Genomic DNA, 55,221 nt, shown 5'->3' with positions numbered 1-55,221 from the left:
TACACGATACTACCGATTGTAGATATATGAGATCTCAGTAACTTATAAGCGATAGATATGGTACTCCTTTATCTAACGATTCAAGGTAGTTCATGGCATTCAATGCATGCAGAAATCGAATTTTCTCGTTTAAAATCGCATACAAGCGCACACAACATGGGTATTAGAGTTTCTTAACACAATATATGTATGGTTGATCCATTATTAACTTCGATTTCGTATGATTATTCGTTTTCTTCCATGAAATCGTCGTCTAGGGTTCCTCTCCACAAAAATTTGGATCATTCAACAAAAACCTCAAATCGTCTTCTCTAAACTGTAGTGAACCTTCAACGTTAGCTTCTTCACCTTCTTCATCATCCCCATCCATGTTTGTTGTTGATTTAAGAAAAATGGTTTTCTCCCACTTCTTCTTCTTCTCCTCTCACTACAAACTAAAACTAAATAACCAAATTTTTTTCTTAAAACTAAATATATAAAATTAACTACGGATTACAACATTACCTACCGATTATAACATCATCAATCAGTAGCATTCTTTCCCCATAAACCTCTGATTATGGTTTTCGCAACACAAAAAATATGTTGATCAAATGAAACTACCGATGTAGTATTATCTACCGATTGTTGATGGAATATTTGTCATTTCAAAACATCAGAGATAATGGATGCCTTCATTTTAGGTTTGAGTGACGATATTTTTTCTTATTAATCGTCTATAATTCTTTTGGGGTCGCCCCTAAAAAATGCTAGGTTATTTTGGCCTACTCAAGAGTTTATTTTGTTTTGAGATGTTTGTGTGTAGTTCTTGAACTTGTCTCCCTACTCCTGGTAAGTCTAATTAATTTATTAATCTTTGTCGATTAGTATATGCCCAAATTAAATGATATGTGTGTGGTTTATTAGGTTGTTCTTGTTGTTGCCCCTCGTTAAGTAGGATTACACAAAATTGGTTAAAAAGACCAAAATCAATAATTCTTGGATGAAAAGGACATTTAGATTTTGATACTGTTTAAATGGAAAAAAATGTAAAAATAGCCAGGATGTAAACAGTTTCATCCTACCCATTTTTTAAAATACTTTTTCTTATTTTTAATTTACATCAGGATGCATCCTGTTTCATCCTTGCTATTTTTTAAGTTTTAGTCAGGATGAATCCAGTTTCATCCTTACTATTTTTTTGGTGTCCATTTCACCCATAAGAATTTTTACTCGTTCATTTGAACCATGTTTTAAAAACAATTGGACAAATGACCCATTTTCTTGTAGAATTATTAGTTCTTTTGTCTTTCAACAACTAATGTTTTCACGCATTTTTCCTGTTTTTTCTCTCTTTTTTTTGTAAGTTTTTTCTCCCTTTTTCTTTAGATAGAAAGATATAGTATGGTTAGTAACAATAATCAGAGAGGATTCCCTTGCACTCTTATTTTATACTATCTCACACGTTCAACACTAGTTTTTTTTACAAAATCTAAATGGTAGCATATTTAAAGCTAACACTTTGTGGATATGTTTGTCTTACAAAGATCTACATGCCCATAAAAAATCACTATATTATGAAATATTTAACTCCGTCATTGACTACTTTGAAAATCAACCGTTGAAAATTAACGAATTTTCGACCGTCAAAATTAAAATTGGTAGATGCATGGTAAAATTTGATATTTCGGTATGTGCTCATTTTTTATGGGTATATGAAACCTTATAAGACGAGCATATCCCAAAATATTAATTTCAAATATACTACCGTATGAGTTTTGTTAACAAAAATTTCGCTAAAAATATTGTAAAAAATAAGAGTATGAAAAGATCCTCCTTAAGATATTTTCCTAAAATTATCATTTTACCATTTTTTTTCTTTAGCAAATTATAAATAATCTCTTAAAAATTAATCGTGCGGATAATGAAATTATTACTTTCTAGAACAATGAAGGACTACTGCTCAGTGAAGATGAAACCCTTTTCCTATGTGAAGAGGAAAAGCAACATAAAAGCGTGATGATTTATACTTGGAAAGCTGTAAAATAATGATACAAGATGGTCCATTGGTACAACTCAGAGAACTACAGAAAATAAGAAGGCCAATTAAAAGGAAGATCCAATCAGCCAAACATTGAAAATATAGCAAATAGTCCATGGCACAACTGGCTTAGGAGTGAAAATTTTAGGTAGCAATTTAGCATCACCTAGTCTGTAACTCTACATGGACCGACTTACCTATAAACTCTTTTATTTTTCTAAATGTATTTTATTTTATTTTTGAAGAGTAAGGTTAATATCGTATAAAAATAAAATGTAGTAAGACCAAAAGGTTCCCATTTTTTTTTTTTTTTCGTGTTACAGAGATTTACATTCTATGAATCATAACTGTCCAATGTGCTACAAGGTCTCTAAATGAACGGCCCAGAACCAGTTCTCTGCTCTACTCCACTGAAATATGAGTGTGCTCTAACCTCATTTATGATTACACCTTCAGCTCGTGGTGGTTTGTTAGCCATCACCCTTCAGCTCTATTAAATGTATTTGAACCAGAAGGAGACAAAGAAACATATAAAAACAAACAAAACTAAGCTTAAACAGCTTTTAAACAACATCGCCTGTATGTTAAAGAGCTATTACTCCAAGAATTCCCGACTGAGAGAAGGAGTGGGGCTAGATCATAATCCGCTTAAAAAAAAGGAGGAAAAAAAATACAAAAGAAAAAACAGTAGAACATCCAACTCAATGCCATAAAAGAAGAGAAGGCCATTACAGAGGGATCCATCAGAGTTAAGTAGCCAAATTAAACATCAACCATCCAGATAAAGAAGAAACAGAGAGAGAGTTACCAAAAACGATCAACAGACTTTTAAGCCTAATAAAAACCAAAAACATCTTCTAAAATATTATATAAAGGCCATCAATTTTTGGTCTGTTCCCAGAGGGATTGGGATTCATGTTATCCGTGTATATTTAGAATAATTAAATCACTAATATATCCTGACATAAGAGCAATTTATGTGTAACACATCACTATTGTGGTCATGACATAAGGGTAATTTAGAAAATTAAATTTTTTGGCATCTTTGCTACGCACGTGCCTTCCAAAACTGCTTGGGTCTAGTCTAAGTATTTTACCTGTTTATGGACCCTCCCGATGTGATCAGCTCTTTCTCTACTCTCCATTAATTTTTATTCCGCATATTTACTGTTTTAACCTCTCTACTCTCCATATTTTTATTCTCCATTAATTTTTATATAAAGGCAACTCTCCCTTCTACAGTGCTCTACAGTGATTGAACCTGCACATTTGAATTTTTCCAACTTTGCCCCAGATTCAAAGCTTATAAAATTTGTTTGATAAATACATTGAGGTCATATAATATTTGTTTGATAACTTTACAAGAACCATATAGTATTTAATCACAAAAGACAATACTATTTGTGACTCATGAGTACCTGCAGCAGGTGTAAATGGTCTCCAATATAACCACGTGCAGGTAAACCCAGTCCACTCAGAATCGGACGGTTGTAAATTAATAACATCTTTGGAAATGAAATTCAGGTTCTGTTGGAATGAATCTAACGGTAGAGAAGAAGTAATCAATTGATGTTTTGAATAGAATACTATATTAAGATGTTGATGCACGGGGTTTATACAAAACAAAAAAAGACAATAAGTCTACACCCTAGTTAGCAACTCGGGATTCGGCAAACGTACGGAACGGCAAATGTACGAGTATTGTACGGTTTTGTAAAATTCAGATTCGGTCCAAAATTCGGTCAACGGGACGTGATTCGTCATTAATTCGGAACGACATACGTACGTGTATAATTCGATTTATAAATGTGAGTTCGGCTCTGAAAATTCGGTATCTATATATAATAAATAATTTGTATTTATAAGGTCATAGACCAATTTTTATGCATATGTGTGAGTTATTTAAGGAAAAATAAACTCAATATGATGATATTAATAATATATACAACATTAGTTATCCAAAAGGACGTCCTATGGTGGTTTAGATGTTTGGTTAGTGAGTTTGAGATCTCTCTCACCTTCACCTTCAAATCTCTTCATTCGTTTTTGTTTCATAAAAATTACAACACGTCTAATATTCGGTCGTGTATGTTAGGGAGGCAGTAAAGCCCAAAAAGTGGAGTCTTTGAAAAGTAAAAGCTAAAAAATTTATGGCGAATTAAGCGGACGTATCATTCGGAATACGTAAAATTCGTGAACGATTCGCGAATAATCCGGGAATGCCACATAATACACGACTTGGGTTCGGAGTTGCAAACGTACGCGAATAAGACAATAAAATTCGCGAATGATTCGCGAATTATTCGCGAACTTACTAACTAGGGTCTACACTCAACGAAAAGATTCACCATGATTTACACCGGAGTGAGACAAACTCAAACCCCACCTCCCCTATTTTCCTCCGGTGGGGTCCCCGGAATGTGAGAGTTGGTGCAAATCACGGTACAAAATCACTGTGTGTATCACGATTGAAAAAAAAAGGTCCACATGAATCCTTGATGTCTACATAGGGTATTTATTTGATGTGGTTTATTTGATATCTATTCGTTTTCGCACGCGCATGACGCGTGCCCAGCGCTTGTATTATATAGAGGGAACACCCCCTTACTACAGTGTTTTTGAAGCTGCAAATTTCTATGACCATTTTACCCCCGTAGATTACCCAAACAATAATTACCCTATAAATAAAAATGAGGGCATATTGGTAATTTAAGTTGTTTACAAACGACGCTTCCAGATTAGAAATTAGAAAATGGACCCGATTCACATGATGCCCTTGGTTTAGAATCGAGTCAGGCACCCAATCTTCATGCACGTGCGTACTTCTAGTCTTCTAAAATTGATTCATCTGTGTTGCAATCTAAGCCTCAGTGGCGTCCCCAACTCAAAATCCTTACTCCCCATTACCAGAAGCAGAGCTCAAAAGAGAGAGAGAAACAAAGATGGAGAGAGAAGAGATGGAGTTCGAGTGAAAGGCTACTTCTAAAGTATGGTTTTGACTTTTTGTTGTGCACTTATGGCATACATTAAAATATGCGTCCTCAAATAGTTTTAAGCCAGCTGTTCCTAGTTAGCAAATACTAATCAAGGCCATGGGATTCCGCTCCTAGTTATCAATTCGGCGAATTATTACGTATCGATCGTTCCCGTACAATTCGACTGTCCGTTTGCAACTCCGACTCCAATACGCGTACTTTATGAGCTTCCCGACTTATTCGGGATTTTCACGATCGGAAGGAGTATTCGGCGTATTAAATCGGCCCATGATACACTGACCCAGTTACTATTGGACTCTTTTTAATAACATGTTGCAGGGCCCAACTAACTATCTCCTTCTTTTTCCAAAAACTACTCACAAAGGGAGTCGAACCATTGACATCTTGCTCCCATACTCGTATCTTCTCCAATGAGCTAGTTGTTCTTGCCAACTTCACATATATCTTGTATATGTGGGATTTTCTATACAGAAATCACATTTTCCTCCCATTAATACATGCCGATTTTTGTGTACCGAATTCATATTTCTAAAACGAATTATACACGTACGTATGCCGTTCCGTATTAGCGCCGTATCACGAATCGTTGACCAAAGTCTTGATCGAATTCGATTTTTGTAAATCCGTATAATATCCGTACGTATCTCGTTCCGAACGCCTCCCGTACCGCGAATTGCTAACTAGGATTCCGCTTCATGATTTAGAATATCATACTCTGGGAGTTTCGATAAAAAATAAAGAACAACTGTATATGGCTAGATATGCAAAAGAAAATCAAAATGGAAAATGGCATGCAAAAGAAACTACACAATTTCAAAATAAATAACTAAGGTCAGTTTGATTACGTTTATGCGTAATGCCATTACATGAGATTAAAACCATTTTAAGCATAACTTTAGGCTCCAGGGGCAGAGACACAAACACACAAAAAAGAAAACCCCAATCGCATATTAAGGGAATCGATACATGGTATACTCATGAAATTAGGCAATCATACATGGTATAAATCATCGGTGGATAGACACGGTTTGGGGAATCGATATTCACTGGAACATAGGAGTCGAGGGCATCCTGAAAGACTTAGTGTTGGAATTTTGAATATAAATATGAGTTATTCTCTCCGTTTTGAATATAATCATTTGAACTACTTTTCCATGTTTTTTTCTAATTTATTCTTTGGTTCCCACTCATTTGTTATTAGAGAAAGAGAGAGAAGTGGTTCCTCTTTTGTATTAGGAGAGAAAATGGAGAAAGAGAAATGGTCCCTCTATGGATATATTAGTAAAATCATAACATTTGACTTTCCACATATGTAAACAAGCCTATTTTTTTGACATACCCAAAAAAAGAAACTTGACTGTTTTTTAGAAATGGAGGGAGTAATTAGTTAGCTAGTGTAAATGGATGTGTCCACTCACTCAAGCCTTTTCAATATGTTGTGTCTTATCCCAAGGGATGTGACTCTCCACTAAGGGTTATGACTCTTCATGAAAGGATTTCTCCAAGAGTCACTTCTAAACCTATATAAACCCCACATATTCTCCATTGCATATGATGTGTTTTAGAGTAATAAACTAGTACTAGAAATTTTAGAGTCTGCATGTTATCTACAAGAGTTAAAGAAGAGTTTGTGCTACATCTATTCGCGGTCGTTGTTCGGTATTATCGAAGTGCTGCGAAAAACATCGAGGTATTTTTGAATGTTGGAGACATATGCCGCTAAATCTGTAACAACATTATATATAGGGCATCAAATGTCTTAAGCAAAGAGATTACTCGCTTCAATACACCCAAATAAGTTTGTTTGAGTTTTATGATTGATCATCTCTTTTCTATCATTCTTTTCTTGTTTTGTTGTTGGTATTACAAGACGTAATACACAAGTGAAAACCATGTTACAAAGAGTCGTAACAGATCGGTAGATGATACATGAGTTGCATTATTGGAGAATCGGTAACGAAAATATTTATCCAACACTTAACACTGTTGACAATATCTTCAAGGGTATCACCACCATAAGATGGCGCCTCCAGTACGGGTGGTGGAAGTCGTTCCATCATCATCTGATTCACATTATTTTTTGTGACGCAGCAATCGTGAAGCTTACTCGTTATCTGATTGAATATGATTTCATTTTGTTGAGAAATAGTAGGTAAATTGGTCGCGTCTTCAGACAATAGATCGCTTTCCAACTCTTCCAGCTTTGCCCACATTTGATCTTGTCTCATCCTTTCTTCTCCAAAAGCACTTCTATTAGCACCCATAACAATATCTTCAAGGGTACCAGTACCTCACCCATAACATTCCTCCAGTGCAGGTGGTGTAACTTCTCTTGGCATCATAATTTGATTAATTTTCGGATTGCTATAATCTTTCCCAAGAGGTGCATCCTGATGTATTACGTTGTCATCTGATTTAGGAATAGTAGCAGGTGGACTATTTTTGTCGACGATGAACCAAAATTGGCTCTGAAACCCTTCCAAAGCTTCCATCATTTGATATGATCTAATCATTTCGTCTTCGTCTGTACTAATGTCACCAACTTGGTTGTGAGAGTCCATGACTCTGCCATTCATACCACTAGAACAGACACCAAGCATACCACCACTATAGTTGATGTTCATAGTATTTCAAATCACCAAAATCACTAGGATGTACAATAGAGCACTTAAGATTCAAAGCTTTCCAACTAAATTCCTCGCGACTATTTCCAGGTAGTGTTTCTGTGATTTTTCGTTAAGTTTCTGTATCTGCTTATTTATGAATAATGAGGGGTAATTCGATCTCTTATTGCTCTGTTCTATGACAGTCATGCTGTTGAACTTTCTTGATACATGATGCATTTCCGGTTGATCTGTTGGCCATACTTCGGGTGCTTCCTAGAGAGAATTGATGGTAGAGGTTTTGAAAAAAATTGTCTTGTTTAGATTTCCTTTATGAAATTAATCAACGTTTCTCAAAATTAAGTTGTTTTTACTAATCTATGATAATGTTATCGTTGATTTGCTTAAAAGCATTTTTGTGCGAAGGATACCGGGAAGATAGAATTCAGAATATATATAGATATAGAAGAAAAGAGAAACATTGATGTACTATGAAGACTACATGAGAGGAGAAGCAGTATTGAAGGTTTAAATGCAATTTGTTAGTCTGACATTAGAATATTATTGTCAGAGTTAATTGTTGGAAAACGATTAAAAAAAAATAATTTTTTAAAGTTTTAATAAAAAATTATAATTTATTGTTTTCTTTTGTGAATGAAACTTTTTAGTCCCACATTGTGAAGTTTCCAATTTTTAGTAGTTTTAAGAAACTATATAAACCTTTTAGTCCCACATCGGGGAGTTTTTCTTTTTAAGTTGTATTTGTCTATTATATAAACAAATTCACTACTTTTGTAAAATCTATGGGAAAGTGGTTGCTCTATATTTAGAGGGACCCCCAAGGGAAAAAAATATTTTATATTGTTTTCTCAAGCGTTCGAGATTTTCCTTTATGGTTTTTAGGAGTTGCCAAGCTCAAGTTGAGCATCTACTACATATGCTAGTAGTAGGTGTATTATGGTGTTTTATCCTGGAGATATCCGTCCTGTGAGGGCTATAGCATCACTCTTGAGTGTAGCCGGGCGCTAATGTCTTAAGGGCAACGTGTTGAACACGTGACTCACTCTGTTTTTTCCAAAGTTTTGCCTTGTTGCTGTTGCGGAGATATGGAGAGCTCATTCGTTTCATCAAATCGATCACTTCCATTATAAAGGAGCTAAGTATCAATAACTTTTGCTTATTTGATTTTTCCTTGTTTTTGATTATTGCATCCAACAATCTTAAGACATTAGTATTTGTAATAATCAAAAATGGTTGGTTGGTTTGTGAATCATGGATGTTAATTGTGGAGTGAAAAACAAAAACGATTTATTGGTCAGCTGTAGAGTTTCGAGTTTATCTCTTAACCAAGAAGGAATTTCGATGAACCCTTTTGACACAACGTAGTAGACATCCTGATAGTTACCCACGTAAAATTTCAGAATTTTTGGAGTTGTAAAAGTTTTTTTTTTTTTGATATTTTACAAAACTGAGAAACGTTCCTGAAAAATTCTGATGGACAGAATTTTGTTGTTAACTAAAGTAGTTTTTATGGGGTAACCATGAGGTTTTTGATATGGTGGTTCAAACGAAGTTTATAAATCTAGAAATTATCTTCAAAACTCATATTTTATCTGAACTAAGGTTTGTGAGATATGGTGTATTAGGTGATTGGGAAATTACCGTGTCCGTGGTCAGAGTATAAACGACGTTTGTGACATGAAATTGAAAAGGAACATGACTACCAGGCGCATGTGGATGAACACAAGTCTTCCAAAGATGACAAGGGCGAGAACATCAAACACAACTCTAAGCATAGTCTTTATAATAAAGGTATGTTTCATAAAACTGAATCCGGCATTACTTTAATTAAGGGTGATTGTTATGTTTGTAAAATTCCTGGCCATACGGCAGTAAAGTGTAGACAACATAAAACCTTAATAAGTAGAAAGTTAATGCTAATTTAGTTGAAACAAATTAGAACGAGTTCATTGACATGATGTCGGAAGTTATTTTAATAACCAATGAGAGACTGGTGGGTGGACTCTGGAGCCACTAAGTATGTTTGTTGAAACAGAGACCTGTTCACCTCTTATCAGAGGATAAGGGATGTCGAGAAACTCTATATGAGTAACTCATCTGCGACAGAGGTTGCATAAAAGGGAAAGGTCGAGCATAAGCTCATATCTGTAATATTCTCACACTGAATGAAGTTTTCATGTTCCGAGCATATGAAGAATCTTGTATCTTGTTCTCTTGAAGATGGTAAAAGATTGAAGATCTTAATTAAATGTGGAAAACTTGTTATAACTAAGGGTATTGATTTTTTAGGCAACAGTTATAGGACTTAGGGTCTATATAAGTTTAAAGGAAAATCTGATGAAGTGAACATAGTTGATTCTTGTGCTTTCTTTGTGTGTCTTTGAATGTTTTGCATGGTAGACTTGGAACCGTAAAATTATAAGTCAATGCATAAACTGCCTAGCATAGGCTTCGTACCCAAATTTAGTTTGGATCTTGAACACAAAAGTGAAATGAATTGCATAAAATCTTTTAGCACAAATGTTCATAGTAATTCTAATCCCTTAGAATTAATTCAGTTAGGCCTAGTTGACATGAGTTCAACCCAAAACCACTATGGTAAAAGATGGTTTATAACTTCCGTAGATGATTGTACGAGGTACTATCTTGTATACTTGCTTAGGGATAAGGATGATGCCTTAGAAGCCTTAAGATGGATAAACTGAAGTTGAAACCAATTAGAAGCCTTGAACATAATATAAGATCCTTAGGAGATAATAATTGCCATGTTGATTAGTTCAGGATTACTGCGGTCTTGTGGGAGGAGGCAGTCCTCTTAACTAGTATATCCTGAATATAGTACCCTTAAGGATCAGATGAAACTCCATATGATTTATGGAAAGGTAGATGACCTTCTTATGAATATGTCAAAGTGTGGGGGTGTTTGACTAAGATTTCATTCCTCTTCCTAAAAGAACTAGATAGAAACCAAAAATGTTGATTGTGTCTTCATATAAGGTATGCTGAGTATACTTCTACATATAGATTTTTGGTGTGTGTTCTGATTTTTCATACTTTGGTGTGATTTTTCTGACTTTGTTGTGAATACTATTACATAATCTAGGGATGCTGAGTTCTTTGAACATGTTTATTCTTAAACCTGTACCTCATTAGAGATGTGTTGTTGATCCCCTAGATTTATTTTCAAATAGTCAGAACTTATCTTAAAGGAAGATGAAGTTAAGGTTGAGCCTAAGAGAAGTAAAAAATTAGACTTGAGACTTCTTATGAAGCCGACTTCATAACATGCCTAGCTTAGTCTAAGCCCTGGACTTGTAAAGAAGCCTTGATATCTACTGAAACCCCATTCTGGTAAGAAGCTTCATTTAGTGAAATGGACTCAGTCCGGCGGAACCTGACTTGGGAGGTTTATAGTTTACCTCCAGAGAATAAGACCATGAGATGTAAATGAGTCTTTAAGAGGAAACATTAGGTATATGGAACTGTAGAAAATTTATTAGGCTAAGTTGGTAGCTAAAGGCTATAACTAAAAGAAGGTGTATATTTCCTTGATTCTTATTCACATGTGACGAGATTTACTTCCTTGAGATGCTAATTGTTTTGTTGTCATAAAAAATTAGAGATACATCAGATGGATGTTAAGACAACTTTCTAAAATCGTGAATTAGATAAAGAAATTTACATAGACCAACCTGAGGACTTTGTAGTGAAAGGTTATGATGACAAAGTTTGTAAGTTGAACAAAATTTTGTATGGTTTATAAATAAGCACGTAAACAGTGACATGGAAAATTTGATCATATGATAATGTGTAGTGGATTTAAGTTAATGAATCTGACAAGTATATTACAAGTAACTTGTTAAGGATGCCTGTGTGATTGTATGCTTGTATGTTGATGATATGCTTATACTTGATACAAACATAGATGTGATTAATTCCACTAAAAACATGCGCTGAATGAGAACGTGCTTGAAAGACTTAGGCCCTGTTGATGTAATCTTAGGGATGAGGATTAGAAAATAATCTAACATATGTAGTCTTAGTCATTCTCATATTTTGAATTTGTGCTTAAGAGATACAATCAGTGTGATTGTAAGCCTGCTTGTACTCCGTACGATTATTCTTGTAGACTCAAGAAAAAAAGGGTAATGGAGTATCTTAACTTGAATACTCAAGAGTTATAGGATGTCTGATGAATTTAATGAACTGTAAGAGTCCAGACATTGCCTATATTGTGAGTAAGTTAAGTAGATATAATTGTAGTCCAGAGCAATAGCATTCAGATGCACTGAGTAGAGTATTATGGTACCTAAAATACTCTATTACCTTTTATTTGATTTATCAAAGGTATCTTGCTGTCCTTGAGGGACTTTGTGATGTAAACTGGATAGTTGACTCAGAGGAGTCTAAGTCTACGAGTGGATATGTTTCACTCTAGCATCAGGGTTTTTTTGGAAGATTTACAAACAAACATATATTGCTCAATTCATTATGGAATATGAGAGTATTGAGTTAGATAAAGCACGAGAAGGGGTCGAGTGCCTAAGATGCTTTTTAGAAGACATTCCTCTCTGGCATAGGCATGTGCCAGCTATATCTATACGTTGTGTTAACCAAGCTATAATAGCTAAAGCTGAAAATAACTAATCTCAGTCGGCATTATTTCCATTGATTGGATAAAGTCCAAGGAGAATATCACGCAATCTTTGACGAAAGGTTTATCCCAAGAGATAGTCAGAAATGCATCGAGGGGGAAGGGGCTTAAGCTCATAAATTAAACTTCCATGAAGGATACTCAACCTTGCTGACTGGAGATCCCAAGATCAAGGTTTCGAATGAGACAACTAATTTGTGGTGGGTAAAGGTAAACACTATTAGAGAATTTTATTCTCTGTCCCTTCCCTATGGTGTAGACGTGATAGTGTGACTGCATGTGAATGATGATTTTTAAGAAGTCTTAATGAGTTCTATAGTTTCAATTTAAGATTGAAGTGGGGTGTAGCAGTAACACTCTTTATGGAAACTCACCTATCTGAATGAGGAAGTGGGCCGCTTCCTATGAGAATATGAGCTTTGATTCTCTAGAGCATTCTGAGAAACAGGATATGTCCAGGGCCAAATTGGAAAAAATGGCACGAGCTTGGCAGCAATCTTGGAGATATCACCCGTGGTTGTTATCGCGAATTACATCAAATGCTAGCAGTTCAAGACATAGTTCACTGTCTCTAGCAAGTAATTCCGGTAATATCTCACTAAGTAAAGGTTCAAGACCTCATGGACACCTATGCCTAAAATGGTATTTCCTGCGCTTTTTATGTGATTTTCGTTTTGATGGTTTTGGTATTACTGGAACTTAGGACCTAAAGGTCACTAAGGGTTCACTAGTTCATGCTTTTTCACTTTGGTGAAATATACCTATAGTCTCACCATGTGAGAACTAAAGATGAAAGCTCTCAATACTATTATGATTTATGCAATCCATAGTATCACCCTAGGGTCAACACACTTTTGTGTGAGGGAGAGGACGTACAAATGACTAGTATGATTTCAACACTTGCACAATCAGTCTGTTTGGATCGTGAGGTTGGGATGTTGACTTACCAAGATCTATCTGTGTTTTCATGTTTTATTGAGTTTTCATTCTTGTGGGGGATTGTTGGAAAACGATTAATAAAAAAAATAATTGTTTAAAGTTTTAATAAAAAATTATAATTTATTGTTTTCTTTTGTGAATGAAACTTTTTAGTCCCACATTGTGGAATTTCCAATTTTTAGTAGTTTTAAGAAACTATATAAAGCTTTTAGTCCCACATCGGGGAGTTTTTCTTCTTAAGTTGTATTTGTCAATTATATAAACAAAATCACTACTTTTGTAAAATCTATGAGAAAGGGGTTGCTCTATATTTAGAAGGACTCCCAAGGGAAAAAAATATTTTATATTGTTTTCTCAAGCGTTCGAGATTTTCCTTTATGGTTTTTTCGGAGTTGCCAAGCTGAAGTTGAGCATCTACTACATATGCTAGTAGTAGGTGTATTAGGGTGTTTTATCCTGGAGATATCCGTCCTGTGAGGGCTATAACATCACTCTTGAGTGTAGCCGGGCGAAAGCTCATTCGTTTCATCAAATCGATCACTTCCATTATAAAGGAGCTAAGTATCAATAACTTTTGCTTATTTGATTTTTCCTTGTTTTTGATTATTGCCTTACTACAACATTTCATTTTCAAAAAAGAAAGAAAAAAAACGTCTATGGGAATGTCCCAATTTAATGGGCCGATATGCTTATGTAGACCGTTTTTCTGAGAACGAAAAGTCAACAGTTGAAACCAGTTAAACTCGTAAATCGTAAAGATAATATACAGCTGTCGGAGCTGCTACGCATCCCGAGAATCCTCCCCACTTTCGCACCCAATGATTTCCCACCATTCATCCAGTAGGTGCCCCACCCCTTGAAAAACAGGTACAGCTGTTCGACAAGACACAATAGTCTTTTAATGCTACCTTGTTCTTCTATTGACACCTGTTCTGTACTTTAAATTGGAAAGACGGATATGTCCCCTCATCTGTAAAGATTAAAAATCAAAGAAACACATCGGGGTTAACGGTTGCAGAAGAAAATGACGGGAGCGGAATACGATTTATTTCTGGTAGTGAAATTTCTGGTTTTTAAAGAAAGGGTGAAGATGAAGATGCAGGGGATTGTTTCTGTTGAAGAAATGGTGGACAAGAATACAAAGGCAACATCAAAAAGGTATGGTTTCCTGAAACCCTAACTTTTTTTCTGTTAATTGTTGTTACAGTTGTTTTTGAAACTGTGCTATTTCTAATTAGGGTTTTTCAACGATTTTCTTATTAGAATTTTCACACAGTTTAGTTGATAATAAATGACAGCCGTGAAGAATTGATTTCCGGATTGGGAGAATGCGATAACAGGGATATCCATTCTGACATAAGTCTCAATGATTTTCTGTACCAAGGGTTTTTGACTTGATGACGAAGGCCATGTAGTTATCTATTGGATTACTTAGACGGCTTCATTTCACAATTTAAGGTGAGATACTAAACTAGCTGATTTTTCTCACTGGTTACTTACTTAAAAATAGCCTAGATTTGTTACTTAGTTTTTCTTCAGGTGAATTCAACTGTTAAACCCTATCATTAATAAAACATCTACAAAATCCAATGTAATTGTATTCCAGTACTGACTTTAACTGGCTAGCTGAAGTAGGTGATGTTTCTTTTGATTCTGCAAAACATCTACATTAACTAAAATTGACTAGTCTCACTACATAATGTGTGTGTTACGGAGCAGTGTTCCTAGGTTTCATCCAAAATTGTGTCCCACACCGAGTGCATTTACCTTGAATATAGGGAATGCTTTCTTGTTATTACTTATTAGTATCCTTTCGTCTAATTTTGCCACCCAGATAGATGCTGCCTTGTTGAGTCTCGTGCTTAAGATTTGGCTGTTATGTGATGCATATACAGTTTTTGTTGTTGTTTGATTGGTCTTTTCTCCTCGGTGGAACAAGTCTCAACATTATCAGGAACCATCTGAATTGCAGAACATGGCGTTACACCCAAGAAAGTTTCGGACAGGACAGTATGTGAAGGAGTGTGAGTATAAATGATGGAGCATTTGGAGTGGAACACTCTTTAGTCTAGTGTTTCCTATCAAATCACAAAGATCAATCTCTATAAGGTCCCAAACCCCCTTTCTTTCTCTCTCTCTCTCTCTCTTTTATTTTTTTCCAATTCCCCGAGTTTTAGGAGAGGATTTTAAAGGCAAACAAGTTTTAGGGATGTGAATTGTAATGTTCTCTGGTGTAAAGCTGTTCCGGTGAAATTCTAAATAGTGGATAGTTGAAATACTTAATGCTTTTCATAAAGTTAAAGACTTAGTAAATGCGTTGTTGTTCAGAGACCTGTTAATTTAAGGTGTTGAGAAGGAATGTTCTTCTGAAGAGCATTTTCATGCGAGACTCCTTCCGAGGATGCACATTAAAACATGTAAAATATGAGGCTGAGATCCTAACAGCGAAAGTTAGTTGGACCTGATGCATATGACTGCTGTTGGTATCAATGGCATGTGATGGTCATCTGTATTTGCCGTCCCTTGTAACAAATTAAGTTGGAAATGATAATGAGATGCAGAGGATTCTTACTTTAGGTTAACCAAGTATAGGGTATGATGGGTTCCTACCTGCACAGGGATGGAGGGAGAGGGATTTTGGATTTCACATCATCCTATTAAACCTTGAAGTCAGTTCACAATACAACTTTAATTTTGACGCAAGTTCACAATTCTATAGCTTGAGAAGTGCTTGAAAAAAGTAGTTTATGATGAAGATTGAAAAATGCCCAATTATATGTTTAGTGGTTAGGCATGGGTGTGAGGAAGGGAACTACTAGAAATGATGTATCCACAATGGGATTGCTAGTGCTATTGAGAAGTGCTATCGTGAAAGTGGTAAACTTTTTATACCGTGCGAGTTTTCAACTGTAGCTAAATATGGATCAATTTTTATTTTTTTTGTGAGTATCGGAACAAAATTTATTTGACCCCATAGCATATAAGTCTTGGCTCCACCCTGTACCTACATCAGGGCATTAAGTGATTTTTGAGATGTGCTGACAAATTTGGTTTCATACAGGATTTTTTTTGCTTGAGCACTTTGTAGCATAGTCCTGTCTCTTTGATCTTCATTTGTATGTGATCACTTTTACCTAATGAATAATGATTCTTCGTGCTATTTAATACACTACTATACATGTTTCAATTTCCAGCAAGAAACCTGTTAGGATGCTTTAACTGTCACGGGTGTGGAAATTTTGTATATTTTTTAACTGCTTTCCGCGTTTACCATTTCATTTCGCAATATCTGACCCACTAGGCCATTACATGAGCCATATGTACCTGCTACTCGTGCTGTAGACTTAATGTTGTCCTCGAGCTCTGATGCAAAAACGGAAAAGAGCCAATCATATTAGAGTTTTCCCTGAAAGGTTGAAATTAGCTGTTAAATTTGGTCTCTTAACTCAAATGTTGAGCTTATTTATTTTAGATTTCGCTCATGGAGACCTATTGCAGGAAACTTTTGTTGCGTTGTTTTATTTAATCAAGTCATTTTGGTTGGATCCTCTATAGAGACTTATATTCTCTGTTAGTATTTATGCTTTACTTTTTTATTTCACTTGATTTCTTTCTCACTGAAGTTTTCATTGGATTTCAGGTCAACATGAACAAATGACCAATTGATGGAAAAGTGGTTTTGTGTGGTTACACCCTTGTACATATAGTGAGGCAGGCGGTCGTAACATTGCTTTGCCAGAGAATCAGAAGTTGTTTGTTATAAAACATCGGCACAACAGGTACAAAACTAAATCCATCAAATTAGCTTATTAGGACGGAAACGATTCCATCTTGGACTCTTTTTTGTTTTAAATTGAGTCAAGTTTATATCTTATCTTGTTAGTAGGTTTGTCTTTCATGACTGTAGTCTATTTTTATGCGTTTTCATTGGGTTGGAATTCTGACATCTTCTTAACTGCTGCAGGGAAACTCCTTAATGGTAGTTCACTCTGTTGAATTGGACAGAGCAGTCGAGTAGAACAAAAACGATCTCAAATATGAAGGTATACCCCTCGATCTCTTGCAACGTCCGGGATATTGTTAGGGAAGCATGCGCCAATATGAAGATAAAAAAGGTGTTCTCAGGTAGTACTGAATATTGGAATCAAGGTCTGCCTTCATGGGTTCTTTCAATAATCGGCGAACTTAGACACTTCCTTAATGTAAATCCTTCTTCTAAATAAATTCATAGTTCGTAATAAAATGAAAATAAAGAATAGTGATTTTGAAGTTCACGTAGTCGAGCAACAGTGCCCCTTGTGCAAGAGTGCATGACCAAATTAATAGAAAGGAAATGTGACGAGGACAGCTAGGAATTCGTTTCTTAATATCCACAGTGTAGGCACCAATTTTTTTATTTTTTGAAGCACCAAATATGACATTCTGTAAAGGGTGGAAGTAATCCCATAAGTGGTTGTAGAATTGTGGAACCTCATGTATATAGACGCAAATACTCGTCTGAACCGGATTTCACATTCTTTTAGCATCTTCCTCTCCTAGGTCTTTCAATGAAATGAAGCTCCCAACTGGTTGTAAAATTCTGATCAAAAAAAAACAAAAAACTGGTTGTAAAATTGTAGAACGTCATTTATAATAGAGATATTGTAGGAAAAAAGGGGGCTATAACCAGGTTTAGTCGACCCATGCCCCGCGGAAGTCTAGTATTTTCATACATTATTTTAGTAGTCAAAATGAAACATATGGTGTGCCAAAATTAGCTAGTTTAGACTTTAGACATGCATATACACAGCCACACATTTGGTTTGTGTTTTTATGTTGGGCTAAATTTCTTGTCTCGGTTGACTAAAGCTGATAGGCCTGGTGGACTAAACTATTAAACTTCATTCAAACCTGATGGGCCTGGTGGACTAAACTATTAAACTTCATTCAACAAGATGAGATGTTGTAGGAAAAGGAGGGGTTACAGCCAGGTACCTGTATATACCAAAACTAAAATAAAATGATGAGACTCACTCCCCTTCATCCTAGGAGAATTCCAATGTCGAGGTAATTAGGCAATAAAGCATATTTTGAGTGTCTTGTGCTAAGTTACGTACTACTCCTACTAATTATATCAGAGTTTCCTTAGCCTCAGAAGAGATAAACCTGGAACTTGATCTCTAGGACCATATAAGATTAGCTTTAGGCCTTTAGCAGTTCTTTTGTGTATTATTGGATTAACATTATAGCAACTCAATCTTCGTTTAGGGTGATTTAGGTCTTTTATGTCGCGTTTTGATCAATGATTTTTGCTTTAATGATCGATCTTTTTTCCTTCAAACTTTTGGTTGATTTGTAAGATTTGCATGATGCATGGGCAATTCGAGCCCACTACAACAACTACACATACAAAATAAAACAGTGGCATTTAAACATGCAGTAACTGCAACCAATAATAGGATTACATTATTAACCTTTTCTTTTTCTTCTTCTTCTTATCTTTTCAATCCGAGTCCGACAGGCTGGTATATATTGTCTACACACAATCAAAATGGGCATTGCTATTACTTTAATCATCAAAAGGTGAAATGATTTTTTTTCTCACTTGGTAGTTGGTTCAGAAAAATACCCTACCAAAAGTCTGCTCAACTGAAAGTCAAGCAAGGGAGAGTTAAAATTACCCTACCAGATCGAAAATTTTAATGGGCAAATAAAAAAATAGAACTCATCTGTCAAAAAATTACCACTGCTAGCTATCCTTTTTACTATATATGGTGTAAGAGTTAAAAGTTCTCTCTATATATAGAAGTCTTGATTCATATCCCAATATCATTATCATCTCTTCTCTATAAGTTCTCATTCATATTCCAATATCCTTATTATCATCTCCTCTACATATGTACAACTCTTCCTTCATATTCCAACTTGCTAGAATACTAAAATCAATGGCTTATAATCAACTACAGTTAGCATTACAATGGTTTCAAGTTCAACAACAAGGTCCACTCTTCCTTCCTATCACCGTTTCCATCATCATTTCTCTTTTCATTTTTCGTTGGTTCATTGGTGGAGATAAACGTAAACTACCACCATCTCCGCCGAAACTTCCAATCATTGGAAACTTTCATCAATTAGGAACACTTCCACATCGAACTCTCCGAGATCTTTCAAACAAGTATGGTCCCTTAATGATCATGAACCTGGGTACTGCTAAAACCCTTGTGGTTTCTTCTCCAGAAATGGCTAAGGAAATCACCAAGACCCATGATCTTGTTTTCGCGAACAGACCAGCTACTAAAGGTGCTAAGAAGCTTCTTTATAACTGTTCTGATGTGGGTTTCGCGCCTTATGGTGAGTACTGGAAAGAAGTAAGAAAGGTATGTGTTAGTGAGCTCTTAAGTGCCAAAAGAGTTCAATCTTTTGAAGTTGTAAGAAAGGAAGAAATCGGATTTTTGATTGAGAAGATAAAGGTATTGAGCTTGAAGCCTGACACGGTTATTAATCTAACCGAACTGTTGTTAAATCTTGCTAATAATTTGATCTCAAGAGTTGCTTTTGGAAAGTCGTATGATGAAACAGACGGTACGAGCAGACTCGGGCACTTGACAAGGGACGTACTAACGCTTATGGGAGCATTCAGTGTCGGGGATTACTTTCCAGCGTTTGGTTGGGTTGATATACTCACTGGCTTGACTGGAAGGATGAACAAGACACATGCAGACATGGATGCTCTTGGATTTGATGATAACTTGATTAGTGATTTCTATTCACCATGATTTTTTTTATAAAACAATAGTATCCCTTTTGGGAATACAAAAGTTATGGCGGAGATAATCTCCTCATTACAATAATTATGATAGGAGATATTCTCCTTAATAAAAATAAGTAAAGCAGTATAATATATTCTCTAATACACCCCCTTAGTATGAGCGGGAGAGGAGCAAACGCTAAGACTAGAACGAAAACGAACAAATAGCTGTCGTGGAAGGCCCTTGGTGAAGATGTCAGCATACTGGTTTTCAGACGGGACGTGTAAGACATGAATATCACCGATAAGAACGGGTTCACGAACAAAGTTTATGTCAATCTCCACATGTTTAGTGCGCTGATGTTGAACATGATCTCCAGACATATATATCGCACTTACATTATCACAATACACGATAGTAGCACGTCGTAAAGGTAGATGGAGCTCTAGAAGAAGGTTGCGAATCCATGTTGTTTCAGCAACAACATTTGCTACCCGATATTCTGCTTCATCACTGGAGATATTCTCCTTAATAAAAATAAGTAAAGCAGTATAATATATTCTCTAATAGATGCGTTCTTTGATCAAGTTATTGAAAATCATTTGAATAACAAACTAGGAAGTTCAAATCATGATCATGAAACCATTATAGATACGTTGCTTCGTGTTCAGAAAGACAAAACCCTCAGCATCACTCTCGTTCGTGACAATATCAAAGCTATTGTCCTGGTAAGTATTAATTAATTCATCTGATATATATTCTCTATTGTTCATGCATGTCTAATCAGCATATGTACATGCAACAGGACTTGTTCGTAGCTGGAACAGATACCGTCTCAGTTGTCGTTGAGTGGGCAATGGTTGAACTCGTAAGGAAGCCAGAGATGATGAAGAAAGCTCAAGAAGAGGTACGTCGAGTAGTTGGAGATAGATCAAGGGTTGATGAAGACGATATCCATCACATGGTTTACGTAAAACGCGTTGTGAAAGAGATTCTTAGACTACATCCACCAGTCCCATTATTGGTTCCAAGAGAATCAAGTGAAGAGACTAATATCAATGGATTTCATATTCCAGCAAAAACACGAGTGTTTGTTAATTCATGGGCAATTCAAAATAATCCAAACTCATGGAAAAATCCCGAAGAATTTAACCCGGAGAGGTTCTTTAACAATCCTGTCGATTATAAAGGACAGCATTTTGAATACCTACCATTTGGTGCTGGAAGAAGGGGTTGTCCTGGAATGCAGTTTGGCTTAATAGCTTCTGAATTGCTTCTTGCTAATCTCTTGTTTTGGTTTGACTGGAAACTACCTTTGGATGGTTCAGGTAAACAAATCAATCTTGAGATGGATGAATCTTTTGGACTTACTGTCTACAAGAAAAATCGAACCTATATCATTCCAAGCTTGCACTGAAATGACTGAAGGTGGAATTCGCATTCATTGATTTGCTGGTCGTCTCTTAGTTCGGTTTGCCATTGTTGTTGTTTGTTAATTTGATTTGATCGTGTATTCAATAAGCTTTGTCTGTTTTTCTATTTGGTTGTAAAATGTTTGTGTGTGCAATAAAAATGTTCGGCAAGTTCCATGCCGTCTTGAGTTTTAGAACCGAACAACCCTAACATGCATCTCAACTGTACATCTAATCTTACTTGAACAACTGAACCGCATCTGCAAGAGCAATTTTCTCTTAGAAACATGCTTGCTAACCGTTAAGCAGTTTCCATTTAGAAATTCACAGGGGCGTCGTGGCTTCCTAAAATATAAAATCACAATCACAGAATCACACATTCATATAAGGTCAAGTTACTAAGAAAATGCACAATTAACAAAGCAATTAATATAGCTTATTCAACAACAAATAACACTCTTATAGAGGTGGATGGTTGATATAAACAAAGACAAACAATAGTTTACAGTATAAAACTCACTAAGACGATGTCAATAGCATCAGGTTCACAGAAAGCTTCATTATCGATTCCAAGATGAATCTCTTGTTCATATAAATAACGATATGAAACCACTTCAGAAAAATGAAACAGAGAATACCAGTTTAGAAGTGTGTATCCATATGGTTCAAAGGGTAATCAAAGCTTTAGTCTCTTCAATTTGAGTCGACTCCATTACCTTTGTTTCTTCTTCCCCTAGTTCTTTCAATGAAACTAATGTGTTCCTGTGAGGGAATACTTGATTAATCCGTTCCTTGAATTCCGCAAGCGGTTTCGAGGTTGAAGCTTTTGGATCACAAATGTAGAGATAATGACCACGAAGCCTCCCGTGACCGAAAGTTAAAACACCCCCACTCTTCATAAGAGCTACCACTGATTCGTCATCATCAATCCGAAACTCTTTACTCCATCCCAAGGACTGATGTTCCTCCCCCTCGTCATGATTATCATTCTTCTTTGCTAATAGCCATATGTCATAAAACTCAATTCCTTCCGCAATTATAAAGGCAGCAATAAATAGAATCCCATTCAAAACCCCTATAAAATTAGTCTCCCAATCACCATCTGGTGTTAAAGGAGGTGGTAAAATATTTTCACAAAACTTTTCTTCCGCCAAATCGAAAGTCACAATCATTTCCTTAAAATTATCCTTCCAATAAAGAGCTTCACTAGCAAGGACACCGTGACACCAAAGACATGTATTTAACTCTAACTCAAGATCTAACTTTCCAAGGTTCCTCCATCCATCACCATTGCCTAGAGTGTAGACGTGGATTTCTGCATACTGGTCCCAATTATTTAGATACATACCTACAACTTTGTATTCATTGGATGAAGAAACATAACCGAATCCACTCGTCCAATCATGATATTGCCGGTCACAATCTGTCTTGATTTCTGAAAGCATAACATATTCTTTTGTGATGGGGTTGCAGATATAAGTTCCCTCTGGGCCTTGAGAAACACAGATCAAACCATTAGACGAACCAATAACGCGAGCATCTTTAAACGGTGGGCTAAAACTAAATCTTTTAATTCTCTCGATGGATGTTGTTGACTCATGATTCTCGTTATATTCAAAATAGTGAAATTTTTCATTTTCATTTAAATAAGTAACCGGCTTCCAATCACATGTAAAAGCAATAAAACTTAACTTATCAGAATCATCAGAAGGATTATTTAGATGATGCAAGTGCATTTTAAAGAATAATGGATGATGACAGGCAAGATGATTCCAAGTTTTGCATATAGATTTGCAATCAAGGACTGATTCAGTTGGTACTCGAGTTAAAATGTCTAATATAATCTCTAAAGGGAGAATTTTGAAATAATCCATGGAACCCGTTCAATCTTTAACGACAGAAACAACAATTCCTTGAGAGTTTGAGAAATAATAATGGAAACCTACAGGGAAAATGAGGGTTCGACCTGCGTTTGGAAATGAAAAAGAAAATAGAAGAGCAAGTTAGACTCAAAAATGAATTTGTTATCTTCACGCACGTTGTATTTCTTAGATAAGCCCTGAAGACATAGCCTATGCCTAGTCATAAGATCATATAATAACAGGCTATCCAAAACATGCATGCACGTTGTATTTCCTAGATAAAACCGTAGTCACAGCCTAAAAACATCATTCGACAACCAAAACATCATTTTTCTCTACAGTAAGCTTAACCAACCATTATTCGACAACCAAAGCATCCTGTACAATTTTTTTTATATATTGATAGCCAAAGGTTCTGTTTCTAAAGTCATTGCTCCAATGTCCAATCCAATGAAATTTATCTTATGTTTTAGAATGACGTATTTTGTTTTATATTTCATATTTTAAATGATTTCTTTTGGTTGAAAAACGTTTTGTTTCTTGAGTCGTTGCTTCGATCCAATGGAATCATCAGCCTAAAAAAGAGAGATTGAGCGGCCATGTAGAGAGAGATTTTTTGGGAGTGCAGGCAGCAGCTATTTAGGATGTGCCATCGGTGAACTTTCATTTTCTTATTTAGGTCTTCCTCTTGGTGCAAAGGAAAGACAAACATTAATCTGGGAGCCTATTATTGAAAAAATAGAGAAAAGACTTGCTAACTGGAAAAAGAAATACCTAACAAGAGGTGGCAGATTAGTACTTATTAAGAGTACTCTAGCAAGTATTCCTATCTATATATTGTCACTATGTGTTATTCCAGTTTCAGTGGCCAAGAGAATTGAAAGGATAATAAGGAATTTTTTATGGGGGGATACAACAGAGAAGAAGATTTTGCATTGGGTGGGTTGGGGCAGGGTTTGCAAGTCGAAGAAGCTAGGTGGTTTAGGGATTAAAAAGATTAAAATTTTAAACAAGGCACTGTTGTCTAAGTGGATGTGGAGATATGGTGTTGAAAAGGACCATTTGTGGAGGAAAATTATTCACCACAAGCATGGCGGTAATGAAGAAGTTTGGTACCCGAAAAAGGTTTCTACAGCTCATGGCACAGGTTTGTGGAAAGGCATATATGGAAACTCTACCTCTTATTCAGCAAAACACCCGTACTTCTGTCAACAATGGGTTCAAAACTAGTTTTTGGAGTGATTGTTGGTGTAGCTTGATACCTTTACGCACTAAGTATCCCCGTTTGTGGAAACTCAGTAAAGCAAAGGAAGCATCAATTGGAGAAGTCATTTCTTGGGCGAGTTCTAATTCGGCGTGGAACCTTCAATTTAAAAGATGTTTGAAACAAGAAGAGATTAATGAAGCAATTCAATTGTTGGGACATATTGGTAATCCGGAGATTCCATCAAATCAAGAAGACAACAGATCTTGGCTTCCTTCACAAACAGGTATGTTTACAGTTAGTTCCTGCTATTAAATGCAAAACATGGATGTCTCTACCGACCGTATCGCCTTCACCAAACCCAAACTGATTTGGAATGATGTCATACCTTCAAAAGTCTCTTTTTTCTTATGGGCTACTATGTGGGATGCTGCTCCAACCTTGGATAATCTGGCTAGAAGAGGAATAACAATATCTTCTCAACAATGTGTCTTGTGTCGGAAGGAGGATGAATCAACTAACCATATCCTTCTACATTGTGATTACACCTATAAAGTCTGGAGCTATTTTCTCAAGTACTGTCAGGTTAAAAATGCTTTCCCTAATACTACCGCAGTTTGTTTAAATATGTGGAGACGAAAATGTCCCGATGATACTCAAGATTTCATATGGAATAATCTTCCATACGCGGTTTGGTGGGCTACGTGGCTGGAGAGAAATAGAAGATGCTTCCATAACAAAATTCAACTTGAAGAGGATACAATCATTGCCGTGAAGGCATTCTTATTTCAATGGGGATTACCGACCAAATCTTTCAAAGGTTTACTTTTTGATGATCTCGTCGTAAATTGGGGAAGTAAAATATACCAAATGTAATTTGTAATTTTTGTTTTCAGCCACGCTTGTTTCCGTCTGTAGACTGTATGACCTTCTGTACCTTTGTGCCTCCTTGGCGCCGTGTTATCAATTTTAATCTATCTTCAAAAAAATAAATAAATCATATCCATAAGGTAAACTCCCCGTATATTTGACTAAACATTGCTGTTAAAATGAGATTTAGTAAAACCTGGATGTAATAAATGGTACCAACTCCCTGGTTCATAGTCATATATAATAATTTTGGGTTATTCCAAATTCTGATTTTCATCAATCAATATTTCTGATCATATGTAGTGAGATTTATAGATACTATTCCTGTACTTTGAAATCAGGTGATGTCAGGCTTGGGTTTATGTTAATGTTTTGGATGGTCCTTTATTTGGTCTTCTGACTTCTGTTCATTTTATTATGTGGCATGAACTGCATATGTTGTTGAGTATGAACCTTCTGATATCCTCATTTCTAGATACCTTCAACAACATATGCAGTTCATGATATCCTCACTACCTTCTGAGAGACACCTTCAATTCAATCTAAATAAATAATATCTTACAATGCCAAGCAATTGGAACCTAAGTCTATACAATATAATAGTTTATGATATCCTCATTTCTTGTCTAAGCTCTCCAAAAGATCTCTCTCTTTACATGGCCGCTCAATCCCTTATATAGGGTCTTACATAGTGGATGACAACTAATAAAGTCCCTATTTTCGGATTTGATGTGCGTTACTAACGCATACTTACATTGACTCTTCTCGCACACATTCTCAGCTTCGCATAGTTCTTCAGACTTTACTCGTGATTATCTGACGTCATCTGATACGTCATCTTAAATAAGCTATATGCGAAATTCTTCGCTCATACTCAATTGTCTTGATTTCGCTTACTTGATGAGTGTGCGGTAATTTACCCCTACATTTTTCCTCTTCTCATGTCGTTCCTTCAACAGAATGGGCGATGTGAGAAATTCTTGATTTATAATGCCGCACCTGTTTATCTTTTCATATCCCTACTTCGCCGACATACTTCCGTGATTTTTGTTTATTTATCTTCACATGTCAACTTTAAACGGTCACTTTTGTGTCTATTTATTAACTGAATTTGAGGAGAGATAATCTTTTCTTTTTTTACTTCATCTTCCCTTCTGAAAATCTTCTTCTTCTAAACTCTCTCGAAATTCCTTCATCTTTTGTTTTCAGAGAGTTGATTTTGATTTTGCTGCTGTTTCTATGGATCTTAACCCAAGGTTTGTATATTCTGCTGAGATTGATCTCGTCTTCTCTTCTTTTCTTTTGATAATCATGATTGTTTATCTTACTGCTAACCCAATTCCCATACTGCAGCAAAAGTTCTTCTTCTGGTAATGTCAAGGCCACTGTTTCGAACCTTAGATCTTCATCAAATATGAAGAACAAAGAATCTCACAAAAGGAAGCCTTCGCATAACAAAGGAGTAAGAAATATTTTGTTTTTTACAAAACGATATTGTTTCCTCTGTTTCTTATCTGTGTTGTTTTCGCAGGATTCTGATCGTGAGATTGATGGTGGGAAGGGGCCTAAAGTTAAGAGAATTCGCAAAGCCTTAACTAATAATAACAATCTCGTTGTTTCTGATTTTGATTTCACAGAGATCGATACTCTAGCTTTTGTCGATTCTCAAACTCGCGGCAGTACTAATTCTCCTATACAAAGCTTGTTTGTCTATGCCCCTCCAAACATGACTACTCCTCTTAAGGAAATCTCTCCCCCTAAAGAGAATATTCTAACTGATCAGGCAATGAAGGAAGTCTCTGCTCCTGCCTCTGTAATCTCGTAAGGAAAGGATAATCAATTCGTTTCAACTTTTGTGAATGTTCCCTCATTCGCAGATACTAACGTTTTGAAGGAGAAAGCTAACATTCCTGCTCCTTCGGGTAATGTTATTCCTCCTTCTTTCATTTCTGCTCCATCTTCTTCCTCATTCACTTCCTTTTCTTTGGAACCTATTTCGATTGATAATACAATCTTGGAAGGTGTAGGCTCTGCTTCTCAATCTTTGTATGAAATTATCAATGTTGCCCACTCATCCATCAAAGATCCTTTTAAACTTCGCATTTGTACTGTTCTGAGAAAATTGTTATGCGAATTTCCTCCCAACAAGGCCACAAGGGAGGAGATCTTCTCTCAGATTAAACCAAGTGTCCATATCGCTCTAGACGTTCCGGTAAGCATCTTTTGATATTCGTCTTCTTAATTAAGACATGGCACATGTTTACTCTTATCTTTTTTCTGCTTTAGGAATCTCATCGTCGCATGATTTTAGCTGAGGGATATTTTGAATCTAACTACTCCAAGCTAGAACTTTCTAATCATAATGTTTCCATTGAAAAAGAAGTTAATAGGCTGAAAGGAGAACTCCAAGCTGCAACTCTTGACTCTGAAGATCTTCGCAACCAAAACCAAAAACTCAGAGGTATTTTGCTCTTTTTTCATATGATTTATATTCTATAGGTACTTTGCTTTTCGGACCTATTTTTTGAATTTCTTCGTTCCTATATCAAGATTTAAACCAGAAATGCATTTCGTAAAGATACGATTTTCAATTCGTTGCCGAAGATGCTCCTGCAGATAATGAAAAGTTGTAGATTCAAATAAATCAGTTAAATAACGAGCATTCATATTCGCTTGATCAAATTAATAACCCGACACTCGAGAATAACCAATTATCCTAGCAAAATGACATACTAGATGCCCAAATTTCCCATATATCTAAATTATTGCATAATGCTGATCTAAGACATCAAACCTTGTCACATGAGAATCAGGTTCTTTCTCAGGAAAAAAGATCCTTTTTAAGTAAAGAAGCGATGTTTTCGCGTCAGTATCTTATTCTTCAGAAGAATTGCGATGATATAGAGGAGACCCTTCGCTTGTTAAAGAATCAACATGATGAATCGATAAAGGAGTTAACTACTCAGAATGAAAAGATTAATCAGAGTAAGATAAACTTGACTGTGAAGATGAATCAACTTCAGGAACATCATAATCAGCTCAAATAATCTCATAATGCCCTTAAGAAAGAAAACACTTCCCTTTTTAGGGAAGAGAAGAAGATTCGATCTCGTCTCCATAGTTTAGTTGGTGATGATTTTGATAAGGCTATGGAAGATATGAAGAATAAGGGTCTTGATTTATCTCAATTTCTTCTTTCGCTAAAGGAAGGTAGTCATATGGAATTGGTTGCCTCAATTTACTTGTCTCCTTTAATTATTACTTGAATTTTGTTATTGCAGAAACTTCTTACAATTTATGATTCGATGTTACTCTTGCAGATTCTGAAAAGTAGCATCAATGTACCATTTCCCAATTGAGATCTGAACTAGCCAAAGTTCGTAAATATTGTGCGAATCTTGAGGTCTCACGTTCGAATCTTGAGGCCTCACTTACTAATTCTCGGAATCGAGCACGAAGGTGATTTTCGTATCTTCAAAACTTCACGGATATTAACACCAGAAATGCTGAGAAAGGTGTCGCCCGTGGTGCCCACATTAAGACTCAAGCTCTGGTCAACAAAATTCTTTTGAGAAAATATCTTCCTCTGGTGAATGTTTCTCCACTCAATATAAGAGATGATGAGGAACTTCCTGAACCTGACAATGACTATGATTATGTAAGTGGTGATGAGGAAGATCTCGAAACTCCTCTTCCATAAGATCAATCTTAAAAGGACAAATCCTGTGGTGATCTTTCTAAGGATTCAAATTCTGGTAACAAGGTTAATGTTGAAGTTGAGGACCCGAACTCCTGCAACAAGGTTGATACTGAAGCTTCTTTGAACAATAAATATGCACTTCTTAATGATGCTTAATTTTTGTTTTTCCTTGGTTTTTTGGTGCATGTGAGACATATTTTACTTGTAGCACTTGCTTCTTGACAAGAGAGATAATACGTTTTCTTATTTTAATTCACATACTTGCCTCTTATTATATTTCTTGTAAGAAACAAGTCAATGGATCTGCGCGAAATTATATAGATGCATAACTTATTTTTCTCATGAGGTCTTATTTAGCCTTCCTAAGTAAAGGTCTTATTTTTCCTAATATTTGACTTTATTTCTGTGCGACGAGATCGCATGCGGTCCTTACGCCAAGATGTAATGACCCTTTGATCTCCCCTTATCATATTCTTGTATTATTGCCTATGTAGGTTTGATAGGTGTGTAAATATGATTAGCCTTGATACTCCCATGAGCAAAAAGCCTCATGACATTTACGTCTTTTGAGACAATTCATCTCCTTAATGGAGGTTGCCGTCCTTATATTCCTCCTGTTGCCCCTTAAAGAAAGCTTACCCCTACCGGGTTAAGGTGGGCTCCTCCCATCCAGTGATGCAATAACCAGTTGTTTTCGCAGTCTCTTATCCCTCCACCGATAAGTTTTATGGTTACGAGACTGCACCTTAAGTGGGGTTTGTTCGGACCGAGTGAATCATAGTCAAGCCTTGTCAATAGCGACAAGGTATGCTCCAGACGCCCTGGGAACTCTTAACTCAACCGTGTACCTCGGCGCCCTGATCGAGTTTCTGCACTCCTTAGGAAAGATCTTATTACCTTAATCTTTCTATTTAGGTGTCTCTCCTGGATGGGATTTTATCTTACCCCAAATCTCCATGACTCAAGCTCCAGGGTCGATGTAGCTTTCACTTGAGCCATGTTAACTAGGTTTTCCCCAATTATGACGTGCATTAGGTATTACTGTTGCCTCTTGATATGCGCGAACTAGGGTGCATGCCACAATTGGATGCCTAGCGTCCCTAAGTATAGTCTTTACTTTTATTGCCTTTTATTAAGGTCTTATATTTTCCTTTTATTCATATGAGAATCATTTATGAAAGAGCGAAATCTTCAAGTTTATTCTCATATGTGAATAATACACTGTTTTTCAATGTTTATAAACTCGCATCCTTAAGTTAGCAAACTTCTTTTTCGTACATGCGACTACTATCGCAAGTTTTTATGGGTAATACTTCTTCAAATATAATCTGTTCCACGGATGGTCTAGCTTGCAACCTGTATTCCTTCCTTCAGGATCCATCAACTCATAAGCTCCATTGCCAACTACTCTTTTTATTATATATGGTCCATTCCATTTTTTTCCAACTTTCCATCCCCTCCTTTCTGGTACGGTGGTATTTCTCTCAGCACCAGCTCTCCTGGATGAAATTCTCTTATTTTGACGCGCTTGTTATATTCTATGGCTATCCTTTTCTGGTAATTTTCCATATGTTGTAGAGCGATTTCTCTCGCTTCTTCTAAATCATCAAGTTTTGCTAGAATTAAATCCGCACTTAGATTATTTTCCCATGCTTCTTTCTTTGTTGTAGGAATGATGACCTCTGTTGGTAATAACGCTTCTACCCCATATGTCAAACAGAAAGGTGACATTCCCGTTGATTCTCTCCTAGTCGTTCTGTATTCCCATGCTGCATTATGTACTTGTTCGCACCACCTTTTATTATATCCTTCCAACTTATTCTTCAATGTATCTGCGATTGTCTTATTCGTTTCCTCTGCTTGTCCATTGCTTTGTGGATACAAGGGCGTGGATTTTCCGCTTTGAATCTTGAATGCATTAAGTAACATTTCTATATTTTCTCCTTCAAATTGTTTTCCATTATCAGAAACTAGTTGCGCAGGGATTCCAAATCTACATATGATATTCTCAAATATGAACGTGAATATATCCTTGTCTCGAACATGTTGCACTGCTTTTACCTCTGCCCATTTGGTGAAGTAATCTGTTGCTACAATTAGATATCTCCTTTGTCCTGTTTCTGCTATAAATGAACCAACAATATCTATTCCCCATTTTCCAAATGGCCATACATTTGTTGATGAATTTAACATCGCTCCAGGTGCATGTATCTTTTTTCCATGACGTTGGTACTCTTCGCATCGCCTTGAAAGTTATTTTGCATCCTCATGCATGTATGGCCATTAATACCCTTGTATCTTTGTCCTATATGTTAAAGACCTTCCTCCACTATGGTTCCCTGCATCACCGTAATGCAAGGCCTTCAAAATTTCCATGCCTTCTTGTCGTGTTAAACACCTTATCGAAGGTCCAAGGAATGACTTTCTGTACAAGACACCATTTCTCATCTCATAGTTGGTTGCGCGACTTTTTAATCTGTGTGCTTCTAGTCTGTTCCTTGGGACTTCTCCCTTTTCCAAGTATAAATGAATTTGGGTTCTCCAATCTACATCGTTGTTCGTTTGTGCATCTTCTGTGCTTTCTACTATCATTACATCTACATCTTCTTCTTCTTTCTTTATGGATGGTAAAAGGAGTTTTTGTATCTTTAGATCTCGCGCAACTGGATCTACTAGCCTAAAGGGATGAAATCCAATGCATATGCGAACCGGTTTTTCTTCCTACTTATATGCCTCCAACTTATTTTTGGAATTTGTGCTGCTAATTCTAGGACTAGCTTCTTGTATTTCTGTAAAGATGGATCATTTGTACTATATGCACCTTCTATCTGACAGATTACTAACTGTGAGTCACTAGTTACTCTAGCATCCTCTATTTGCATTTCAATTGCTAACTTCAATGTATGCACCACCGCTTCATATTCTGTTTCATTATTTGTGGATGCGAACTCCAACCTGAATGAATAAGCCACTCGCACTCCTGTTGGTGAAATAAAGACAATTCCAATTCCATTTCCTTCTCTGTTTGATGATCCATCCACCAATATCTTCCATCTATTTGAGTTACGATCTGTCAACAAATCTTTAGGATTCCCATGTTCTTCATCCATGTCCATCATTTCTTCTACATATTCATCCTCCTCCAACGAAAATTCTGCTAAAAACTCTGCGATGACTTGTGACTTTGGAGAAGATAACACTTCATAGTTGCTCTCAAAGTTCCCTACTTGTACATCCAATCTTTCAATTCTACCTGATTTCTTCGAATTTTTCATTGCAGGCTCAATTGGTACCTTTGTTAGTACCTTAATCTTATGAGCATGAAAATATATGCGAAGCTTATACGATGCATAGACAAGTGCGAGAATTAATTTTTAAATTTTTGAATAATTTTTCTCTGCGGCATTGTACATTTTGCTTATATAGTATATAGGCTTTTCTACTCCTTGATCTAAACATAGCAGGACAACACTTAATGCATGCGGTGTTGATGCAAAATACAATAAAAATTCTTCTCCTGGCTCTGCTTTCTGTAGAATAGACAAATTTATCAGGTAATTATTTATGTTATGTAGCGCCTTGTCACATTCTTCTGTCCATTCAAACTTTGTCCCCTTCTTTAAGATATTGAAAAAAATGTTTGCATTTGTCTGATGAACGCGAAATAAACCGTCCCAATGAAGCTAGTAGTCCATTTAGCTCCTGTATGTCTTTCACCGTTGCGGGGGGTGGCATATCACGAACTTCCTTCACCTTTTCTGGATCGACTTATATTCCCTCCTTGGATACAATATATCCTAAGAATTTTCCTGATGCGACTTCGAAAACACATTTTTATGGTTTGACTTTGATGTTAATTGTCGCATTTGTTCAAATATTTCTATCAAATTATCGACATGAGTTTCAGCTTCTTTGCTCTTCACCAACATATCGTCGACATAGACCTCTAACGTCGTATGTGTCCACTTTGCGAACACCTTTTCTACGATTCTCTGATATGTCGCACCTGCATTTTTCAATCCAAAAGGAATTTTTGTATAACAATATAATCCCCTGGGTGCGGAAAAAACGGTATGTTCTTGATCTTCTTCAGACAGAGGAATTTGATTATAACCTTTATACCCATCCATCAACGAAAGTCTGCCATTTCCCGATGCTTCTTCTACCATTTGTGGGATATCTGGTAATGGAAAGCTGTCATTTGGACATGCCTTATTTAAATCACTGAAGACTATGCAAATTCTTATCCCCTTATTCTTCTTTGGCACTACCACCATACTTGCTATCCACTCTGGATATTTTGCTGGTCTTATAATTCCTGCCTCAAGCATTTTCTGTAATTCTGCTTCTATTTGAGGATGATATGTGGTTGCTATATTTCTTATCCTCTGCTTAAATGGCCGTGCGTTCTTCTTGATATCCAACCTGTGTCATGCGATAAAAGGATCTATTCCTGGCATCTCTTCCATGCGAAAATGTCATTGTACTCTCGCAAGATGTTAATTGTTCTCTCCTCTTCCTCTTTATCCATTTTTTTTCCAATTCTCAATATCTTTGGTTCTTCTTGAGTTCCAATATTTATCTCCTTCGTTGGCTCTGCTGCGGCAAAATTCGTTCTTGGTTCTCCCATTGGGGTTGGCTCCTTTATTTCTTGAATTGGCTCACCTTCTTTTTCTGGTATTTCGCTTGGTATTCCCACTCCTTCTTGTGCTCTGATCATGTATATCCTTAATTCTTCTTCTTTCTTCAATTCTTTTGCTTTTCTCCAGCGATATTTTCGCTTCTTTGCACGTCCTTCATAGTTTCTTACATCCAACTGGTTGCAGATTTTCGCACTCATAGCATTTCCTTGAATTTCGCCTATCCCACTTGGAATTGGGAATCTGACGCGTTGATGTAATGTAGACGCTACAACTTTTATCGCATGTACCCACGGTCGTCCCAACAGCATGTTGTACGGTGATTCTACATCCATATAGAAATCTGAATGTGAATCTAAGTAATCAAGATTTGTTGCATGTTGTGGTTGTAGCAGAATTTCCGTTGGAGGAGGATGAATATGTAAAAAAAATGATGGAAACGAATAAGACAATCGCAGTTACATTGAAGAAGAATTTGGAAGGGTATAATAAAGGGTGGTGCGAACAAGTACATAATGCAGCATGGGCATACAGAACCACTAGGAGAGAAGCAACGGGAATGTCACCTTTCTGTTTGACATATGGGGTAGAAGCGGTATTACCAACAGAGGTCATCATTCCTACAACAAAGAAAGAAGCATGGGAAAAGAATATAAGTGGGGATTTAATTCTAGCATAACTTGATGATTTAGAAGAAGCGAGAGAAATCGATCTACAACATATGGAAAATTACCTGAAAAGGATAGCCAGAAAATATAAAAAGCGCGTCAAAATAAGAGAATTTCAGACAGGAGATATGGTGCTGGGATAAGTACCACCGTACCAGAAAGGAGGGGATGGAAAGTTGGAAAAAAAATGGGATGGACCATATATAATAAAAAGAGTAGTTGTAAATGGAGCTTATGAGTTGATGGATCCTAAAGGAAGGAATACAGGTCGCAAGCTAGACCATCCGTGGAAAAGATTATATTTGAAGAAGTATTACCCATAAAAACTTGCGATAGTAGTCGCACGTACGAAAAATAAGTTTGCGAACTTAAGGATGCGAGTTTATAAACGTTGAAAAACAGTGTATTATTCACATATGAGAATAAACTTGAAGATTTCGCTCTTTCATAAACGATTCTGTTAGAGCATTGCTCGGTTGAACCCACCAAGCATTGGCATGTCAAGTTTGGTTGTCATATTTTAGTGAATCAAAACTCATGTTAAGAGTCGCTTGATTATGTACTAGAGTTAAACTTCGTATAGGTTAGCTTGAAAGTATTAGGATATGAGACATTACAAGTATTGCAAAGTCTTGAAGATGTGAAGAAGCAAGGAGCTACAACGACAACAATAATCCTTCCACTTGAGGTTAGTGATATTTGACTTGAACTGTTTCATTCCCTAACGTATCTTTCAAGTTGTGCATATTGAAAACATAACTGCGAAGCATATTTGAACTCTAGATAGACATAGTATTAAGGAATACAATACGAGGTTTATTGCTTAACCATTGAAATTTGTAGATAAGACATCGCCATAATCATTTGAATGTTATTGTGATTATGTATGGGTATGAGGTGAGGATTTCATCCTAGGGAACAATGTTTACATGTGTTCTAAGGAAGTAAGTTCATAAACTTGTTTGTGAACCGAAAAGGAAATTGCCAGGAGTTATTGGTTTTGTTATTCATTGAATATCTTATGAACAACTAATATGTGTGATAGAGTATTATCGCTCACAACTTGTTGTGTTCTTGGTAGAACTATTCACAAAGTCCTGACTTATGTATTGGTATAACGTTTAGTAGTAAAACCAATATTAAGTAATCACCTGTGGTATGATCGGATTATGTCTGACCTTGGGGAAAGGGAACCGATCCTAGTAAGGGAAAGGGAACCGATCCTAGTAAGGGGTGCAGTACATCAAGGGGAACCGATACTTGTATGGGGTGCATCAAGGTTTATGACAGAAAGGGGAACCGATACTATGGACATGTACAACACATATAAGTTATATACCATATATATATGGGGAAACGATCCTAGTACCTAGTCAACCGAATCTTTGGGAAGCTAGTGTGACTATGCGTAGTACTCACATGGAGGAAGAACCGAAACTTGTTTTGGTAGAACCGTCAAACCCATGATTGTGATTGAATGTTGGTTTGATCAATCACATAGTTATTGAAAGTCAGATGAACCAAATATAAACTTGTTTGGAAGTGTAGCAAATCGGTTTCAAGGTTGTAAGTATGAAAGAGAACTTAAAAAGTAAAGATGTCGACAAACTTTGAACACGTGCTGTGAATGTTTATTTCTATAATTGTTCAAAGATATTCCTTAACGACTAAGGGAAGAATATCTCAGGATCGAAAAATAAGTAAGTTAAGAATATTTTAATTAAGGTTATTAATTTCATTTTGTAGGGAAATTACAGAATTAGTAATGTGCATTTACTAATTAGATTTTCCGAGAGATTTCAATCATTATTTTTGGACAGAGCATTTCCAGGAATTACGGAAACCAAATTTGTGATTTATTGAATATCTTGAGAATATTTTCGGTTTTGGATATTCCTTGGTGTCCAAACTTCCTTGTCTATAAATACACGAAGTTTTCCTTTCTAGCAGACTAATCCTTCGTAACAACAGATTTACTCTTTTGTTGTTGTTATTGGTGTAGCCGCCTATCGGAGAGGAGAGTAATCTAATTAGGTGAAATCTCTTACGGCTGCTCAGTTTAAAGTATTCTTTGGGATTGAGAAGCTCTAGCACGACCCGTTGGTGGGAAACTAGATAATTGCTGTTTATCTTTGTTTTCGATTGATTTGATTGACTAACGGTGGTTGAAATCTGATTGCACCTAGTTTGTTTATTCTTGAGAATCTTCTCTTATGATATAAGATTCACTCAAACTAGTTCATAGTTTCGACAAGGATCTTTAGACCATTGTTAGTTCTAAAGACGATCTTGTGATAATCCATTGTTAACAGACTCCATTCTGTGCGTGATTGAGCATAAGAGATTCAAGTGATTGTGTGCAGGTTTTTATTGAAAATTTGAAGACAAAGAAGATATTGAAGATCTGACTTGGGTTTTACAATCTTTGGTGTGCACAATACTTGTTTCGGTAAAAGAGGATCCAATTAATAATCGGTTTATCCTTGTGGTAGATTGGATTGATCAATTGAGTAGATCGGCATCAACACAGTTCTTCGAATTAAAGGTGTTGTTGGATTAATCTTAATCGATTACCTTTGGGTTATTGAACATAAGATATATCTAGACCCGACGAAGGAGTTTATGTTGAGATAAACGGAAGAGCCTTTGTCCGACTCATATCACTTGGTTGAATAGAGTTGATATCAAACAGATTTCTTGTTCCTTTACTGTTTGGAATACGAACCAAAGGGATTAGTCCAAGTACGTTACTTATTTATAAGTTGGAGGCGTGGGAATACATACGGAACTAGGTGAACTATTACTTGGTCTCAACTATACGAAGTTAGTGTAATTTTGTGTAGCAGCTTAATCTTGAGAGTATTCAATTCTGGACTAGGTCCCAGGGTTTTTCTGCATTTTCAGTTTTCCTCGTCAACAAAATCTTGCTGTGTCATTTACTTTTATTTTCCGCATTATAATTGTTTTATTATAATTAAAGTAAATTACACAAACGTTAATTCCTATTTACTTGATAAGCAATCATATTGTGTTTGGTTAAGTCCGAACCTTTGTATCAAGTAAACATACTTCGTTGTTGTACTGTCTCGATCTCGTATCCATAGACAATCACACGAAGTGTGAACCGATTAGTTGTATTGTCTCGACTCAGTCCATAAACAATCATTTTCGGAGAAAAGACTTATACGTAGGAAATTTTTTTAGCTTGAGGTATATTTGGGTTCCCTCTCCTTTTCAATTGGTATCAGAGCAGGCAAACACGAAAAGATCTAACAATCCGTGTTTGGTGCGATCCAACCTATAAGAATGAATCTAATGAGTGATTTAGTTAAGGTAAGTCAAGATATTGAGAACAAGATCTCAAGGAAAACCAATGGAAATTGGTCTCGAAAGTCTTTTCAAAAATCAAAGAAAAAGTCTATGACTAATAATCTGATTACGAATTAGGTTCCTGATCAAAAAGGGGTGAGTTCGAAACTCAAGAAACATGGTTTGGACTCGTCTCCAATTCCTTGTGAGAAATCGTCTGAAAAGGGATTCGATTCGCTCGTTTTCCTGAGTTCTGAATTTGCTAAAATGATGGAAAGCTTTCTCAAACATATTGAAAAAATTTCGGAAAATGGTAAATCCATTAACAGTCTAGACGATGTCCTAGAACTTATTGTTCAAATGGATGTAAGAATATGTGAAGGAAAGCGAGAAACACTTAGTCTTCAAAATAATCTGATAGATTATGAGGAACAAAAATTGTCTTTATGCAATGAAGTTCGTCAACAGACTATAAAGTGTGAAAACCTTACTCATTCGCTGGAACACTCACAGATAAGGAATAAGGCCCTTATTTAGAATCTTCTTACAGTAACATGCCAAGAGGTATATATGAACAAGTGTTTAGAAAAAAATTTCCAACAAGGAATGAAAACCTTAAGAGGATATATAGAACGTCTTGAACAAGAGACGTTAGCAAACTGTCGACTGGCAGATCTAGACGAAACGGGTTCAAGTTCAAGGAACATACCATCCTAGGCGCAAAATGTAATTAAGGCTATTGTATCTCACAATTCCCTTAACAAAAAGGACGGGTTCAAAACCCACGAAGAAGAACATGATTATGTTCAAAAGGGGGAAGGATCTCCTCATGAAGTGTATGATGAGGATTATCCTCATCCCAGTGCTTAACCGCATTGGAGTGTGCATCCTTACCTTGCCCAATCCTCGGATGTAAGGAAGCACACATATCCTTGGGCAGCTGGTATCCAACTAATATCTCTTATTCAACATAGAGAGATTACACAATCTACCTTAAAGATATTAATCATCTGTTTGGTAGAAAGGTTGTCTTAGAACAACTTGTGTAAAAAGGATAAGCTAGTATCTATTGATACCGATTTTTGGAGATAATCTCTTTGAAAAATATTGTGTTGCTGTAACACATTAGATGGGAAAATCTTTTCAAATCTTGTCAGAATTATTTATTTATGGATGATATCTAAGTTAGGAATGTGTTAAAGGTATTCCTTGTATTAGTACTCAAAATGTCAGAGAACTTATACAAAAGAATAAACTCTCAAACCAGATCTCAAGCACAACTTCTGAAAGCCTTGAGTGGAATGACTTCTAAGGAAAATTTACATCTTGATAATACCTTCAAGAAATCTGGTTGTGAAAATATCGATAATGAAAAAGATGATATGACTCATCTCCTTGTCCAAAACAGTTTGGATGCTAAGGTTGATATTATCAATCTTCGACAAGTCCTCCTCAGTACCATCGAAACTCATCACAGACAGGCAGCATTACTAAGAACTGTTATCTGTAACCAAAGGAAACTGATTAAACTTGGAATCAATAATAGGGAGCATGCAAGAAATATTAATCGGAAGGTTAATGCTTTAGCCTGTGAACATAACCAAGGTACTGTGTGCAGAATCCGAGATATCAGTCGAGATGTTGTTGATGAAGATCCTGAAAAATTTGAGGAAATTGAGGATGACCTTTGAAAAACTCCCGTCAGAAGGTCATTAGAGATTAAGTTATTTGCTGTATTACTTAATCTAGTATAATAGACATCAATTTGTGATTTCTTTCATTGATTGTACTGGTCTATTATGAATAAAATTATTTGATTGGTAATTTTTCTTGTGATAGTTTTCGGTTTACATAGCTTGTGCTTAATTGCTTTTATCTTATTGCTATGTATGTTTATGAGATGTATGTTTTCGGTTTTACTACCTTAAAATTCGATCTCATATATTGTGAACCCTTATGGTTAGGGTGATTTTTTTATTTATCGGGATTAAGTTCTATCCCTAGTAGGTAGGCTTTATCAAAGGATCATGAGGGGTTCTAATAGAAACAGTGTGTGAAAAAGTCACAAATATGTTGAATTGATTTTGGTTTAGCATAAAAGCATATGTGTTTCGACGGTTTTCAACTTTTGCTTTTAATTGTTAAAACCGGTTTTCAACCTTTCTCTGGTAAAGGTTGAGGTGAGTTGTTATTCTTTTGTTTATGCATAAGGATGACAACGTGGTGATATTTCGATATCAATTCTCCCTGGATGAAGATGCTATCATATTGGAGAAGTGGATGCGAAATTTGAGGTAACAATCTTGTTAGTTAATTGTTTTCCTGTTTAAGAAAAGCCTGAGTTTATATTATATAAATTTGTTGCTTTTGCTTAACAAAATTTAGGTTCAATTGATATTTATTTCATGATGTGTGTGTGGATGTGTGTTTCAATTGGTTCCTGTTAACAAAAACTATTGTTATCTTGCTTTATTATGTGGTATCAATCGTTTAGGCTTACAAAATTTCAGTACAATTGATGTGCGTGTGATTCAATTGATTCCAGTTAAGAAAAACTATTATTATCTTGCTTTTGTATGGTATCAATTGTTTAGGCTTACAAAATTACGGTGAAATTGCGGTGCTTTTAATGTCTATGTTGTTTCAATTACTTCCGGTTGAGGTGAATAATTATGCAAGTTGATTTATTTTGGTTTATATGAATTATTTATGGCTTAACGAAATAATTTGTGTACGGGATGAGCTGTTTAGTCCAATTTGATTCCGGATAAGAAACTAAGTTAATTATGATCTTAGTTTGTCTTATCAAAGTGAGGTTTCGGTTATTCAAGTATAATCGAATGCCTAAATAAGGAAAGGCTAGTTAACTAACCTAGTCTTTGGCTTGTTTAAAATTGAAAGGTCTAAGTTTATGGATAATTAGAACCTGATGAGAAAAATGGAGTTCATCTTTTTTTTGGTCTTATCGAATTAAGCGGTTGTTTTTGAACAATCAATTTAGCAAAGGGACTAATGTGATTAGTTGTTTTTGGTTTGCTAAACTAAATGGAAAAATATGTTTCGCAATTGTTTCCTTGGTAACATATCAAAATAAGACTACTTGTTGTTTCAGTTTTGATATTGGCTATCAAAACATGATGTGTGGAACCCTCGTGCCTAACTCTACAGGTTTGCAAGTCTATTCTGAGATTTGTAAGATTCTTTTCGTGTTGTCCTTTATTTTTTCGTTTCTTTGTCATTTTTGTGACAAAAAGGGGGAGAAATATATGGAGTAAACAGGTGGTGCTGGTATTGATTTTATATTGATTGGCATCGCTAGGGAAAAGAACCTTGGTACTTGAATGTTTTATCTAACGAAAGAGTGAAAGCACAGACTAAGGGGGAGTAGCATGTTATATAGATTGGTATAACAAAGACGTGCGGATTGAATATCTACCTATCTTCCTTAGGGGGAGTTTTGCTTTGTTATTATAATGTCAACAACGACATTTTCAAGGATTGAATGTAAGCAGTTTTACTATGCTGTTGAATCGGGAATCAAGCGGAGTGTAATGAATTCTTGTAATTTGTTTATCTATATGATGTAAGAGTTTTGTCACTAAAATTGACAAAGGGGGAGATTGTTAGAGCATTGCTCGGTTGAACCCACCAAGCGTTGGTATGTCAAGTTTGGTTGTCATATTTTAGTGAATCAAAACTTATGTTAAGAGTCGCTTGATTATGTACTAGAGTTAAACTTCGTATAGGTTAGCTTGAAAGTATTAGGATATGAGACATTACAAGTATTGCAAAGTCTTGAAGATGTGAAGAAGCAAGGATCTACAACGACAACAAGTATTGCAACGACAACAATATGTGTGATAGAGTATAACTGCTCACAACTTGTTGTGTTCTTGGTAGAACTATTCACAAAGTCCTGACTTATGTATTGGTATAACTTTTAGTAGTAAAACCAATCTTAAGTAATCACCTGTGGTATGATCGGATTATGTCTGACCTTGGGGAAAGGGAACCGATCCTTGTAAGGGAAAGGGAACCGATCATAGTAAGGGAAAGAGAACCGATCTTAGTAAGGGGTGCAGTATATCAAGGGGAACCGATCCTTTTATGGGGTGCAGTAAGGTTTATAACAAAAAGGGGAACTGATCCTATGGACAATGTGCAACACATATATGTTAGATACCATATATATGTGGGGAACCGATCCTAGTACCTAGCAACCGAATCTTTGGGAATCTAGTGTGACTATACGTAGTACTCACATGGAGGTAGAACCGAAACTTGTTTTGGTAAAACCGTTAAACCCATGATTGTGATTGAATATTGGTTTGATCAATCACATAGTTCTTGAAAGTCAGATGAACCAATTCTAAACTTGTTTGGAAGGTTGGAAAATCGGTTTCAAAGTTGTAAGTATAAAAGAGAACTTACAAAGTAAAGATGTCAACAAACTTTGAACACGTGCTGTGAATGTTTATTTCTATAATTGTTCAAAGATATTTCTTAACGGCTAAGGGAAGAGAATCCCAGGATCGAAATATAAGTAAGTTAAGAATCTTTTAATTAAGGTTATTAATTTTATTTTGTAGGGAAATTACAAAATTAGTAATGTGTATTTACTAATTAGATTTTCCGAGATATTTCGATCGTTATTTTTGGACAGAGCATTTACAGGAATTATGGAAACCGAATTTTTGCTTTAATGAATATCTTGAGAATATTTTCGGTTTTGGAAATTCCTTGGTGTCCAAACTTCCTTGTCTATAAATACCCGAAGTTTGCCTTTCTAGTAAACTAATCCTTCGTAACAACAAATTTACTCTTTTGTTGTTGTTACTGGTGTAGCCGCCTATCGGAGAGGAGAGTAATATAATTAGGTGAAATCTCTCACGGCTGCCCAATTTAAAGTCTTCTTTGGGATTGAGAAGCTCTAGCACGACCCGTCGGTGGGAAACTAGATAATTGCGGTTTATCTTTGTTTTCGATTGATTTGATTGACTAACGACGGTTAAAATATGATTGCACCTAGTTTGTTTATTCTTGAGAATCTTCTCTTCTGATATTAGATTCACTCAAACTAGTTCAGAGTTTCGACAGGGATCTTTAGACTGTTGCTAGTTCTAAAGACGATCTTGTGATAATCCATTGTTAACAGACTCCGTTCTGTGTGTGATTGATTACAAGAGATTCAAGTGATTGTGTGCAGGTTTTTATTGAAGATTTAAGAAGATTTGAAGACAAGGAATATATTGAAGATCTGACTTGGGTTTTACAATCTTTGGTGTGCACAATACTTGTTTCGGTAAAATAGGATCCAATTAATAATCGGTTTATCCTTGTGGTAGATTGGATTGATTAATTGAGTAGATCGGCATCAACACGGTTCTTCGGATTAAAGGTGTTGTCGGCTTAATCTTAATCGATTACCTTTGGGTGATTGAACATAAGATAGATCTAGACCTGACGAAGGAGTTTATGCTGAGATAAACGGAAGAGCCTTTGTCCGACTCATATCACTTGGTAGATGAATAGAGTTGATACCAAACATATTTCTTGTTCCTTTACTGTTTGGAATACGAACCAAAGGGATTGATCCAAGCACGTGACTTATTTATAAGTTGGAGGCGTGGGAATATAGGCGGAACTATGTGAACTATAGGGTTAGTTACTTGGTCTCAACTATACGAAGTTAGTGTAATTTTGTGTAGGGGCTTAATCCTGAGAGTATTCAATTCTGGACTAGGTCCCGGGGTTTTTCTGCATTTGCAGTTTTCCTCGTCAACAAAATCTTGCTGTGTCATTTAATTTTATTTTCTGCATTATAATTATTTTATTATAATTAAAGTAAATTACACAAACATTAATTCCTATTTACTTAATAAGCAATCCTATTGTGTTTGGTTAAGTCCAAACCTTTGTATCAAGTAAACATACTTCGTCGTTGTATTGTCTCGATCTCGTATCCATAGACGATCACATGAAGTGTGAACCGATTAGTTGTATTGTCTTGACTCAGTCCATAGACAATCACTTTTGGAGAAAGGACTTATATGTAGGAAAAGTTTTAGATTGAGTTATATTTGGGTACCCTCGCCTTTTCAGATTCTCATATGAATAAAAGGAAAATATAAGACCGCAAATATAAGACCTTAATAGAAGTAAACATAAGTAAAGACTCTACTTAGGGAGGCTAGGCATACAATTGTGGCATGCACCCTAGTTCGTGAATTGGAAGAGGAAACAATAAGACCTAACGCACGTCATAATTGGGGAAAACCTAGTGGACATGGCTCAACTGAAAGCTACATCGATCCTGGAGCTTGTTTCATGGAGATTTGGGGTAAGATAAAATCCCATCCAGGAGAGACACCTAAATCGAAAGATTAAGGTAATAAGATCTGTCTTAAGGAGTGCAGAAACTCGATCAGGGCTCCGAGGTACACGGTTGAGTCAAGAGTTCCATTGGCGTATGGAGCGTACCTTGGCACTCTTGACAAGTCTTGACTATGATGCACTCGGTCCAAAGAAACCCCACTTAGGGTGCATTCTCGTAACCATAAACCTTATCGGTGGAGGGATAAGAGACTGCGAAAACAACTAGTTGTTGCATCATTGGATGGGAGGATCCCACCTTAACCTGGTAGGGGTAAGATTTCTTGAAGGGGCAACCAAGGGGAATATAAGGACGTCACCCTCCATTAGGGAGCTGAATTGTGTCAAAAGACGTAAATGTCATGAGGCTTTTTACTCATGGGAGTATCAAGGCTTATCATATTTACGCACCTATAAAACCTGCAGAGGCAATAATATAAGAATATGATAAGACGAGATTAAATGGTCATTACATCTTGGTGTAAGGACCGCCTGCGATCTCGTCGCACAAAAATAAAGTAAAATATTAGGCAAAATAAAACCTTTACTTCGGAAGGCAAAATAAGACCTCATGAGAAAAATAATTTACGCATCTACATAATTTCACGCAGATCCATTGACTTGTTTCTTACAAGAAATATAATAAGAGGCAAGTATGTGAATTAAAATAAGAAAACATATCATCTCTCTTGTCAAGAAACAAGTGCTACAAGTAAAATATGTCTCACATGCCCCAAAAAACCAAGGAAAAACAAAAAATAAGCATCATTAAGAAGTGCATCTTGATTGTTCAAAGAAGCTTCAGTATCAACCTTGTTGCAGGAGTTTGGGTCCTCAACTTCAGCATTAACCTTGTTACCAGAAATTGAATCCTTAGAAATATCACCACCGGTTTTGTCCTTTTCAGATTGATCTTCTGGAAGGGGAGTTTCGAGATCTTCCTCATCATCACTTACATAATCATAGTCACTGTCAGGTTCAGGAAGTTCCTCATCATCGCTTATATTGATAGGAGCAACATTCACCAGAGGAAGAGATTTGCTCAAAAGAATTTTGTTGACCAGAGCTTGAGTCTTAATGTGGGCACCACGGGAGACACCTTTCTCAGCATTTACGCTGTTAATATCCGCGAACTTTTGAAGATACGAAAATCGCCTTCGTGCCCGATCCCGAGAAGTAGTAAGTGAAGCCTCAAGATTCGAACGTGAGACCTCAATATTCGCACGATCTTTACGAACTTTGGCTAGTTCAGATCTCAATTGCGAAATTTTGGATTGATGCGAATTTTCATAATATGCAAGAGTAACATCGAATCATAAATTGTAAGAAGATTTCACAATAACAAAATTCATGTAATAATTAAAGAAGACAAGTAAATTGAGGAAGCCAACTCCATATGACTACCTTCCTTTAGCGAAAGAAGAAATTGAGATAAATCAAGACCCTTATTCTTCATATCTTCCATAGCCTTACCAAATCATCACCAACTAAACTATGGAGACGAGATCGAATCTTCTTCTCTTCCCTAAAAAGGGAAGTGTTTTCTTTCTTAAGGGGATTATGAGATTCTTTCAGATGATTATGATGTTCCTGAAGTTGATTCATCATCACAGTCAAGTTTATCTTACTCTGAATAATCTTTTCATTCTGAGTAGTTAACTCCTTTACCGATTCATCATGTTGATTCTTTAACAAGCGAAGGGTCTCCTCTAGATCATCGCAATTCTTTTGAAGAATAAGATACTGACGCGAAAACATCGCTTCTTTGCTTAAATATGATCTTTTTTCCTGAGTAAGAACCTTATTTTCTTCTGACAAGGTTTGATGTCTTAGATCAGCATTATGCAATAATTTAGATAGATGGGAAATTTGAGCATCTAATGTCTCATTTTGCTGGGATAATTGGTTATTCTCGAGTGTCAGGTTATTAATTTGATCAAGCAATTATGAATGCTCGTTATTTAACTGATTTATTTGAATCTGCAACTTTTCATTATCTGGACGAGCATATTTTGCAAGGAATTGAAAATCGTATCTTTCTGAAATGCGTTTCTGGTTTAAATCTTGATATAGGCACGAAGGAATTCAAAAAATGGGGGAAAAAAGCAAAGTACCTATAGAATATAAATCATATGAAAAAAGAGCAAAATACCTCTGAGTTTTTGGTTTTGGTTGCGAAGATCTTCAGAGTCAAGAGTTGCAGCTTGGAGTTCTCCTTTCAGCCTATTAACTTCTTTTTCAAGGGAAACATTATGATGAGAAAGTTCTCGCTTGGAGTAGTTAGATTCAAAATATCCCTCAGCTAATGCGACGATGAGATTCCTAAAGGAGAAAAAAGATAAGAGTAAACGTGTGCGATGTCTTAATTAAGAAGACGAATATCAAAAGATGCTTACCAGAACGTCTAGAGCGATATGGACACTTGGGTAAATATGAGAGAAGATATCCTCCCTTGTGGCCTTGTTGGGAGGAAATTCACATAACAATTTTCTCAGAGCAGTACAAATGCTAAGTTTAAAAGGATCTTTGATGGATGAGTGGGAAACATTGATAATATCAGACAAAGCTTGAGAAGAAGAGCCTACACCCTCCAAGACTTTATTATCAACCGAAATAGGTTCCAAAGAAAAGGAAGTGAATGAGGAAGAAGATGGAGCAGAAATGAAAGAAGGAGGAATAACATTACCCGAATGAGCAGGAATGTTAGCTTTCTCCTTCACAACGTTAGTATCTGTGAATGAGGGAACATTCACAAAAGTTGAAACGACTTGATTATCTTTGCCTCCCGAGATTACAGAGGCAGGAGTAGAGACTTACTTCATTGCCTGATCAGTTAGAATATTCCTTTTATGGGGAGAGATTTCCTTAAGAGGAGTAGTAATGTTTGGAGGGGTAGACACAATCAAGCTTTGTACAGGAGAATTCTTACTGCGGCGAATTCTCTTAACTTTAGGCCCCTTCCCACCATCAATTTCACGATCGAAATCCTGCGAAAACAACGTAGATAAGAAACAGAGGCAACAATATTGTTTTGTAAAAAACAAAATATTTCTTACTCCTTTGTTATGCGAAGTCTTCCTTTTGTGATATTATTTGTTCTTCATATTTGATGAAGATCTAGGGTTCGAAACAGTGACCTTGACATTACCAGAAGAAGAACTTTTACTGCAGTATGGGAATTGGGTTAATAGTAAGATCAACAACCATGATTATCAAAAGAAAAGAAGAGAAGACGAGATCAATCTCAGCAGAATATACAAACCTTGGGTTAAGATCCATAGAAACAACACCAAAATCAAAATCAACTCTCTGAAAACAAAAGATGAAGGAATTTCGAGAGAGTGGAGAAGAAGAAGATTTTCAAGAGGAAAGATGAAGTAAAAGAAGAAAAGATTATCTCTCTTCAAATTCAGTTAATAAAATAGACACAAAAGTGACCGGTTAAAGTTGACATGTGCAGGTAAATAAACTAAAATCACGGAAATATATCGGCAATGTAGGGATATGAAAAGATAAACAGGCGCGGCATTATAAAACAAGAATTTATCACATCGCTCATTCTATTGAAGGAACGACATGAGAAGAGGCAAAATGTAGGGTTAAAATACCTCACACTCATCAAGTAAAAAAAATCACGACAATTGAGTATGAGCGAAGGATTTCGCATATAGCTTATCTAAGATGACGTCAGAATAATCACGAGTAAAATGTGAAGAACTATGCGAAACTGAGAATGTGTGCGAGAAGATTCAATGTAAGTGTGCGTTAGTAACGCACTCCAAATCCTAAAATAGGGGCTTTATTAGCTGTCATCCACTATGTAAGACCCTATTGTTGATGGTGGTTTTTAGCTTAGGGTTAAAATCGTAAAACCTTGCATCTGATGTGACGTCACTCTCAAGGAAACGGTGTCGTGAGTGATAACCTCTCCACCGACATATTTATTGAGCCATTCAATATATTTACATGAAATTTATCCAGACTGGCGAATGTAGCAACCATCCCATATGTTCTGTAAATTTCGGCGCCTCGCCCATATTCACTTAATATAAGTTCCTTTGAATGCCTTCTATGCTATGTTCTCCGGATGAACTCTTAATGTTGATATGGCATGACAATTTGTGTTCTCTCGCAGCAGAGTAGCATGAATCTCCAAGTATCAAGGATAAGGTCTTTGCATAAGGTATTCAAATCAGAAAAGCATGCTTCTCTCTGGCAATGAACTCAAAAGAACTCTGTGTCAACACACAGAATTCAATCAATTGTCCTTACTAACTTTCATAAGTTAGGGTAAAAGAACTCTGTGTCAACACATATAATTCAATCAATTGTTCTTACTAACTTGCAGAAGTTAGGATCTCGCGCCTCCCGCAATATACCATACCTTACTAACTTGCAGAAGTTAGGGTTTCGAGCCTTGCTGTTTGAGGGTGAAAACAGTTTCTACCGATTTTGGTAATTTCGAGTGTGTGGGTGAGAATGAGTCTAAACCCTAAACAATATACTGCAAGGGAGTAATTTGATTCGAGAGATCAATCTGTACAAATCCGGCCTAAACCAAGAAATGGCCATTCCGGAATTTCTTCGGTAACAAAGTGAAGGAGAAATGTTGGTCTAGGGAGGGAAGCGAAGAGAGTGTTGAGACCAGAATAGTTGATTTCGGAAGAGTAGTTGTTTGACGACTTGTATCAGAAAGTGGAAAGATAACAGATGGGAAAGCTAACAAGTGATTTCTAAGTGTTGTATCCTCCTGACCAAAACTTGTTTTTGGTGGAAATAGGTGAGTCCTATTTATACAAGTCGCAACGAAACGTACCCTGGTCTCGTAAGAAGTGGAAACGGTTGAGTAAATGAAAGGAATCGGTAACGGGTAACGCCTGGAATTAATGTTTCCATAATGAAGGAAACGTTTCACCATTACTCCTTGTATTTACTAACCGCCTCACTCTTATGACACTTTCTTGTAATGGGCGTAGTGTATGCCGCACGCTGTAAACCGCCTGACCAGTACCCTGATGAGCATCCCCCAGTTTGTGACATGTTTTGATGTTTCGAGTGTTTTCGTGGAAAACGTGTAACATGTTGTTATTTTTTGGCTAGTTAAGATTGAGAGGCTTGCCGGTTCGGTGGTGACCTTCGACGACCGAGATTTTGCATCTTGAAAGGAAGGTTAGCCGTTGATTGTGGTTACCTTCTGTTGGGATCCAGTGGCGTGGCCACGGTACTAGAATGGCTTGCGCATGCTCTTGGCGTGGATAATTAGGGTTTGGTGCCGTGACCAAATTAGGGTTTTGGCACCGTAGCCAAGAGATTCCCATAAATCGTTTGGTGGCAAGTTTGTACGGATGAAATCTGCATCTCGGGAGAAAGGATAGCCGTTGATTGTTGTAACCTTCCGTTTGGAAGCCAGCGGCATGGTTGCATGGCCTGCATGGCTTTGGCGTGAAGTGGAGCCGATGGCAGTGTGCGGCTTTCAAGGGAGCCGCTGGAAGCTTGCGGCTTACAAGGGAGCCGTTGGAAGCTTGCGGCTTGCAAGGAGGGCGCTGGAAGCTTGCGGCTTGGAAGGGAATCACTTGCGGCTTGGAAGGGAGCCGCTGGCAGCGCGCGGCTTTGTCTAAATTTGGGTTTGACACGTCGAAACCCTAATTAGCGCCATTTACTAGAATCGTTGTAGAATTCCCGTATGGACTCGGATTTTGATGGTCCGACCCTCCATTTTGATTAGAAAAGAATTCTCTATCTCCAACCGCGGGAATATTTAGGTTTTGAGATCGTTTAGGGGGTGAAAACAGCTCGACAGTGAAACTCAGGAAGAATTCAGGAGGGATGGTGGCATGGCCAAAGTTAGGTTTTGCTGACACAAGCCAAAGAATTTTGCGTTGTGGCCAAAAAAGTCGCCACGAGTCTTTTAGTTCGGTGGGGGACTTGGACGGCTGAGATTTGCATCTCAGGAGGAAAGGTATCCGTTGATTGTTGCAACCTTCCGTTTGGCAGCCAGCGGCATGGAGGCATGGCTTTGGCATGTTTTAGGACCGACCAAATTAGGGTTTTGGCATGAACAGTGGAATTTGGCATTGGGCCAGAAGTTGCCACGCGTTAGGCGGCGAACTTGTACGGCTGAGATTTGCATCTCAGAAGGAAGGGTATCCGTTGATTGTTGCAACCCTTCGTTTGGCAGCCAGCGGCATGGTGGTAGGGCCGACATGGATTTGGCATGTTTTAGGCGCGACCAAAATTAGGGTTTTGGCATAAACCGTGAAGTTTGGCCTTGGGCCGGAAGTTGCCACGCGTTAGGCAGCGAAATTGTACGACTGAGATTTGCATCTTCGCAGGACGGGTAGCCGTTGATTGTTGTAACCCTCTGGTTGGAAGCCAGCGGCATGGTGGTAGGGCCGGCATGGCTTTGGCATGTTTTAGGCTCGGCCAAAATTAGGGTTTTGGCATAAACCATGATGTTTGTCCTTGGGCCTGAAGTTGCCACGTGTGAGGTGGCGAACTTGTACGACTGAGATTTGCATCTCAGAAGGAAGGTAGCCGTTGATTGTTGCAACCCTCCGTTTGGCAGCCAACGGCATGGTGGTAGGGCCGGCATGGCTTTGGAATGTTTTAGGCTCGGCTAAAATTAGGGTTTTGGCATAAACCGTGATGTTTGACCTTGGGCCGGAAGTTTCCACGCGTTAGGTGGCGAACTTGTACGGCTGATATTTACATCTCAGAAGGAAGGGTAGCCGTTGATTGTTACAACCCTCCGTTTGGCATCTAGCGGCATGGTGGTAGGGTTGGCATGGCTTTGGAACAGTGGTGCGGTTGGAATGGCTGGCATGCCTTGGCGCGGAGATGTGGACGGCATGACATGCCTTTGGCACGGAGTGGTGCGACTGGCATGGTTGGCATGCTTTGGCGCGAGGATGTGGCTGACATGGCATGCCTTTGGAACAGTGATGCGGCTGGCATGGTCGACATGCTTTGGCGCGGAGATGTGGATGGCACGGCATGCCTTTGGCACAGTGGTGCGGCTGGCATGGTTGGCATGCTTTGGAACGGAGATGTGGCTGGCATGGAATGTCTTTGGCAAAGTGGTGCGGCTGGCATGGTTTGCATGCTTTGGGTCGGAGATGTGGCTGGCGTGGCATGCCTTTGGCACAGTGGTGCGGCTGGCATGGTTGGCATGCTTTGGCGCGGAGATGTGTATTGCACGGCATGCCTTTGGAACAGTGGTGCGGCTGGCATGGTTGGCATGCTTTGGCGCGGAGATGTGGCTTGCATGGCATGCCTTTGGCATAGTAGTGCGGCTGGCATGGTTGGCATGCTTTGGTGCAGAGATGTGGCTGGCATGGCATGCCTTTGGCACAGTGGTGCGGCTGGCATGGTTGGCATGCTTTGGCGCGGAGATGTGGCTGGCATGGCATGCCATTGGCACGGTGGTGCGGCTGGCATGCCTTTGGCACGGAGATGTGGCTGGCATGGCATGCTATTTGCACGGTGGTGCGGATGGCATGTGCAGAGATGATGCCAGTCGGTACCGAGGGCTCTGCCGTGGAGCATGGCATATAAAAAAGGTACCCCGATAATTTTACGCAGACATGTTGAATGGTTCAATAAATGTGCTAGTGGAGACATTATTACTCAAGTGTGACGTCACTGTTTGACTAAGGTTTTACGATTTTAACCCTAAGCTAAATCCACCATCAATATTAAGTCCCTTGCTTAGCTCGGAATAGGGCCTTGTTGCGAGGTAAGCATGAGATGGTGACAGACGAGGACAAAATCGAAACAACAAGTCATGAAGAGATGTTTAGGAAGATCCAGCTAACCTTTTTCGGGAGGTAAAGAGAATCCACAACTCTTGCGTTGGCGGCTTTGCGTAAATTCGGCTCTGCCATGGTGTGTTGGCAACAGTGCTGCGTCTTTGGCTACTGCTCGACAGATGCGGCATTGCAATTTGGTCCGTGATACGGTGCTCTGGTTAGCCATAGAAAGGTGAACAGTGCTGTTGGCTAGGGCGCGGAGTGGCAGAGATGGCCGATGGCTGGGACGTAGGCGGTTGGAGACAGCTTGGCTTGGAGCCCCCGGCATGGTGCATCTTGGAATGGAGCCGCTGGCATGGTGCGGCTTGGAATGGAGCCGCTGGCGCTAGATACTGTCTTCGGTCCGCGGAATGGTGGAAACTGGTTTCGGATATTCTTCTACCAAACGGTGGTGATGGCGCTGGAACTTAGGCTACCAAACGGTGGTGACGGCGCCTGGCAAGTTTGTATAAATTAGAGTTTGGCATGCCGAAACCCTAATTAGCGCCTCTTACTAAAATCGTTGTAGAATTCTCGTACGAACTCGTATTTTGACGGTCCGCCCCTCCATTTCAATCGGAAAAGAATTTCCTACCTCCCAATGAGGGAATATTTAGGTTTAGAGCCCGTTTAGGAGGTGAAACAGTCCGACAGTAAAACTCAGGGAGAATTCAGGAGGGATGTTGCGGTCCCAAGGTGGCATAGTCAGGACCAGTCATCTATTCCCGTTCGTGGAGCAAGAAGGAATCTTTATTCTGTTTAAACTCTAGAAACTCCGTCCGCATGAAAAGAGGTATCGACCCTCTTCTGTTTTTTGTTGCTCGTCTGGATCCGTGCTTTCGTCTGCAGTGTCTCTCCAGTGGATTCCAAAATTTACCAAACTCCATTGCATTATTGGGATGGATGGATGAAATATATGATCAACAACGATCATGTCAGGGCTAACCTTGGAGATTGTGGTTGCATTGTCGGTCCATCCTTGACTTTAGGTTGTTCAGTGTCTGGACCTTCTGATCGCGATGATGATATGCTGTGGATGATTGTATGTTCCGAAGCTACAAGATAAAATAGATGATTTGGGAGACATTCTGTTGCCGATGTGCTGCTATCAAGTCTTCAAGGACTTTGTTCCAAGAGACATCCTTCGAACCAGCTTCTGAATCTTGGACTATCGTATGGAATGGGATGCGGTGAGCAGTCCCCAGTTATATTTTTGTTAGATCCGATGGCATGTCCGAATATGTGAATGTATCTTTGTGGCGTGTTTTTGGAGTCTTCGATGCACATGTATGGATTCATGTTTAGAAATTCCTGTGGCTTGTAAATCTTCGGCAGTGATGATGTTGAAATCAGAAATAACCAGGTTGAGGGGGGTGAAAGCGTCTCATGCTGGTAGTACCCATGTGTAGCATACTTTCATTGCATCGTCTTGAATCCATGTCCACGGGATTTGATACAAGCTTATTGTAATCTTCTGGATGTGACGCTGGGATGCTCAAGATATCACATGGACGAAACATTCTGGATAGCAAAGAGGTAGATATGAGAGAGTTATGTTGTTTATCGTGGCTCCCTCTGTTTCTTCAAGAAAATTTTTCAGCCGCATCTCTGGAGTTATCTCATGAGTCTTTAATGATCGTCGGTATGGACTGCGATGAGCATTCCCCAGTCGCATTTTCCTTTAGTTTCTGAAGCTGTTTTCCTCTGAGCAGGCTTGGGCGGCCTGGTAAAGTGTTGAAGGCGTCTTCTAGATAAAGAGGTGATTCTATTCTTGCGCTACACCCTTGAAGGGTAGATGACCTTTTTGTGGTTATGGCCTTTTGGTTTACCGTGTCTTCTGAGATTTGACAGTGAAGGGATTCCGTGTATATCTTTGTAGTGATTGCTGCTGCGGTGGAGCTCTGGCTGAGATCGAAAAATAAGCAACAACAGTTCTTGGTAGCAGATGTAATCAGAAGAGACTACATTATCGTGGGAACAAAGTAGGTTGGATGGAATTGTATGGGAATCCATGGAAGTAAATGGATTGGATGGATGCGTAAGCGAGCAAAATTTCCATGATCACGAGCTTTGGCGGGATGGATCGAATGGTGGCCACGACTACGAAAATTGGCTGGATGCGATCATGATCCTTGACATAGAGAGTGTGGTGGCATAACCCTTGGCGGGAAGAGTGGCGATTACGACACGATCCTTGGCAAGGAAAGAGGCGTTGAAGAGGCATCGGTCATTGGAGAGGACGTTGAAACTTATGGAGCAAAACGTTGAAGATTCGGCTTTGGATCCTGGAGCAGCTTATGGAGAGAACGATGAAGCGGAGCGGGTGCTGGAGCGAACGTTGAAACAGATCCGCTGTTGGAGGACGTTGAATCGGAGCGGATGCTGGAGAAAACGCTGAAGCGGCGCCGTTACTGGAGCGAACGTTAAAGGGGAGCGGCTGCTGGAGCGAACATTGAAGCAACGCCGTTACTGGAGAGAACGTTGAAGCGGAGCCGCGTCAATCAGTGTACGGTCAAACTCAACATACTTCAATTGAATAGTGGTTAGGAGTCCCCAGTCCTATCTATCAATCGTGCTTTCCAGGAGAGGTTGGGATTTGGGAACGACTTCCTTGGCTGGAAACAGCTGTTTTCCTGATGCAGTGTGGTTGAGGGATGCAAAATATGTCTTGAGATGCGCCTTGGAGAAATATAGAATCTCATATAAATGTTTCATCATAGACTGCATGATTTTATGGGCGAAGTCCCCAGAAATCATGTGGCTCCTGACGGTAAGATGGTCTCTAGGAACTCAGGAGGGTTGCGGATTTTCTTAGTCTCGATTTTGGAGAAGTCGTTCCTGATCTTCACGTGCGGTGAAATTGGATTGCTGATTCCCTCCTACTGGGCGTTGAAGAGCAACGCGAGCCTCTTCATATATAAACGCACGTCCTGCTGAAGTGCCTGTGCTGATGTTAAAAGTATTCTTTGTTAGCTCCCTCTTGGGTTGACGTGACTCTTATGGTGGCCGCTTCGTCAGTTTCTTGAGGAAAATAGGTATCTCTTTATGAGTTATACCCATGCATGTCTGAGCCTTATGAGAACCTTTTGTCTTTCCATCAAATCAACAGTGGTAAAAGGAGGTCGGCTTCTTCTGGCTCCTCCATTATCTTGCCCTGATGGTGGAGTAGCAGCGGCTCTGGTGACGGTTGGAGCTGTCATGCTTGAAGAAACGTTGGGGGTGTCGGAAGCGGCTCTGATGATTGAAGGTGTAACGTGCAGAGATGGCGCGGTTTTGATCACGGAGTGTTGGAGCCATGGCGCTGTTTTTAAGGGTGAGGATGACGCTGCTTTGGCTGGCTGTGGAGTGGAAATATGGCACTGGAAAAGATGCAAGTTGTTAGCGCTGGAAGGATGCAAGCTGTTAGGGCTGGAAAGGATGCAAGCTGTTAGCGCTG

The 55,221-nt window shown here is 37.7% G+C and overlaps 2 protein-coding genes and 1 long non-coding RNA gene across 4 annotated transcripts; 2 read left to right on the top strand and 1 right to left on the bottom strand.

Annotated features, from left to right (window-relative positions):
- The first annotated feature begins 14,195 nt into the window (after positions 1-14,195).
- Positions 14,196-17,714, top strand: LOC113306876. Of its 2 annotated transcripts, XR_003338879.1 has the most exons (5): positions 14,196-14,391; positions 14,532-14,691; positions 15,206-15,342; positions 16,874-17,012; positions 17,198-17,714. It is a non-coding gene; the product is annotated as an uncharacterized LOC113306876 (long non-coding RNA). The 2 variants fall into 2 exon arrangements; XR_003338878.1 differs by lacking the exon at positions 15,206-15,342 and having other exon boundaries at positions 14,210-14,391.
- A 1,443-nt stretch (positions 17,715-19,157) lies between these two features.
- Positions 19,158-21,378, top strand: LOC113306389 (cytochrome P450 71A1-like). The gene is made up of 3 exons (XM_026555333.1): positions 19,158-19,947; positions 20,541-20,689; positions 20,767-21,378. Exons 1-3 carry the CDS (start codon positions 19,158-19,160, stop codon positions 21,376-21,378), a joined length of 1,551 nt encoding a protein of 516 aa, XP_026411118.1.
- Positions 21,379-22,038: 660 nt separating this feature from the next.
- LOC113306387 (F-box protein CPR1-like) lies at positions 22,039-23,109 on the bottom strand. Its single transcript, XM_026555332.1, has one exon. The coding sequence runs from the start codon at positions 23,107-23,109 to the stop codon at positions 22,039-22,041; it is 1,071 nt and encodes a 356-aa protein (XP_026411117.1).
- Positions 23,110-55,221: the final 32,112 nt, after the last annotated feature.

The sequence above is a fragment of the Papaver somniferum genome, chromosome 8, assembly GCF_003573695.1.
Source record: "Papaver somniferum cultivar HN1 chromosome 8, ASM357369v1, whole genome shotgun sequence".
Lineage (NCBI taxonomy): Eukaryota > Viridiplantae > Streptophyta > Magnoliopsida > Ranunculales > Papaveraceae > Papaver > Papaver somniferum.
This window is presented reverse-complemented; position numbering and strand designations above follow the sequence as displayed.

Bases quoted from the DNA above. Each gene is read 5' to 3' on its own strand.
- LOC113306389 (XM_026555333.1), top strand. From the start codon at position 19,158: ATGGCTTATAATCAACTACAGTTAGCATTACAATGGTTTCAAGTTCAA. The intron at 19,948-20,540 runs GATTTGATGATA...TAGATGCGTTCT, and splicing joins TGCAGACATGGATGCTCTTG to TTGATCAAGTTATTGAAAAT. The intron at 20,690-20,766 runs GTAAGTATTAAT...TACATGCAACAG, and splicing joins ATATCAAAGCTATTGTCCTG to GACTTGTTCGTAGCTGGAAC.
- LOC113306387 (XM_026555332.1), bottom strand. From the start codon at position 23,109: ATGCACTTGCATCATCTAAATAATCCTTCTGATGATTCTGATAAGTTA.